General features: G+C 38.0%; 1 pseudogene; it reads left to right on the top strand.

Annotated features, from left to right (window-relative positions):
- The first annotated feature begins 27123 nt into the window (after positions 1–27123).
- On the top strand, positions 27124–71014 carry LOC122147371 (annotated as a pseudogene).
- The last annotated feature ends 1075 nt before the right edge of the window (positions 71015–72089 follow it).

Genomic DNA, 72089 nt, shown 5'->3' with positions numbered 1-72089 from the left:
CAGACTAAACTTGATTTAAAATGTATTGTTTAAAATGAGGGCCCGGAAAGAAAAAAAAATCTAAATTCAGTCCATCTCTTGCATCGCCGAGTTGAAATTCAATCGTCCTGAACCTTGAAGGATTCCTTTAACCTGTCTATTGAGTTCAGGTCCAAATTGAGAGCTTAAGACTTGGGTTCTGTCACTGGCATTGTTTGCTGAATGCAGTCCTTTCACATTAGCTATTCTCTGGTCTTCCTTTTGGACTGAAAACGAACCATCATTTCCATGCATAATGGGCTGAATGGGGGCGGGGGCCGCCTGATGGGCAGATAGTACAGCTCACTGACTCCACTCTATCAGGGCTGCATGTGAAGCGTGATGGAGTCTCTCTTTTGCATTCGCGTACACCTCAGACTCAACAGCCTGTCACCGGAGCAGGAGCGAGTGGGAGAGAGAGGCCAAGCAACGTCTGTGCAGATTGCATCTGTGAGGGGCCCTGAACAATGTGGCATTCACGGTCACATAGCCCTGGCCTTCATAGAGACGCTTAGCTAAAAGTAAACAGGAAATGCAGAAAGCAATGTTGCGATTAGATTAGCCAATTATGTTTGTTTGCTTTGCAATACCAAAGGTGTGCCTACCAAGCCAGGAAGATTTTGTGTTTGTAAGGGAAGTGCAGACAATGTTGCCGCCTTGATCATGATTTCTGAGACTTGAAGCTGCGGGTGTGTTTGATATGTTGCGCTTGTTACAGACTTGTTTTGCACACTGACAGAATGAAAATCTGTCCCATTGAAGACTGCTCAAATGATAGTCTCCAGCATTCAGAATTCTGAATAGAACACAATTGATGACAAGCAATTAACTGGCAGAAAAATGCACAAAATGCTCCTCTGCTTTCACATCCAGGGTGAAGATGGACCTCAGTACGCATATGTTGTGATTTGGCAAAATTAATAGTGGCACTACTAGAAACCCCCTGTGAAAGTAGTGTTCCATTGTACTGTAATCTCATTTTTTATATTACTTTCTCTGTGACAAATTATTTAAAAAAATGGGGAGAAATAAGAACTAATTATTTAAATTGGCTTGGTCTTTAAGGGAATTAGAGCCAAAAATGAAAATTCTGTCATTAGTCACCGTTATTATGTTTTAAAATCCATAAGATTTTATTCATCCTCAAAACACAAAGTAAGATATTTTGTTAATCAAACCTGTGATATTCTATTCATCTGTTGAAAGATTTAATTTTAGGCTTTTTAGTCAAATATAAAACGATCAATGCACTTTTGCCTTTGAACGGAAAGTGCACTGATGGGTGGTATAAACAATAAAAACCACACAATAAAATGAGGAACATTAATTTAAAAAGGAAAAATAAGTCAGTTTTTTAACTTTAATTGTACGGAGGGTTAGTGTTTTTCTGTAGCTTTTTAAATTTTTTTAACTTACATTATTAAAATAAGATTACAACTGTAGTAATGTCATTTGGGAATAATATTAGTTCAGGACCTGTGGAATTAAAGATCCTGTTGTCCTTGATGTGAGGAGTGCTTCACGTCAGCGGACAAACATTTTCCGCTGTTAACAGAAGTGCATTTTGTGCAGCGCGCAAAGGCCAAAGAACATTACAGTTGTGAGCAGGGGCCTTTGCGATGTTTGCAGGTCTAGGCAGCTTGAAGTAGATTTTAACATCAAATTCCATCCTCTGTCCACATCGTTCCAGCTGGTGGTTTTGAATGTTTGTAAATGCAGTATGCATCCAGTCGCATCTGAATCACGGTTGGGTGTCATTCACTAGTCATGCCAGAAGCGCGTTTTAACATTTGGAATTTCAACAATTTGTCCACTTGTAAATACTTAAAGTGTGCCTTTTATATGATGCAATGTCCTGATAGCCTGAATGGATTTCATTGTGGTGTGGGACAGACACTGAGAGACTGTAATTAAGACCCGCAAGCCTTGTTAGTTACAGTTTTTTGTTTTTATCAGATGATATCGATATGATTATGTCCTCTGGACAGGGATACCTCAGCACTGGCTGCATAGGAAACAAAAATACATTTGTGTGTGGTTCTTTATCAGTAAGGCAGCAATTGTCTGTTCACGTTTTCCTCAAGAATTGGGCTTGTGTGGGGGTATTTTCATAGGAAAAGCGTTTAAGGGAGTCTGTGCTCTGAAGATGGGCTGAAGTGTTTGTTAGGCAGGCACACTGATTGTTTACACTGATGTAAGACCACCCTTGCAGTATATACTCGCTGAGAGTTGTGGATCGAAATCTCAGTGGTTGCAGACAGTCAGATGGGTCTGCTTGCAAAGTAAACTGATCTGATGGTTGATGGACATTAAATCTGCAGCTCTGGGGGGAAAAAGACCCCAAGAAATCTGGAGTTGTAAACTTAACAGTGGTTTTCTCACCTCTCCCTACCCCCCTTCACCCTCTTCGCTCGCTCGCTCGCTCGTTCTCTCTCTCTTTCTTTCTCTCTCTCTTTTTTTTTTTTCTTTTTTTTTCCTTTTCCTATTTCCACCTCAAGGCTTACGAGCAGAAGACATCCAGGAAGTTAATTTACTGTGTTTAAGAAACATGGTGTTACAGTTGGTAGGTCCATTCTTCCCATTTAAAAATGTTTCTCAAAAACCGTGGAAGAGTTGATTATTAGTAGTTTTCCTTTTATCCTCAAACTTCCTCTACTTGTGTAGCATGGGTTTTGTGTTGTTCATGGTCTGACCCTTGGAAGCACAGTCACTAGTACCAATTAGATGGCTGGACGCATGGTTTACCATGAGGAAAGAAGGCTGTAAATCTCATTTCCATTGAGGAAGACTCAAGGAATGGTTGTTAAGTGGACCCAATAAAGTAGTTATTGTGAGGTCAAATGGTGTTTACATAGTGGCCATTTTTGTGTCACCTACTCCCATTTGTGATAGACCGTGAAGGGACATTCTTCTGTAATGAGGCGGGCGGAAAATGGTTGGGGAACATAAATGGTCTCAGTTGCATTTTACCAAGAAACAATCCTCCATGTGTGATGCTGAAGTATAACAGACCATGAAAAAATCAAACGCCTTCAGATCCAGTTGGAAAAATAGATGTTGGGCTTGCACAACTCATTCCAATTCATTCTTAATTATGCAACTCTTTCTAAATTAAAAAGTATATTGATCAATAACTGACTATTATGGTTAGTTATTTATATTGTTTAAATTATAGTTTAAAATGTATATACTTTTATTCTACAAGGATCCATTAACTTGATCAAAAAAAAAAAAAAAACTCCAGCTTTGCCCTCACATAAATATTAGGAGTTTTTAAAATATAGTAAAATTACTAGCATACTATTTAGGCTACTATTTTTTACATACTATTTACATTATTTTTAAAGAAATCACTGAAATTTAAATAAAAATGTAATTGAATAACAATTACTAGTTTGTTAATGGATACTAACACATTTCTCTTAACCAGGTATGGCTAGCAGTTGATGCTAATCATCTCAAAATGGTCAAAATTTTAGCCTGGCTAATATGTTTGAATATATGACTATTTTAAATATTGTCCGTTTTTTTTTTAAGGGTGTAGATTATTTGGATGACTTCAGTACACCATTGGAGGATTTTGTTGTGATATTTTTAGTGATCTATGTCACTTGGCTAATGTGTTTTTGATTAGGTCATACCTCTCTGATCATGGGATGTGTGGTATATGGTGACTTTTGCAGTGCCCAAATAGAAGTTCACAGATCCTGCAGTACAGGTTGAGGAGTTTTTCTCGTCCAGCCTTGGCACCTCATAGTGAACCCTGGATGCTGGTGCAGGATCTTGTTACTCGACGGGGGGATGTGCTCCTAATCATGGAGAGTGTGAAAAAAGAGAAAAAACAGCCTAATTTGAATTGGGGGGTTGCACAAACATTTAGCTAACATGTGTGACTAGGAGGCATGAGTCCACCAAAAAGTTGTGCCCAGCAGGCTCAAAAAAAAAATAATTTTCCATTAAAGGTTTCTTTGGCATTTTTTAAAATTACCTTATTAAATAATCCTTGTTGACTGTTATGTCAAAATAAATTACATAAATGAATTGAATTTAACCAATTACTTCAATCAATCAGAATACTATAGACTGTTATGCACTACTGCATAAACTCCCGTTGTTATGATGAATGTTGTTTCTTAAGAATTTGTGAGAGTGCAAGAATTCAAGTCATGTGAGCCGCACACTGAACTGTTTTTTGACTAATGCTTCTGATTGTACATTGCATTCAAAAGCTCAACAGAAACGTTTGATTTGTTAGTTTATATGCTCAATTTTTCAAAACCATATAAAAAGAAATCTGATGCAGTGCCTGCAGATCTAAATGTAATGCTGGTAATCAACCAAACATGTTTCATTCATTTTTTTATTTCACATTAATTGGTATAATAGATATAGTTTAATTATGGAGTGGTATTTTTTGCCCCCTAATCTTGAATTCGGGGGGCATTTTATTCAGTTTTGGTCCCATTGCCCCAAGCCCTGGTTAATTTCAGGCGCTGGTGCCCAGTATGTTGACTGTCCCAGATTGGAGTTTGAAAGACGATTGCAGATGTCCTGCATAAGCCAGATGCCAACTCTTAAATTCCCTTACAATAGCAAATTTACAAATGGTGTGTCCCAAAGCAATAAATCTTAGTCAAATGGGAAGTTTGTTAAACCGTCCTCTGATAGCTGCTGGGAATCAGTCCTACACGTTTCAACACCACTTACCCGCACTTCCTGGTCAAAGCATAGGCTGAATAGCTCATTGTTATGGGCCGGTGGTCTGTGTTTGGCCAGTGCTCAGCAGAAAAGGTCAAAGGTCAGTATAGAGGACCAGGTTGGGTTTCATGCCTGACCCACACACCAGAGGGCTTACAGTAACATTTCTTCTGTTTTGTCTGCCTGTGCGTCACTTTTTTTTTCAAACGCTTCCCATTTTTCGATTCAGACTTGTTGGCTCGTCGCTCTTCTGCGCTGTCTGGGACGGCTCCCGCCCCCATATCCCCAGCTGTTCTTTTGGTTTCATTAACAAATGAGATGTTGAAAAGCAATCCTCAGGACTGGAGACCGCTCCCTGTTTTATTTGGGATTTGGCGTTGTCAGTTTGTGTTGGGGCCTGTGCTTCACCAGCAGCTGTGTATATGTCATATGTCAGAGAAAGGGCTCTGATGCTCCCCGTGCTGCAGAAAGTCCACACCAGCATCCAACAAAAAGCAAGCTATGTGCGTGATTGATGGAAGGCATCTCTTGTAGTCACACCCTGGCACGCAAATGCATCAGCTTCCCGAAAACATTTTTTGTTTGTCTGTTTGTTTAGGTAAGGTAGGGCACTTAACCATACTGCCTCTGTTGTGTTTGACCTGCCCTAGATATCAGCCATGTCAAGAATCTGCTGTCAATGCCCGCTGCATTCCTCTGTGCAGTCCTGAATCGCAAGGGCTTAAACGTATCAAAGATATCAGCGTCTCCCAGCTTTTGAGGTTGTTTTGTGTGGAATCTCATCACATATTGCTTTCTAAGTATGCTGCTGATGCTGCTGTAACAGTATGCAAGCACTTTAGTGGCAATTTAGTTGCTGTTGTTTTTTAACCTTTTTTGCATACTTCATAGTGTTGTCCACAAACATAAATGTATTTGTGATCTTTCTTTCAAATGAATGCTTCCATAATCTAATGCTATGGCATTTATGCATTTTGTAAGTGTGATGTAGGTGTCCAAATACTTTTTGGTCTGTTGTATGCGGCTGTTGTCTACTTGCATGACTCTGGAGGTCAGCAGTCCTTTTTTTTCCTTCCTTTTTTTTGCCCCTCGCAATTTGTTTTCAAGGCAATTAGAAATGTGAACCCTCTGACACTAATAATACCAGGCTCCCCTTTGTCTCTTGAACATCACAACATGCCTCCCATGCTGGCGTACCCTGTTCAAGGTGAAAAGGTTTCCATGCCTAAACACAGCCGCAGAGTTGAGTGACATTAAATGATTGGTGGAATCACAGACATTTCCTCACCACTGTCAGACAGAACATGTTGACAGGTTTTATGCCTGACAGATTTTATTTTATTTCTGTTTGTTTTTGTGAATTAGTCATTTTCTATTTTATTTTAATTCAAGCACCTTTTATCATTTTTTGTAAATATTTTTATTTTCTTTATTTTATAAAAAATGTACTTTTTATTTATTTTTATTTATTATTATTATTTACTTCATATGTTTAAATGTGTTTCACTTATTAATGTTATTTTATGATGTGGTCATCCAGGCGGAATAATTTTTTTCTTATTATTTTTTTTTTTTTAATGTATGTATGTATAAGAGTGAAAAAGCATAGCCAGCTGTTAGGCTGAAATCCACACAGCAGTTGGAATGTGTGAAGTGTTTGAGAGTGTGGGAGTGGTTCAGTGCTTGGAATTGCGCTGGTCAAATCTGCATTTGTTAGTCAGAGAGATTTTCCGAAACTGCTTACTACTCTATAGTATTTCATATTTGGCCAAACTCAACTCACTATATTTTGTTTTAGAGCAGTTTTGCTGCCACCTGTGGAAGTCTTCATCTGCTGCTGGCTGTTATATGTCTCTCAGCCCCTCCAAGGATCGGGCCTGATAAAATTACCTATATGGGGATATAAGGGGCTCTTTTGTAACAGGTGTGGGTGTCATTTTTCCAGCCTCAAATCCATTGTCCATTGGAGGTCCAGTTAAACTCTGTCTCATACTGTGTTGCTTTAAGGGTGTTAAACTAGGAAAATACATTCATGTTGCATGTTGAAAGAAAGCATGTCCCGTTGAAGGAATAGTCTTCACCTGAAGGACAAAATATTTATGTTGTTCAAGAAATAATAAAAAGCCACATTAAAAGTACCTTTAAAAGTTAATTAGAGACATTTTGATGTCTGATTTGTGAAGAAATCCTTCCTTAAGGATTGAATTGGCGGACCCGGCTTACAAAACCTGAATGATTGATTTGTCCACTGAATAAGTCATTCATGAATCAGACTGTTGAGGTCCTCTAGTTCAGCTCACTGATTATGTGATTCAGTCGCAGCAGTTCATTAGATTATCAGTGAATTACTTAAAATGTATTGTTAAACTTTTTTGAACTTTATATTGTGCGGAAGTTGATAATGTTTTGCATCCTTTTTGAAGCGTAAAAGCATATTCATTTTGGCTGAACTGTCTCTTTAAGACAACTTTTAATGCTGTTTTAACAGACAATAGACATAATATGTGTTTCAGATGCTAGAGCTGTGTTCCATATAGAGGCCCCATTTCTAAAAATATTTGTCAGGATAGCTGATTCACAGCCAGCTCCCATGAGCCTGAACATTTTATTTTGAGCTGGAGCGGAACTGCCAGTGAAAGAACCCTCACGTGACGGCAGTGGGAAAGGAACATAACCGTGAGGCAGATGACAGATCAGCGGCCCGCGAGGGCAAAATTCAATGTACACTGACAGGTACAAGTGCCATGAAGATGGATTAAATTGAAACAATATTGCAGGATTGGCAACCAGGTGAGGTTCCCCTTCAGTCAATGGACACTTTGTCGGATTTGGCCTTGCTTTTCGGGTCAGGGTATTCTTCTCCTGTGGCGCCAGAATGAATACAGGGCTAAAGCACTTTACAAGGACAGGCTGAGGGGGGTTGGGGGAGACTAGAACGGGAGACTACAGAAGTGCTATGTTTGTAATTTTATTCAGGTACTTCATGTGAACCCCGTTATGCAAATAGCATGCCATAAGCCTTGTTGGAAAAAAAACGATTGTTTTGTTGCGATCTTTTTTTTCTTTTTTTTTAATCTGAAAATGATACAAAGATCTATGAACAGATTTTTTAGTGCACATTAAGAAACACATGTAGCACATGGCCTGAGGCGTCGACCCAGCACTACTTCACTCCCAGCTGCCGTGTTTGAGTGTCTCGCTACCCCTCCAAACAAATGGATGGCTGTGCTTATGTGAAACACTCAGTCTACATTAGATCTCCGTGCTGGATGCCATTCTTTTTTTCATTTTCATGGGTCAACTTTACACGAGATGTCTTATGTGCCTTCTTGCCTTGGTCAGGTGCCCACAGAGCGTGTAGATGAAATGCTTTCTGATGGAGACCTGCACTGAACAAATTAAGTTAGTCATGGCTGAGACACGGTGTGGAATGTGCGATGCAGGAGGAGCGGGGTGCAGACAGACTCCGTCAGAGGGCAGAATACCAGTCTTTCATTGGAAAGGCAAGCTACTGATAGCAGAAGTTGGGGTTTGATTTTGGAGGGATTTGGATCTTTTTATTTTATTTTTTTTAAAATATTCATCATTCATGGTATTAAAAAAAAAAAAAAAAAACTACTATGTGTTCAAGGGTGGTTGCTAGTAGTGAGATAGAGTAACCAAAAGTTTATATCACGATAATCTTAGTATTTTGGTATATAGTGATATGTACAGTATATCCAAATACAAGCACATTTTTTATGAAAGCATGATTATAAAGAACTAAAAAAAACAACGGTCCTTATGATAATTTCCAAATTAGTGGTTGGCCAATATCAATTATATATATATATATATATAAGTTGTATGTCTCACACTTTTAGTCGTTTTTTCTTAATTAGTAAAATGCAATTTTATGGGAGGAGTTGAATCATGTAGACAACAAGTTAAAGTAAAAATATTAAAATGCAATAGTGCAAAAAATATACCCAAAATGTTTCCTCTTTATAGTTATTTTTTTAGCTGACTGATGAGCTTATTGACACTGAATGGTTACGTTGCAATGGTTTTACAAGCTTTTACATGTTTTCCGCAGTTTGAAACACTGAATGAGCTTTTACATGAGACATTTCAGTAAGAAATGTACTGTAGGCTCTATTATAAAATAGCCTACCTTTTGATGTTAATTCATGTTCATTATGTACTCTAGTTGTAAAGAGAAAGATATAATGGGTTTACTTGCCGCTTGAACTGAGGCGCTAAAAGAATATTGCGATTACTGGATGGCAAGTGAGCTTCAAATAATGAAGTTCACGCATTAACATAACACAGCATAGACCTAAGATCTTGGTAAGAAGCCATAGTATTATTGATTTATTAAACAAGAATTGTTAACGATATTGCCAATATCCACAGAGCTGAACAGCTTTAACTGTTGTAGTTTGTTCAGTTGTGCACGAAATAGACAGTTCGATCATTTCGATCTCTCTCGTGCTGCTCAACTGAGCTGCGTTTAGCAGGTGTGTGTCAGCGCTGCTACGCGGCAGAGATGAGGACTGTTTGAAATTCTTTTTTCCACTACAACTTTGATGCTCATTGTCTTAGTTTAATACGCGAACATGAAAGATGTGATTGCAAAACAATCAGGAAAAAAGGCATAACATGCACATTTTTGAGTTATAACATCTAAATACATAGGCCTAGTTGCCAGTGGCGACCTCAGCAAAAACTTCACTCGGAATTTAATATTTTTGGTTGCAATTGCGACCGTTTTAGTTGCAGTTTGGAGCCCTGAGTTGCTGAACTAAGTAAAGATAAGATACAGAAGTGTGATCGGACATGCACGTCTCTGTCTTTATCAGGCAGCTGGAGGCCGCAACGTTAAATATTAGCCATAGAGATATCAGCCACCCGTCTTTGCGGCACACTCTGTTGATAAGTTTGTTTTCCTTGTGCTGTGGCACAACATTTTACCCTCTTTGTTTCAGCAGTCCATTTTTTTTCACGGCTTAACCTAATCTGTACCGCAATCTCAAGGCAAGTTTTAAGTTAAAGCTTCATATTGTTTTTCAGTGGCAATTTCATATCAACAACTTGCGTAACTTTATTAATTATTTGGTGCTACGAAATCTGATTTGATCTCAGTAGATTGTCAGCCTGAAATCCATATGTTTTGAACATCTCCAAACATTTGTGAAAGCCCAACAGTTTTCTTGTGGAAAGATGCAATTTGCAGATGCCGTTGAGTGGTGTGTAGACTGGTGTTTGATGAGTGATCATTTATAGCTTTGTTTTATTCTTTGTCGTCTGAGTGGAGAGAAGGGGGGAGATATCTAATATACTCATGCCCTGCATTCCGGCCTCTGTAAGCTGTTTGTCTGAGTGGTTAAAATGGAATTAGCCCACTCTGTCCTGCCAAAGAACACACACTAGGATGTGTGACTGGCGTGTTTGCCTATAGCACAGAGATCCCCAAATGAGGGTTCATGAGGGGACTGCAGGCGGTCATGAGCTGATGAAAAGCTAATAATTAAATCAAATGTAACATTAAAATAAAGAAAAGAGGCTGCACAGCTAATTAAATTAAAACTGAAATAAGAAATATCTGATCAAATCATCATCAAGTCAAAGCCTGACAATTCCATTAACGAAGTATAGTCTGTTGCACTGCGTATTTCACAGTGAAGAGCGGCACTGTGTTTGTTTACACGTGTACAGCTGATAATAGCATGTTTTCAGAGTGGCTTGGGTATTTTAGTATCTAGTAAAGATTATTTATAAAGTATATTTTAGTATTCAGTAGGGCTGTGCGATTAATCGAAATGTAATAAAATCACGATTTGGAGCAGTGCGCGATTTCTAAATCGCTTTATAGCATGATTTTCCGCGGTCCCCCGACCTCCCGCAGTATGCTATCCGATCCAATCAGAATGCACCTCACCTAAGTGGGGTGCAAAAGAACAGAACAGACTGGGCATATGCCTACGTAACTCCAGGTTCACACACTCTGTCTGTGATGCATATTTTTTCACAGCCCATGTTAATGGATCAGAACGTTCACATTGCACATGGTAAAAGATGTGAACAGAAAAGGTTAGAAATCGAAAGGTGCGAAAAGAATGAATATCTAGCGCATGAGCACAGAGAGAGTTGTGAGTGATGGTGTGTGAGAGGAGACATGTTTTTAATTGCGCGCAACTCTCTCCGGATGAGAGCAGCATGTATCTGAGCACGCGGTGTCTAGTTTTGTGACAGGGGGAAGCAAAGAAAATCTGTGCGCGCGAGCGGAGAGATTCGCGCTCGCGCTTTATTTTAATGTGCTTTTCGCGTTTACAATAATGCACTCGCGCTGATGCTTCTGGAATACATACACATACTGTTATACGCACTGCAACGGATATAGTACGTGTGACCTTTGGCAATAAATATATTTCATCACCTGAGGCACCGCTCCATGAGCTCTATGACCAATGCATGGCAAAAAAAAAAAAAAAAAAAAAAAAATAAAAGCCCCTGGACAACGGGGATTTTTGATTGTTATTTTATTTTTTTTGCCATATGTCTAGACATTTTGTTTGACCTCTGTTACTTCGTGATTATTTTGACTTATGTCTGTTCTAGAGGCATGTTAACAGACTTTTGAAGCTTCTCATTGGTTGTTTTCTTTTGGAAAATATGTTTCAAAAAATATACAGAATGCATTTATGGACTGTAAAGCATGTCTGTGTGTGTCAAAAATAGGTCTTTTTTTGTCCATATCGCCCAGCCACTAGTATTCAGTATTTTATATATATATATATATATCATATAGATAGATAGATTCCGATCTAGCTCTATAGATGGTTATTTGTTGTTGTTTTGTTTCATTTTAAAGGACATACTATTATTGATTTTTTGTTATTATGTAGTAGGTTGTTAATTATTTTAGTACCATCAAACTGAATCTAAACCAATGAGACTACGCAAATGCTGAAATTAATTGTATCAAAGTTTCTAATAAAAATCCTGGTGCACAATAAATACTGATTCTCACAAACTCCAGTTCGGTAAGGGCGGCGAGTTTTAACACGCATTTGGGAATGCAATGGTGTTCAGGTACTTCCACATCATATTTAGGCAAATATTTTTGGGGGCAGAAGTTTACAGCATTTCACCAATATAACAAAAGCTTTTGTGTGCCCCAAGTTCTGACGGGTATGAGTAAATAAAAAATCACTGTATAATTTTGTATAAATATGGGCTGCATAAAATAAGAATTAAAATAAGAATTTTAAAATAAAAACAAAACAACTAACACACTAACTACAAAATATGGATAATTTGATCTGTTCAAACTTGACACCATCATGTGTTCATTACCGGCATGCCGCGAATTGTAACAATGTTAATGTGTGTCATTAAATGATTAAAATTCATTTCAATTTTAAATTGGTTCAACTGGAAAAAAAAGTTTGGGAACAGGGCCATTATGGATGTGTTCTGTTGTCCTCTCATATGTTCAGTTGCTTGCTCACAACTTTGGTCCCCCTCTGTGTCCCCATCGTTGTGTCCACACAGCTAACGCAGCACCCTGTAGAGGCCATTTTTGTCTCGCCCCTGTGAAACATAAAGCCCCCACAGCAGCCACGTGTAATTGAAGTGGTGGCCTTTTACACAGTTTTGTGATGGCATGCAATAAGAAGCTGGCTTTTCGTCCAGCTTCCCGGCCGAGGTCGCAGCCCAGGGAATTCTCTGCTACCTCGTGTTTTTTCAGGCTCCCCTTTTCACGTCCAATACATTTGGATAATTGTCATGCAGGCCCAAGTTTCTTCTATTGAGCTCTCATAAAAGTCTTTATAATCAGTGGAAGTATGTTGTTCTTTAAAAACTCCTTGAGGTTCTTGGCTCATTAGCTTGCGAAAACAACGCTTTCTGAACATGTCCTTTTCAAAGCGCTTTTTCAGCTCTCTGATTTCCAGACTTTACGCAACATTTCATCTGGTGAAGAAGACAGGTGCTGTTTAAAATGAACATGATCTGGGCTGATTTGGAGGGACAGACTATGCTTGGTGTTTCCAGTGAACCTGTGCCGTTATATAAGGTGAGATGGAGGTTTACGCTCCTCAGAACTGACAGCTTTAAACGTTTTCTGTGTGTACGTCCATTGAGGTCTGGTTCTTTGACCAGCATTATTCATTTCCCTTCGAAGACTCTTTCTATTGACAGTTAAATATATCGGCCCAGTCTTTATATGGCAAAAAAAAAAGGAAATTCTTCTTAACCCTTTTTGTCTTGATGTTGTCCAGTAAAAAAAATAAATAAATAAAAAGTGCCTCAACATCTTCTAAACAATATGCACTTACTCTCATTATCATGTCTTATAAAATTGTTTTAAGAAAATTTGTCTTAATTGTTTATTACCTCATTGACCTTATTACCTTATTTATATGTATTTTTTTAAATGATGTTTTTCTTATTTATATTTTAGTCAAGTCAAGTCACCTTTATTTAAATAGCGCTTTAAACAAAAAAGATTGCGTCAAAGCAACTGAACAACATTAATTATGGAAAACAGTGTGTCAATAATGCAAAATGACAGTTAAAGCAGTTCATCATTGAATTCAGTGATGTCATCATCCAGCTCAGTTCAGTTTAAATAGTATCTGTGCAATAATTTGCAATCAAGTCAACGATATCACTGTAAATGAAGGTCCCCCCCATCTAAGCAAGCCAGAGGCGACAGCGGCAAGGAACCAAAACTCCATTGGTGACAGAATGGAGGAAAGAAACCTTGGGAGAAAACCAGGCTCAGTTGGGGGGCCAGTTTCTCCTCTTACCAGAGGAAACCAGCAGTTCAGTTCCAGGCTGCAGCAAAGTCAGATTGTGCAGAAGAATCATCTATTTCCTGTGGGTCTTGTCCTGGTGGTCGTCTGAGACTAAAGTCTTTACAGGGGATCTGTCTCTGGGGCTTCTAGCTGTCCTGGTCTCCGCTGTCTTTTAGGGCTGTAGAGGTCCCTTTCTAGGTGCTGATCCACATCTGGAGTCTGGATACGTACTGGATTGGTGGCTACGGTGACCTCGGAATAAGAGAGAAACAGACCAATATTAGCATAGATGCCATTCTTCTAATGATATGGCAAGTACATCGGGTGTTATGGGAAGTGTTCCCGGTTCCGGTTTACCTAATTGATTCAGATTTGTGGTACTTTAACGGTTTTAAGGATTAGAAGCATATTAGTGTGTTATGTGTAAGCCAGGTTAAGGAGATGGGTCTTTAATCTAGATTTAAAGTGCAAGAGTGGTTTCTGCCTCCCGAACAATGTTAGGTAGGTTATTCCAGAGTTTGGGTGCTAAATAGGAGAAGGATCTGCCGCACGCAGTTGATATTGATATTCTAGGTATTATCAAATTGCCTGAGTTTTGAGAACGCAGCGGACGTGGAGGATTATAATGTAACAAGAGCTCGTTCAAAATACTGAGGTGCTAAACTATTCAGGGCTTAATAAGTAATAAGCAAGATTTAAAAATCTATGCAATGTTTGATAGGGAGCCAGTGGCAGTGTTGACAGGACCGGGCTAATATGGTCATACTTGAGGTCATAAACGCATGGATTAACATTTCTGCATTTGACATTGAGAGCATGGGCCATAATTTATATATACTTTTGAGATGGAAAAATGCAGTTTTACAAATTCTAGGAAACGTGGCTTTCTAAGGAAAGATTTGCTATCAAATAGCACACCTAGGTTCCTAACTGATGACGAAGAAATTGACAGAGAGCCATCAAGTCTTAGACAGTGTTCTAGGTTATTACATGGAGAGTTTTAGGTCCTATAATTAACACCTGTTTTTTTTTTCAGAATTTAGCAGTAAGAAATTACCCGTCATCCAGTTTTTTATATCGACTATGCATTCTGTTAGTTTTTGCAAATTGGTATTGTTTCACCAGGCCGCAAAGAAATACAGAGCTGAATATCATCAGCCTAACAGTGAAAGCTATCACCCGTGTTTCCTGATGATATCTCCCAAGGGTAAACATGTAAAGCGTAAAGAGTAACGGCCCTAGTACTGAGCCTTGAGGTACTCCATACTGCACTTGTGATCTATATGATACCTCTTCGTTCACTGCTACGAATTGATGGAGGTCATATAAGTATGATTTAAACCATGCTAATGCACTCCCATTAATGCCAACAAAGTGTTCTGGTCTATGCAAAAGAATGGTGTGGTCAATAGTGTCGAACGCAGCACTAAGATGCAATAGCACTAATAGAGAGATACAACCACGATCAGATGATAAGAGCAGGTTTTTTGTAACTCTAAGGAGAGCAGTCTCAGTACTATGATACGGTCTAAATCCTGACTGGAAATCCTCACAGATACCATTTTTTCTCTAAGAAGGAATATAATTGTGAGGATACTACCTTTTGTAGTATCTTGGACAGAACAAGGGAGATTGAGAACGGTCTATAATTAACTAGTTCTTTGGGGTCAAGTTGTGTTTTTTTAATGAGAGGCTTAATAACAGCCAGTTTGAAGGTTTGGGGGGACATATTCCTAATGACAATGAGGAATTAATAATAGTCAGAAGAGGATCTATGACTTCTGGAAGCACCTCATTTTAGGAGACAATGAGGAATAGGCTGTAACATACATGTTGTTGGTTTAGATGATTTAACAAGTTTATACAATTCTTCCTCTCCTATAGTAAAGAATGAGTGGAACTGTTCCTCAGGGGATCTATAGTGCACTGTTTGATGTGATACTGTAGCTGACGGCTGCATGGTTACAATTTTATCTCTAATAGTATTGATTTTAGAAGTAAAATAGTTCATAAAGTCATTACTGCTTTGATGTTGGAAAATGTCAACACTTGTTGATGCTTTATTTTTCGTTAATTTAGCCACTGTATTGAATAAATACCTGGGGTTATGTTTGTTTTCTTCTAAAAGAGACAAAAAGTAATCAGATCTAGCAGTTTTTAATGCTTTTCTGTAGGATAGGTTACTTTCCCACCAAGCAATGCGAAATACCTCTAGTTTTGTTTTCCTCCAGCTGCCCTCCATTTTCTGGGCTGCTCTCTTTAGGGGCGAGTGTGCTCAGGGTGCAAGTGTGTGAGACTGTTTTCCTTAACCTTCCTTAAGTGTAAAGGAGCAACTGTATTTAAAATGCTAGAAAAGAGAGAGTTCCATAGTTTCTGTTACATCATCAAGTTGTTCTGAGGTTTTGGATATGCTAAGGAATTGGGATACATCAGGAAGATTACTTACAAAGCAGTATTTTGTGGTAGAAGTGATGGTTCTACCATACTTGTAAAAAGAAGTAGAATTTTAGTTTTAGCTATATGAAGTTTGCACAAAACTAAATAATGATCTGAGATATCATCACTTGGCTGCATAATTTCAACACCATCAACATCAATTCCATGTGACAGTATTAAATCTAGAGTATGATTTCGCTAATGAGTAGGTCCTGAGGGACGTGTTTGTCTAACCCCAATAGAGTTTATATAAGATAATATATATATATATCTATATATATAGATATATATATATTATATATTATATATATACAGGTCCTTCTAAAAAAAATTGCATATTGTGAAAAAGTTCATTATTTTCCGTAATGTAATGATAAAAATTAAACTTACATATATTTTAGATTCTTGCACACCAACTGAAATATTCAGGTCTTTTATGTTTTAATACTGATGATTTGGCATACAGCTCATGGAAACCCAAAATTCCTATCTCAAAAAATTAGCATATCATGAAAAGGTTCTCTAAACGCGCTATTAACCTAATCATCTGAATCAACTAATTAACTCTAAACACCTGCAAAAGATTCCTGAGGCTTTTAAAAACTCCCAGCCTGGTTCATTACTCAAAACCGCAATCATGGGTAAGACTGCTGTCCAGAAGGCCATCATTGACACCCTCAAGCGAGAGGGTAAGACACAGAAAGAAATTTGCTCAGTGGTCCAAAAACTTTCAGTGAAACATTAGAATCTGAATAGCGCGTTCAGCGCAAGGGGCGTGGTCGCATATTAGAAGATAATGAAGGGAGAACGTGAAAAACGGACATCGCATTGTTTTCATATGGATTACTTTTATCACAGAATATTTGTTTTGGCAGCCACTTGTTTAGTTTAAAAGTAGATATGTCAGGCATTCTAAAGATATATCTCTCATGTCTCTTCGTTGAGTATTCACTGAGTTACAGTTCATTTTAATGACGCGTTTGTAAATGAGATCACCGCAGGACAACAGGCTGCAGACAGCACACTTTATTTGTATCTTTTATTTTATAATGTCTCTATACAAAAAAAGTAGACCCTTTACAGATTCGATGTTGATGTATTGCTCTTATCTGTATGATCAAAACTGAAAGTGTAATTTAAGTTCTTTTCGGGGTTATCAGGAGGGAAAATGCCTCAAAACACTTATACGCGTTAATCGACTTCAGAGGGTTAACTAATTTTATTTATTTATTTTGCAAAACTCCACTGTGTAAAGGTGGGTGGTGCCAAGTTGTTGCCATATGATCGCTAAGGTGTTATGATATTCTGGTGTAGATATGCCTCTTCAGTGTAAATCTGATGTTTTTTCCCACTCATTTTTACTGTATTGGCACTCATGGTTAACAGAATACATTGCAGAGTTCTTGAAGGTCTTGTCCATGTCTGATGTAAATACAAACAGCCCACTGCCTTAGGGCAGCGTTAACTATCATGCTTTTGCAGCTGGTAACAATTGACCTATTGACAGCAGGGGAAATGGCCTGCTCTTTACCTGTCTGAATAGAGTAGCGGTCTGCAAGTAGAATATTCCCATTACTTCCACTTGTCGCCCCCCAGGCAATTGACAGAAACCCAAAGAGAGGTTCTATAGGTGAGACCGCAGCATAGAGATATTGCTATTATATGCATTCTTTCTTACACATTTACAGCACTTGCATTCCTTTGTCCGACGTTATCATTAGGGTTTGATGTAAACCTCTACATTTTTTACTTCTGTGATTAACTCGGCCTAAACCACTTAGTGTGTTTACTCGCTTCGGGCTGAGTTTTATAAATAAATTTTAGCCTGTACCAATGCTCTTTTTTAATAGGGGGGTAATTTTATCATTAATATATACAAAAAAAAAAAAAACCCTGATGATTATTACTGTGGAGTATTACATTGTGAATAGTGATTAGTCTGGTTGTCCTTTGCATGTATTTATATGCCATAAATCTATTTATATTTTCACTTCCAACACTTCTGGAAATGCATATGTAGTCACACGTGTAAAACTTTTGCATGTTATATTCCTAGTATTTATGTAGACTGTAATGAAAGGATCATTGTTATGCAAGAAAATCAAAAAAGCACACTGACTTAAAATTCCTGATTTGTTGGGATTTAGTATCACATAAATGTGGTCTTAGAACAATACTGATGCCTTTCTTCTTTGGGTGTTTGTGTGTAACTGTTACGTTGGCGATTACCATGATTGATTATAGCCATTGAGTTGGTGAACTTTGTGTACATTTTAAAACTGAACCTTATAATAAGACACTGATGCCCAAAATTCAAAGGCCTTGATATAGGTTTGGTATCCAAAAGAAATAAGAAATATTAAATAATTCCAAAAGATGGTTTGCAATTAGAGTTTTTGTTGTAACTTGTCAAACACTGGTTAGATTATAGTAGTTTGCATCTACGTTTTTAAATGCATGTGGGTCAATTATGTGGTATGTATGTATGTATGTAATATATATGAGGTTTTGACCATTTTCAGCATGATCTGTTTAATGTCTTCTGATGCTCTTTTTTGCTTGTGTAGCTGTGGCTCTGAAAACCTCATGGTGGCAACATGTGATATCCCACAATCCCCCTTATTGCAGCTTTTCCTCGAGGGAGGACCAGTACTCAATCCAAGAAATGTTTTAGGAGGTTTTTCATTTCATTTTGCTCTCACTGGCTTTTTCCGCGTCTTGGCCTGCTTTAGTAAACAGAATCTAGAGCTCACTGAACAGAGCTTTCAGATGTTAATTGCCGGTCAGTCTTCCTGAACCCAAAAATGTGTAAATCCCTTTATAAGCAATGAGAAAACAAATTATTAATAGACATGGTGAGGTTGTTTTAGTTGTTAAGGGTCTGTAAATGCAATTTAAGTCACTTAACGAGTCAATGTTTCGTTCGTTATCTGGCTCGGTTCAGTCAGTGTACTGTTTGAGTAAATGAATTACTTCCGGGATATTGGTTTATTTGAACTCAGAGGGAGTAGTGTCAGGCCATGTGTAAAAAAAGTTAAACAGCTTAAGTTCATTTGTGGATTAATGCTTATTGTTGACGCGAACCGTTTCAAACGATTCAGTTCGATTTTGGTGTGAACTGGTTCAAGAAGATCTGGTTACATCGAGGTGATGCGTTCGCGAACCGGATGTGCTGTGTGCGGCCGCGCTCATAACAGACCCGGGAGAGAAGTCACTGCTGAATAAGGTCATAGTTTTTGATATTTTTGGACCAAATGTATTTTCGATGCTTCAAAAAATTTTTAAACGGACCCTCTGAGTCACATGGCACTACTGAGAGGTTTTTATTTACCTTTTATGGACGTGGACAGTATACCGTACTTACAGTTCTCAATGGAGGGGGACAGAAAGCTCGCGGACTAAATTAAAATATCTTCTACTGTGTTCGAAGATGAACGGAGCTCCACGGTTGGAACGACATGAGGGTGAGATCATAATGACATAATTGATTTTGGGAGTGAACTATTCCCTTAGCAATATGAAGGTCTAAGAACTGTCGACCAGTAAGAAACAGATATTTGCTTTTCTTTTTTGAATGAATTACATTATATTTTTATACTTTCCAGCCTGTTGAACCTGTTTTCTTTAAACATTTTTGTGAAGAAAACCTTTTAACAAACAATACACAAATAACTATCAAAGATAAAAATAATTAGCTAAAAATTGAATTATTCTTTGGTGGAATGCAGAAAAATACTTTATGTACTGCCCTAAATAGTTCTCTAAATCCAATCCCACATATCCTGTACAGGGGCAATCAAGATGTTTGAAAATTACATTAAATAAGTTAAAAAACAAAAAAAAAAAAAAAAAAAAAAAACAATATAATTTATTATTTTACTCAATCTCTCTCAACTGTTTTTTGATTTTTTTTTTGAAGGATGAAGAGAAGAAGGGTTTGCATGGTCCTTGAAAAAGCCAGGATATACGATAAAGCCTAATTTAACATTTTAGATTTTTGAGACCAGGAAAAGTCATGTTAAAATGAATACAATGAGGGGTTGTTATGTATATATATATATATATATATATATTAGATATTTTTTTTTTTTTTTTTTTTCTATGGTAGGCTAATTAGGGATCAGACTTGGTTCCCGCCAATGTAGTGGCAGTACATAGATCGAAAAATAATAGCAGCATAAAAAGGAGGGATTTAAACACATGTAAAATATAAAGCACAAAACTGAAAAACAAATGCAATTTTTTTTTTAAATAACAAACAACGCGGTCAGCCCACAATTTGATCGAAAAATAATAAAGCGTGAATCAAAAATGTAAACACATTAAAAATTACTTATATCTTTTGCACAAAAAACTGAAACATGAATTCACAAATTTTCCAAATCGCAAACAAAATCAGGTTTCCTGCTCATATGTATTTTTTTTTGTGTGCTTATGGTCTTGTTCCCCCTTTGCTCTTGTTTCCCGACGTTGGACCAGAGCGCGTTTCTAAATGTTGCAGTTAGAGTTTCATGTAATCAGGGCGGGCTTCAGCGTTTCACCATTGGCACAAGTTCTAGATTGACAGCTGCTTTTTCCTCATAGCCATAATCAGTCCAAGGGGAGTTTGACGTCACCTCCAAATGCGATCGTGGGCTGCTGTGGCAGGAAAAAGGTCTCTGTGTGAAGCTGGTTCCATAACCAGCGTCAGCAGGACAAATCCCGGACGATATCTGTTCGGTAATTAGCCATAAAAATATTTTGTTAATGGGTGAACAGAACTAAATTGTGCGCTATATTGTGTGTTATGATATTTTACTGCAAGCTCGATGTTGAAATCCGAGTAGGCCGATATGTAGCCGCTAACACGTGTCATTGTTAGTTTGGTTTCTGAGTCAATCTTTTATATTTTATGGCAGTAGGGCTGCACTATAAATCCAGCCACGATATTGTGTCGGCTATGCGCAGCTTGTCAGTAAAGGCCGTTAACTTCCTGTCAATCTTTAAAGCATTCGGTAAATCGCCATCACCTGCGCGCACTTTCATGGACGCAGCAGGAAAACTATTTACTAGCCGTTTGCTGCTCCAATTGAAAGCTCGCAGGGGATGGAGAATTACCGCTGATTCAGAAACGGAATGCATTTAATACATATTTCAACTGGTTTTGTTTTATATTTGTGGTTGTAGCTTGAAAGGATCCAGATACAGGAGCCAAAAACCACCATAAATATTTTTTTTCTTACCAATTAGATTGTGTTTTTTATTAAAGTTTACACCTAAACCTACCCCTTAGAGTAATGCATATACATTAAAAAATCATTGTTTAGCAACGACTGAAAAAAAAAACGCGATATTGATTGTGCGTTGCATGCGCAGTAACCCTGGTAGGAAAATGTCAGACACACGCCTTTACTGACTAGACGCGCTTTTCATATCTTGCTGTTTGCATTTATCGTGCAGCCCTACAGGGCGGGCTTGCCTAAAATATTTATATAAGTATTGCTTACTAAACCAAAACTAACAAGACACCTGCTGTTAACGAGCTAGATCGGCCTAGTCGATATCCCGACTACATAGAGCTTGCAGAAAAGATCATAACACACAAAGTGAATGTTTTCTGTCACCCATTAACAAAATATTTATGGCTAATTACCTGAGATCGTCCAGGATTTGCCTTCTGACACTGGTTATCCATTCTCACACTAGATTGTCAGGGTTCTGTCACTTCTGTCTAGTGTCATTCATGGTTTTGTGACAGAGCCCTGACACTCACGTCATGTCATTGTTTTAATGTGATGTGCGCGGCTTTCGCGAGACTGCTCGAGCAGTTGTGCTCTCGTCTGCGTGAAATTTATCGGCGAAGTTTCATGTTGGAGCGTGGTGTTCGACCACGGCACGGCACATGTCTATGATCGGCCTAGCTGACTGTTCGGTTTTCATACACACGTGTCGGGGATTTAACCGTTTAATGTCCTCGCGGTTCCCTTCTGTGTCTGTCTTGTTGTGGGAGCGTGCGGTCTCCCAGTGGTTTTGTGATTGTTGGCAACGCAGCTTGGTTTTCGCGGCTGCGTGCTGTCTTGTGTGGAACACTCGGATGATGAGTTTTGCTCGTTCCACTTAGCTGCGTGTTTGTGTCTAGTTCAAGACATGGCTTGTGATTGTGTGTTTGCTGGCCATGTGCTTGTGCGTTTTTGTTTTGTGTTAAGCACATGGCTTTTGTCTTGGGTTCCTATGTGCCAGTCTTGTCCTCGTCAATTGTCTTGACCCCACCCATCTTGTTACCTTATTATTGAATGTAATTTTCCCCACATGTGTTCCCTCGTTACCCTCCTCATTAGATCCCTATTTATTCTCATTGTGTTTTCATTGTGTTTTGTGTGTTGTTGTTAGTTTTTTTGTCTGTGTTTCTCGTGCCTTGGCTTGCCAGTCTAGTTTTGTCTGTTTCCCCTATGGGGTAGTTTTTGTTTGTTTATCTTATTTTTTTATTATTAAAGAGCCCTTCTCTCTGCATCATTGAGTCCTTGCCTCATCCCTCTACCGGAACCCTGACATAGATCTTCACACTGTTAATCACGGGATTGGGACGGGACAGGAAAAAATGTCAGCGGGAGTGGGCGGGACCGGGAATCGTAATAACACTTTGATCCCCAACTTTATACACAAGTAGGCCTATAGCCTACCTTTTAAATAAACTGTAGGCTTATATTTTAATTTTGAACTCAATTCTACTTCCCCTGTGTCTTTATGTTCTCCTCCTGTATTGATTGAACCAGCCACACCAAAGGAATGACCTGCGCGTGAAGGACAGACCGTAATGGCTGGTCTATGTGGTAATACAGTAGCCTACATCGGGCAGGCACATCCAAAAGCCCAGCTATCATTCATAGACCTCAAATATAGCTTTTCATCTAAAAGATGTATTTAGTCATATACTTTACATGGCCGCTCAATCTAATGTTAACCCACAGAAATGTGCGCTATTGAAGTGTGTGCGCAAACTGAATAGCAGCGCGCTCACAGCAGGACAGATAGGCACCGGTGCTCTAACTGGCTCTTAAAATACTCCGTAATCTTTGTTCATACAGATAAAAGTAATAAATCTTTCGAATCCGTATACGTTCATTTGTGTGCACTTAGAATAACAACGGAACGTGCTTCTGTAATAATTAAAGCAAACGATGCGGTTTCTGTCGTCTCGGTCATGTGAACTTGAGCGAGAAACTTCGAAACTCTGTGTATGAAAAATAAATCTATAGACAGTGAAATGTCTACGCTCAAATGAAAAAAAATAAATAAAATAGAAAACGTGTGTGTTAGCATGGATGTTTTACATTAAATTTAATGTGTGTGCAATGCACAATGTGCATTAAGATGGCTTTCAGTTCAAATAAAATAACAAAAAAACTACATTTTGAATTTTTATTTAACTAAAGTGGGCATGCTGTGATCTGTACTGTATTTTATTTTTCTTTTTTTTGTGACAGATTCCGGCCAAAAAGAAATACAACATAGTGGGAGGGAACGTGAGTCATTCTTCTCGGGGGATTGAAACGGGACGGGATTTTCCCCCAGTATTTTTTGTGTGATTGAGACGGGATGGGATCTTTTTTTGCGGGAGTGGGACGGGAGAGATTTGAAAATCCACTCCCGTGTCACCCTCTACTTCACACCAGAGCATGTGAGCGGAGTGGAGCGGTGAGAATCTCCGCTCATCGCTCACTGGAACTGTTCACCCCTCCGCTCCCCCGCTCAAAGCTACATCAGGCCGCTCCGCTCATTATCGCTCAGCGCTCAACGCAGTTTGCTTCGCGCTCCACTCAAATCGCCCCCAGCTGCTCCAAAAAAGAAAAAAAATCTATATATGACTTTTAGCTTAGACCACAGCCTTACCTCCTAAACACTAATGAGCAACAACAACATTTTTCAAATAGAAATGTTTTATTTCAAATTACAAAATGACAAATTAGTCACAAAAATTCCTGTAAAATTAAACGAAAAATGGGCCTAATAATATAAATAAAAATTATATAAACAAAATATACATAAACGTTTTAAAAGTAAATTAACTATTAGGCCAACATTCTTATAAATGAACTTTTGCGCAGCGCGCAGGATTAAAAAATTTAAATTGGCTTATATCATTTTTACGAAAAAAAAAATCTGACTGTAAAATTAAACGAATAAATGGGCCTAATAATATGAATAAAAATTATATAAACAAAAATATACATAACCGTTTTAAAAGTAAATTAACTTTTAGGCCAACATTCTTATAACCGAACTTTTGCGCAGCGCACAGGATTAAAATTTGAATTGGTTTAGCTATATCAATTGTACAAAAAAAAAAAAAAAACTGCTTTTAAATTAACGAATAAATGGGCCTAATAATATAAATAAAAATTATATAAACAAAAACATACATAAACGTTTTAAAAGTAAATTAACTATTAGGCCAACATGGTTTTATAAATGAACTTTTGCGCAGCGCACAGGATTAAATTTTAAATTGGCTTATATCAATTGTACAAAAAACTGCTGTAAAATTAAACGAATTAATGGGCCTAATTATATAAATAAATCACTGTTAGTTCGTTTTTTTAATAGTACACCTGTATGATTTCTCGTTTTCCTTTTTTGAAGTAGGCTACTTTTTGAACTCCATTATTAAGCCAAGTTTTGAATGAAAATAGTCTGTTGATGACAGTAAAAGACAGATGGATTCTGGGTCAGGCTTGACTGAGCATGCTTCAGACTCGTGGTGAGCGGAGCGAAATTGGAGCGAAATAGGAGCAGGAAATAGAGCGACGCTCTGTCCTTTTAAAAATGCCGCTCTGCGCTAAGACCCGCCCGCTCGCGCTCCCCGCTCGCTCCCACTCCACTCCGCTCACATGCTCTGATTCACACACCTGCCACCACAGCAGCCAGGAGTCGCATCGGAGTGACGTCAACTCCCCCTTGGACTGATTGGCTAGAGGAGCAGCTGTCAATCTAGAACTTGTGGGCCCAATGGTGACGCTGAAGCCCGCCCTGATTTACATGAAACTCTAAATGCAACATTTAGAAAAGCAAGTGCAGAACGTGGAAACAAGAGCAAAGGGGAAAAGGACCATAAGCACACAAAAAAAAACATATGAGCAGGAAACCTGATTTTGTTTGCGATTTGGAAAATTTTGAATTCATGTTTCAGTTTTGTGCAATATAATTTTAAATGTGTTTTACATTTTTGATTCACGCTTATTATTTTTCGATCAATGACCGCGTTGTTTGTTATTTTAAAAAAAATTGCATTTGTTTTTCAGTTTTGTGCTTTATTATTTTACATGTGTTTTTAAATATTTTATTTATGCTTATTATTTTTCGATCTATGACTGCAATACATTTGGCGGGATTCTGATCCCATAGCTAATCCCTAATATGTTTTATTGCATAGAAATTGTGAGTAAAAAAAATATATATATATATATATATATATATATATATATATATATATATTAAATATATTCTTTAAAAAAAATCCAGTAATCACACAATTGGAATCAAACTATTGGAAAAATCATTTAAATTAATTTGGTGAAAAGAGTAAAAACAATCAGTTCTTAAAACTTCAAGATTCCTGAAAGGTAATTATTTAAATTTTAATTATGTTTGTTGCTTGTTTCAGTCTATGGACTCTCCTTCCACACATTATTTTGGCAAAGGTTCTACACCAGGTGCAACCCTGCACTGATATGGCACTGGTACAACACCCTTACGCACAACTTTGTCATTACAGCAGATATATCTGAAGGAAACCTGTTAGCCTACATTTTACATAGCTGTGTAGTAACGCCTATTGTTCAATAAACTAGTCATGTTGAATGCAAGCGAAAACATTATTCATGACAAAAAAATTAGACTAGCATCATTACAAAAATGTAACATTGATGTTACTTATGCGGCGAGTTGTGACCTTAAACAACCTTCAGTTACATCACCGCTACACCATACCCACTGATTTTTATCTGTTCCTCATATTAACCTGACATGTGGCTTCACACAACTTAAGTGTTGGACAGACGTCTCACAGTGAGATAAAACACTCTTCCTTGTAATTTATCTGAGTGATGGCTGCAATTACAGGCATAGTGTTCTAAAATGTAATAACTTTCATGCGTATGACTGCATGTGGAAATCTGTTTCTCAAATTTTTCACCACAAGATCTTCTTAAGCCCAGGTTTCTGGCAGCTAAATGGATCCAATCTGGCATTAGCCTTATGTAAACAGCTATTAAAGTGACTCGCAGAGCTTTGAGAGGAATAAGCACAGACAGTATTTGCAGACTCTGACCTTTCTAACCTTGAAGGAGCCACCAACTGAGGAGCACACAAACAATGCAGTCCAGTAGCAGAGTACGCCAGCAAGACATGGCTGGCTGACAGGGGACTGCGGTTACAATTTCCCCACAGACATAAACAGTGACACTATCAATTTCCTGCATTGGGTCTTTTAACGAGAGCAAGCAGGGCTGTGCGTGGGCAGGGGGAAGCCTCGCTCTGCTCAGCCAGGCCAAGACTCCTGAAAGCTTTGTCTTTTCTCTTGAAAAGCTTTTGTTTTACTTCAGTGCAACAGCCAGTATACAAGACCACTGCATAGTGAACTATGAAATACGATTGAGGATTTTTTTAGAACAGAAAATCTTAGAGCAGGTATGAAGACAAATTGTGACTGACTTTTTTTTTCCTATTTTTGAAATGGCTTCTCGATCAAGAAGAAAGTAGGGTGACACTTGATTTTGTCCATCAGGAATTGACTGGATTGTAGAAAGTGTTGTTGTTTTCTGTTTTCTCAATCATTTCACGTAAGTGACAGGATGAGGCGAGATTGTCTATTTTGATTTCATGGTCACTTTCAAATCTCATCCAGCATAAGTCTGGGTAATCTTACATGACTTTCACACAAGAGGTTTTGACGTGGATCGATTCTAAAGTTTGGTTGGTTTGTTGACATTATAGCCAGGGGTGTAAAGTATTTGAGTAAATGTAATTTTTGTTTTTGTTTATCTTTTTGGATACTCTGTAGTTTTATCGAGTGTTTAGCAACTTTTACTCTCTACTTCACTACATTTTTGAACAAGCATGTGTACTCTATACTCCAATAAATTTGCAATGAGTTTTGCAATTACACATTACATTTTGCATGGCACCTAGCTTTTTTTCTGCAGCAGTTTATTTCTGATACAAAAGAAGTGATATCACCAACTACAGGGCACCGAATGTACAATAACGTGCATTTTGCCCTTACTCACCCAAACTTGTCAACAGCTCAAGACTACAGCTCAGTCTATACTTTTTCAACTTAACATTTTGTTCAGCTAACATTTTTGGCAGTAATTCCACAGGGAAGAGGATAATTGTAGAAATGTGCAGAAAAACAGCATTTTTATGTATTTTCAGATGCTCTATAATGACAATTATTATCATCTTTTTCTCTGTAGGTCCTCCACGTGTAGCAGAGAAGGTAGCTCACAGACAGACCGTCAGAATTGGACGTACCATGACTTCAACTTCATTGTCCTGTGGAGAGTGATCCGCCACCACTCATCATGTGGACCCAAAGACGGTCGACACATCCACAGTGGTTGGATGCGCTTCAGGGTCCTTCAGCAAACCCTCCGCATTAAAGAGGTGGAGGCAGAGGATGCTGGGACTTTCATTTGTAAAGCCACCAATGGGTTTTGGTAGCGTCAACATTAACTACACCCTCATCGTCATCGGTAAGTTTTTACGAAAACTTCTCAAAAATTAGTGCTTATCTTGATAAACAGTGGGTTTAATCCACTAATAATTGCGTGGAGAACTTCTACCAAATTCACAACATGTTCTTAACCTTGTTCTAATATTACTGAATTGAGAGTATTCTTAATGAGTGACCACATGCTCAAAGTTAGTACAGGGATCCCACCTGATATCATTGAAAGTTTGTGAATCTGAAAAAAAAAAAACATCAAGGCCCTGGAAAGTTTTTGAAAATAAACATACATTGATATGGGTCCTTGAAAGTGCTTGAATGTATTTTTTGCAAAAAGTTTTTTGGAAAAAAATTCAATATTATTCCCTCTGGTCCACTAATGTGTTATTTCGGCAACAATTAGTGGCCTATGCATACTGGCTTGCATGATTTACGTTTGTTACAACACATTTATGTGTTACATTACGTGTTTCCCATGTGAGGTACTTTGTGTTGTACGTTGCCATGACGTTAGAGTGACCATATGTCCTCTTTTTCCAGGACATGTCCTCTCTTTGGACCTAAAAAAAATGTCTGGGATTCGGCTTTTGCTTTCTACAGTCACCATTCATTGTGTGCATTTTTGTATTAAAGCCCTGCGAGGGACTGTTTTCTTAATCCTGTTCCAGCTGAACTTCTGACCATTCGCCGCTCCCGTGATTTTTGTGTCCAGTGCTCCAGCAAACATTCTAACATTGCATATAATTTTTTTTTGTGCATCAAGGAGCCGCTATCAGTATGCAGAGTATTTAAATCTCTTTTAAATGAGCGCTCGCTGTTCACTTTCACTTTTGATTTCGAGATCAAGCACGCTCTGTGTAAAAGAAGATCATATTTTTGTCAATGAGCTCAGGATCTGTTGAGCAGCAAATCCTCCATCATAGTCTATCAGCCATCTCTCGCTCCTCTCAACCTGTGATCAGTCAAATCTGACTACTGCAGCTCGTGTTGAATGCAGGGCTGCCAAGTCTACATTGTTTGTTTTCCTATGGAATTTGGCTACTTTTTAAACTGTTAATGGGAGATTAAAGTGGGGTTAAAGGTTTGAAAGGTTTTAATGTGGGTTAAAGGTTTGAAATGTTGCTTTAATTACACTTGACTGAAATGCTTGTATTGAAACATTTTGCATTCTTCCTATGATAAAACAGATGTTAAGTTTTGTGAAGGACGGCCAATGGTAGGAAGCTTTTTAGCTGTGTTTATGATCAATATGCATAACGGTGACTGTAAAATATGTATTTTAGGTATGGAAATGACATATCTTCAGTTTTGATATTTGGGATATGGTCATTGCGCTACTTTGGGCACTACTTTAACCACCAACCAATCACAACCCAGCCCCCGCCCCACCTGCACCCACTGACCTCTAAAATATGGTCACCCTACATGACGTTTACACGCGCACTAAACTACTACGATGGTGCCTCAACGTTTCACAGACACACCATGAAAATAATGTTGAATTGCTTTGCTTGTTAAGATAATGTAAACCCATGGGGCAAGAAAAACTTAAAAGTATATTCATATATCTTAAAACTTCCGGTTACATGAGCCTAAGCTCTTTTCAACAAAATCCATGCAAAAGTTAATATCAGATAATTTTAGAATACAGTATAGGATGTACTGAATATTCTTCAGTTTTATGCAAAACAGAAATATTACAAATAGATTATCAGATCTCTGTCATATGGCCAAAAATAAATGCACAAAAAAGCTTTTTGCATAGTTGTGTTTGACACATGAAAACTGAAACAATGTATCTTACAAGATATTACAATGTAACCTTGCTCTCACTTGAAATGTGTCCCCACATTAAGTCCTTGAATTTGAGGGTATTGGACCTTGAAAAGGTCCCCTGGACCTGGAAAGTCCTTGAAAGGTCCTTGAATTTGAAGTAAACCAAGGTGTGGGAACCCTGTTAGTAATTTGCATAAAAAATGCCAGGACATCTCCATATCCAAAAGGCTTTTCAAACAGCCCTTCGTCACTCTCAGCAAGCATATGATGCTCTCTAAAGACACACTGCAAGATCCTTGAGCAATGCTAAGTGTGCAAAACCAGTTCAAACACAATAAACACCTTTTATACAGACTCAGATTACACACCTTTCATTATCCAGCTGTAAATACATGTATCTACGTCAGCATCAAACCACTGAAGGTGGAAGCTTTGCAGCGTGTACTTGGCCTTTTGTCCTCTGAGCATGAAACCAAAGTTTTTATACAAATTCTGAATGGAATATATATAGCTTACAAAGCACAAAAAGAGAGCTCCCTTTATAATCACTCAGCACTGGCCATTACATAGAAGAAATCAACACAGTATGTCTGTGAACGGCTACATTGCTTAATGCTGCAAAAACGTGTTGTAAATAGAAACGCTTCTCCAGAACACAAGCACAAATACGCACTGAAGCATTTTCCAAATCTTTTTCACCGGTATACTGTTGTTACAGCTAAGGTCTAAGGGTGTTCATATTTTCATTTAATTTTGTGTCACACTTTGTACACATTATCTCCTAATCTGAACTCTTTTAAATAAATTGTTCTGTTGTGTACCTGGCCGAAGCACTGACAGTGCGCAAAAACTACAAACAACCAGAAATGGCCTAAAAAAACATTGGGTTATTTTTGTAAAAATATTAAGTAGACTATACTTTCATCACTCACAGCCTCATTTTTGAATAAAATATGACATCTGTGAACTTCCTTTGTTGACTTGAGTCAAGCAGAAATGGCCAAATCAAAATGAGCAGAAGGATCCGTAAAAATACTTTATCCACAATGCTCTGATCATTTGGGGATTTCGATGGCCATTTCTCAGACCTGTCATCCAATAGTTGGACATTTGTTCTGCTGTGTGCAAAATTTAGAGAGCTGAATGAGCGCGCTGGCCGCTCGCCAAGTTAATCAGGGCCTAATTTGGCCAGGTTCCACATAGTAATCCATCCACTTACATGAGAAGGGGCTATGGGCCAGTCTTGTGATCTCACCAGCCCCCTTACAGACTTTCTGAGGACATGGACCCTGCTCAACGTACATTCATCAAAGATGGTACACCAACAAAATGCAAATCACCTCCATAACTTCTAAATGCCCTGCAGTGTTCACATCTGCATTCTGCGCATAGTCACCTTAAACTTCAAGGATGATAATGTTAACCAGTGGGGTAATTTGGGATTGCAAAAGCATCCATCTAAAGCAATTCCAAGTCTAAATGGAGGCCCTGGTGGAGTGCCTCTTTCAGGGCAAGTTTTATATTAGCTGGACAAAGTTAATGATCCTTTTATTTGCCTCTCAGATGAGCCCTATGTTATGCAAGACAATGGAGAATTAAAGGAATTGAGAACATCCTCAGCAGTGAATGAACTGTTTGTTTTGTAGCATAAAGTGGGTATTAATGATCTTGACCCCTGCATGTGCATCTTTTAGAGTGGTAGCTACATACAGTAAACCTGCTTTCTGCATCCCAGTCACCCTACTGATAACTGGGCATAGAAAATCATTTTCCTTTGCCCTTTTAATTATTGCATTTCCACTTGAAGGACAATGTATAATGTTTGTCAAAGTGTGCTAATTTATAATCTCCTCTGATTTAATATCTGACTGATTTTTAAAAACAAAGTGAAATCAAGTCAATAGTGTTGAAAGGTAGGGCTTTTTTTAATATGGCTGACCCAAATTACAGTCCAATTGGGATCATTTCAACAGCTTTTATATCCACCTAAATGCTGGAATCAAAGTACAAATTTTTCTCTTTTCAAAAATTGTCAAATTCACACTCAGTTTCACTGCAGATGCAAAAGTCTTTACTGATTAGATTAACAGAGTTGTCATGAAATGTACGAAAATGTGAGGGGAAAGAAAGAAATCATAGTTCTATTAGAATATTCAAGGAAAATAAACATTAAATAAATATAATGCATGAAATCTACCCATTCCCTTCCCCGCTCCAGTTTAAAATCAAAAGTAAATGGCATGAATCATGCAAATAGAATTGAAGCAGGCAATATGAGAATAAGAAAACAAGCGTGTATAAAAAGTCTTCTCGTAACTAAGCATGAATGGGGGGGGGGGGTTCAGCTGAAGGCAGAAAAGCGAACCCCTGAACTTTGAGCGGGTATGGAGGGGGTGGCAGGGACAGCTGCCAGAATGACCTCAGTTGAGCAGCTGCACCCACTGTGCTGGGACGCCCAAGATGTGCCAGGACGGCTTTGATGCACCGCAACCGTCTCCACCATGCTGTTTAGTCAGGGCCCTTGAACTTGGACTTGTTTGTTAATCCCTCTGCTGGCACAATTCCACCTTCAACGTAATTCAAGCTGTGCCAGTGGAGGCTGAGGTGGTGGAGTTGATAGGTGTCATGTTGTTTTGTTGTGTTTTGGAAAAGCCAGGTTTCCTTTATAGTGTGCGAATACAGATATTAAAATATCAAAAAAGTCTAAGAAATTTCAACGCCAAAATGTTTTATTGATTACTCCTGGCTAGTATTGTATTTAGAATAAAGCATTTTTATATTTGTAGATATCAGATTGTTACAAGATTTGCTTTGGCTTTTAAAGATAATTCCCCTAGTGGAATACTTTTATAAGATGTCATAACCATAGACTTTATAAAAACATGGATGTAGTGTCCGTGACGTAACCCATAGTTTTCTGAAGAGCGTTTTTAAAGCTCAAAGTGGCGAAACGGGCCGTCGCCATCTTGGCAACATGTCACTCCCGGATAATCGAAAATGGGCAAAAAGGAGCTGGTTGGGTTGCTGAAGCCACACCCACCTATCTCGACGGCAGTGTCAGCAGCGGCAATCCACCTGTCATTTAAGTGGCCACGGCCCTTAATTATGCAGAACTTATGCAGGCTTAGGCTTAATATAATTTAAACGGATGAGTTATAAAAAAAATTCAACCCCCTCACAGTTGTCATGAAGGGCAAAATTAGCTATATAGGACCAAAATTATTTTTGAAACCAGGCTGTAAACATTTTTCTGCTGTAAAGTTGGGCATTTTAATATAGGGAGTCTATGAGATTGACTCCCTTTTGCAGCCAGCCTCTAGCGGCCAGTTGACGAATTACAGTTTAAGTCACTTCCGTGTTGGCTTTTGGGAATTGTAAAGGTGCTAAAAAGAACATTATTTTGTGTATTTGGTGTAATTCAATGTGTTTATGCGGTTTAAGGTTCGAAAAACACATTATTTTCCATATAATGTACATTATTGTTTATCCTTTATGTCCTGCCTTTCTGAAACGCGTCAGTTTACAAAGCTCATCGTTCTGAAAAAATGAGGTGTGCTCTGATTGGCCAGCTATCCAGTGCGTTGTGATTGGCCAAATGCCTCAAGCGTGTGACGGAAATGTTACGCCCATTAACATACTATGCCGTCTCCCAGGCCAGCAGCATGAGACTCATTCCAGCTGCTTTGCTCGTGCACATCCCATCATCAGTTCTCTTTTAGCAGTTCAGTCAATGTACTGTTAGGAGTAACTGAATAACGTGGGATATTGGTTTTATTTCAGAAGACTACAGAGGGTAGTCCAGATGCTGAGCGAATCATCGGTACAACCCTCCCTTCTATTCAAGAACTGTAACTTATCCAGAGTGAGCAAAAAGGGCTGGCAAAATCACTCAGGACTCCTTATATCCAGCACACTCCCTCTTTGAACTGTTGCCATCTGGTCGATGCTACAGAGCTCTGAGCACCAGAATGACCAGACACAGGAAACAGTTTCTTCCCCCAGGCAATTCATCTAATGAAACACTTGACAATAACTGTGGAACACACAATACTATTTATACACACATTACACTTATTTATCTAACACACATACTTAGTCTACACTTCAAAATTGCACATAATATACCTGTACATACAAAACTGCCTATTGTAATGTACCTGCACATACAATTGTCAAGTTGTATATTGTTATTCCTTACCTACTTATTTGTATTAGATTTTTTTTATTCTTTTATTATGTGTTTTTTGTTCTGTCGCTGTCATTCTGTTGCACTGCGGGAAGTTTCTGTCCCGAAAAAATGTTTTTTGTTCTGTCGCTGTCATTCTGTTGCACCGTTTATAAACCGAATAATTTAAGTAATTTGTGGATTAGTGCGTACTGGAGACACGAACCGTTTCAAACGATTCAATTCAATTTGGTGAACTGGTTCGACCAGTTCACTAAGAAGATCCGGTTAAATAGAAAGATGTGTTCGCGATCCGGACATCACTAGACGAGACAAAACCAATAAAACCCATTACAAACAAGACATTTGTTGCATCTAGTGGGGACATAATTACGGATTATAATGATTTATACTGTCATTTTACGCGTTGCATTGCGTATCGCGCTGCGTAAACAATAAAACCATGTCTGCATTTGTGATCTGAGATACAACAAACATGACTACTCTTTTGCTCAAAACTCGGTTTTGAATCATCAGTGGCAAATTATTTAAATATAAAAAAACGTACTTACAGGCTGTGAGTCAGAAGTGCCAGACTGTCCTTGCAAAGTTTGAACTGCGAAACTTTATAGAAACAGCCGTTGTGCCACAGACGCATTGCAGGCTACTGGTTCAGGAAACAGTCCTTGTCCATCCAAAAATGCGCAGCACACATCTGAATATTTGGGTTGGACTGTTCTGAAACAGTGTTGAAATACAACTTAACACTGATTTCTAGTCGTGTCCTCTTTTGGAAGGCCAAAGAAAGTAGTTTCGCTTTTCACAAACTAAACACACAGCGACTCCACAACATGTCAGCGGCAGCAACAGAGAGAATAAAAGTTACGCCTTCTTTCTTTTACGTGAACATTTGGGGCCGGTGTTATGCAAATCTTCCCACATAGTGATCTAGACATCTGGGGGCATGTTAGAATGAGCCATTTTAGGGAGTTGTGGTTGATTCTTTACTTTTATAAAGAATTTCTCTTTGGATTTTGAGACTTTTGTCTTTGCAACTGTTACAGATCTTCTTTATGAACCAAGAGCTTGTAACACTCCAAAATTGAAATCGCATCATATGACCCCTTTAAGTGATCTATTCATTTCACAAGATGTGGTTCAATAATTAGTCCAGACCATCTGAACGATTTTGTATTTTTATATTTGCACTTTTGAATTCAGTGATGAATATTGACACATTTTTTCTTATTATGTATGGCTGCCTTTACATTGCCAAGTATTGTTGTCTCATACTGTTTCACTTGTATAAATATTTTCAGTTTTCCTTTCCATGTTTTTATATTTCATGGCACCAAAGCACAGCCAAATTGTGCATTATATCATGAGCTGTAAGTAAAAAAATAAAAAATAAAACCTTGCCAATATTTTTCTTGCCCTCTTAATCTTGATTTTTTTTTTTTTTTACACTTGGTTTGACGACTACATCAACTGAAAAGACGATTTCTGAAACCACAAATACATCCACCACTTCCAGATCCTGATCTGTTAGTTAAGGGATCTAAACCAATGGCATGTGTACACAAAGTTTCTTCATCTCAGCCCTTGTATCCTGACATCAGGTTCAGTCATCTGTTATCTTGGCTCTTTTGCGTAGTAGAACAGCATGTGTAGACTGTTTCTGTCCTGTGTGGCTCTGTGATTTAATGTCCCTGTGAGGACAGGAGACTTGTGTTGATAGGACTCATTAGTGGCTTTGCCCTTCCACCAAACCAGATGGGGAGAGACATTACTGTCCATTTATCTTGGGCCCCTCTGGCTTTAATCTGCTCTCTCTTCTTAACATTACTCCAAGCATGTTCTCAGTCCACTGGGTTTGCTGTTTCTTTTTTAATCCCGGGATGCCTACTTCTACACATTCACTGCTATCTCCTCTCCTTATTTATTAGCTTTTTTGTTTTGTATTGCACCAGATGTATCATTGGCAGAGATAATGAGAGAGATGTGGATTTCTGAGCGTCCTGCGGAAGCAAGGAGTGATGGAAAAGAAAAAAACAAAAACAAAGATTGAACAGATTTCATATTTTGTTTCAGTTTACTGTTCCTGATTGTGTTCGTTGGCCCTCACCTGCATAAACTGACTATCACAAGAAAACAATATGATCAAGATTAGATTTACCGTCTGTTTGTGATGACAGTGCCGACATAATTGTGGAATTGAGACGTGTAGGAAGCTGCTGGGAAGTGCCTGGTGATTTATAGTGACTTGTGGATTATGCGAGGGCCCTAGAAACTGCCGTTCAGCCAACATCTGGCAATGATCAGAGTGCAGGAAAACTGGAGCTTGAGATATCTATTGATCTCTATGCAGGGTTTCCCTCTGGACTTTAAGAGGCCCTGTCATGGTCAAACTAGCACTGGGTGTTTGAAACTCACTGAAACAGTGTGTACAATACATCACAATTAACACTCATATCTTTGTTCAGTTATGTCCGCAATTCTGCTCTTTGCATGTTTTTGTTTGAAATTAAATTTAGTTGTTAAAAATATTGAGGATAAATGCCAATGCGTTCTAATAATTGCTTGTTTTGTGTGGTGGTTCATGCGTCATTCCATTCAAAGTCTGATCTGGATCTCTCAACAAAATATGCACAATACAAATAAAAAACATGTGAATAAACAAGATGGCAGTGCTGGTATTTATTTTGCAGGTGTATTATTATCAGTAGAGAGAATCATTTTCCATGTCTTTGATGGCGTGTTCATGTGGCATCATATACTTGCATCTATTCTTCTTTTTTCCAAGAAGAATAGGGCAAATCAACATTGATGATTTGTCTACTCAATTAAGACTTTTTTTTTTTTTTTTTAATGAATACTTTTATTAATCAAGGATGCATTAAATTTGTCAAGTTACAGTAAAGACATTTATAATGTTACAAAATATTTCTATTTCAAATAATAGTGTTCTTTTGAACTTTCTATTCATCAGAGAACCCTGAAAAAAATATATATTATTATTATCATGAACCTCAAATCCACATTGGAATGATTTTTGAAGGATCATGTGACTCTGAAGTCTGCTAAAACTTCAGCTTTACCATCACACGTTAATTTAAAATCAGGACTTTCGTGATATAAATGACTTGACTTGTTGTTCAGGCAGCCAGCGGATGAGTCAGTTTTAAAAATATGTATTTTTGTGAATCATTATTTCATAGTACATAAGACGACTTTTTAAAATAACATGCTTTCTGAGCTGTGTAGTCAGTGAGCAGAATTATGTGACAATCTGTGTTCTCCATCTATGAATCATGACTCAAGTGTTAGATTCCACAGCTGTCTTGAGGATAAATCAAAGAAAACAGATCTGATACATCTTTCATAGACTCCATCTGAAAGAACTTATTAAATATTGAATGAAATTCAAAGATCCAGAAACCATGTATCTGGTTGCATCAGTATAATTGAGAAATTTGTGCTTCATCCTCAAACACCCGTCTCAAAGAACATAGCTTTCTTAGTTCTTAGCAGCAGGTTATCTCCCAGATTAGATTTGTGACACTTCAGTAATATCTTGAGTCTCAGTTACTCTACTGAAAAAGGAGATTTACGGATTCGACTGATATATATAGATATATATATATATATATTATATATATATATATATATATATCTATATATATATATATATATATTATATATATATATTATATATATATATATACATATATATAAATATATATATATCTGTCTTTGCTATTATTTTACAACAATTTGGAAGCAGTACCATAAAATATATTATATAATACATATATATATCTATATATATATATATATATATAGATATATATATATATAATATATATATATATATATATATATACACACATACACATATATATATTCATATATATTCATTTTTATGGTACTGCTTCCAAATTGTTGTAAAATAATAGCAAAGACTGAATGTTCATCTTCTAACTAAGGATGCTATGTGTGAATTATGGACAAGGGATTGCTGAGAGCTTGAGAATGAAAAAGACAGATGGTTTCAGGAAATGTTTTTCCATTAATTTATTTGCTATTTCAAAATCATTCAGTAAAGGGTTGTAGGTCTTAAATCAAACCAAAGTAAATCAAAGCAAAATAGCATTGGAATATTGAAAATGAAGGATTTGTGAACTTCTCATCCCATAAAGCCTTACTAGATTTTAAGGAATCAGTCTGATGATGATAGTAGTACTTAGTTAAACATTATTCTATTGTATTTTTGAAATCATACCATTTTGTTGGCTTCTGTAATAGGCACAAACATTCACTTTATAATGCCCCAGCTCATTCTAGTTCTGGGGTTTAAATGTTATCACAAAAAATACATTTCTCTATGGAGATTTTGAATGGAAGTTTTACTTCCAGAAGCCTGCCATTATGGTATGTAATTGTTATTTCATGGGGGAACTGAGTGTAATCGAAATGAGTGGATGTGATGTGGGTGGTTTGGTAAGATGTGTCTCCTTTTGCCTGTTTTTATGTATATCATGTGTTATGGTTTTTTTTTTTTTTAAAATAGGTGTAAATCTTACCCCTGTTGGTACCCTGTGAGAGTTTATATTTCTGTATCATTTAATGATACATTCACATGTTCATGGTTTTCTGCAGTTTCCTCTCAAACCCGGTTTGGGAAACCCTGTTCTAAACTATAGTAGAAACTAAGCAGGTTTTTCTTGTACTCCGCTAAGTCTGAATAGTCATGTGACCACTGGCCTCTACACACCATGACCCGTCCAAGTGAAATGCATGGCAAAACAATGTGGATCAAGCCATTAGAAGAGTAGTTGGAGTGGAGTTGGAGCCGCATATTCCCTTATACGCCCCCAATACTGTTTCTTCAAGATGAAAAACAGGCTTTGTTGTAATGGCAGTCATGGTTCAAAGGAGGGAGAGAATGAAAAATAGTGCTTATGAAAACATAGAGGAAAGAAAAATCTTCTGTTCAAATTTCAAGTCTGTGAATTTACAACAAAGATACAGATTGAGTTACAAGCCTGGTTTGTTACAATATGATACTAAACATCTCTTTCTTTGATTGTGGTTTATAGGATGTGTTTATCATAGAGAAATATTTGTTAGTTTCTTTATAAAGTCATTAGTTAGTGACCCCCCACCCACCTCAAAGAAAATTCAGAGGGAAAGATTACTGTGCATTTGCCCTCAAAAGAACATTGTCAAAAGATACTTATCCACAATAATTGGCCTTGTGTCAGTATTTCTTTCAAAGCGAGATAAATTTGTTGTTGAACCCTCAACTCTCTTTATAGTCACAGTAGCACCGCTAGTCAAGCCAATCCTCCTCTTTCTCATTGTTGTGAACAATTCCTCCGGAAATAGGACTCAGGAAATGAAGATGCCATTGTAAACATACAATTATGAAAACATGGCGCCTGTCCCGTTACAGGTGGGGGTGAGCTTGAGTTTCAAAGGCACCGGTGGAGGGAGAAACTCAAAGAGCCGGAAAAGGAAAAACGCAAACAAAACTTTGAAGCAGTCAGGCTGGTTGAATGCATGAGGCCTGGGATTATGTTTCATTCCTGCCTGTTTATGAAAGTCCTGAAAAGGCAGGCAAGGCTAACAGGGCCTCCATCAAGCCTGCATGGGCGTTCTGCATTGCTTCAACTTTCTTTGGAAGAGAGACACCAGAAAGAGAAAGAAAGAGGTGATGCATTCCGATCTGCAGGGTTGAGAATTCATGAGACGCACCTCAGATAGTGTGTCAGATATATGAGTCACATAAGAGAGATGATGGACTCCAAGGACTCTCAGATGAAGAGGAGCCCTGGATGAATAATAAATAATTAGGAGTCTGAGTTTTGCAATATTTCAACACTATTTAAAAACTTGCTGAATATATTGTTCTCAAATCATTCAGTACTAAATGGAGGTGCTTCTATGATGTATCAATTCAGTAAAAAAAAAAAAAAAAAAAAACTTGCATCAATTAGAGAAAATTAACAATTTATTATGATAATTATAACAATTCTTAGTTTACTTATAGTGCTTTTCTTACAAATTTATATTTGTAGATTATACCCACAAACATGCTTTGACTATGATGATTATTTGTTAATTGCATGTTAATTCCATTGTTGAATAAATAACAAATGTATGTTAATTTCTTGTCCAAAAGTTCAAATTTTCAGCCAGTTTGACTGAATCGCGATAATACTGTAAGGTAAAGAATCAGACTGAATCATCACAATTTTAACAAATACTGTATAAACATCCCCTAAATGAATATGAAAATGTAAGGCAAATTAAGTTTTGTAAGTGTAAAAATCAGGGCTTAAAGTTCTCCGGCACCATGCCGGATCTCCAGAGTGTAGCATTTGGCTGTGGAAAAAAAATATCCTACATTTTTTTTTTGTTTTTTTTGTTTTTTTTTTTATTCTGTTACAAAACATAAAACATAAGACAAATTATATATACAACCAATTCATACAAATTACAAGGAGGTAACCGAAAGGTGTAGGCTGAAGCCGAGACTTTGTTGTTTCGCCTACCCTATTTACAAAACAAAAAACAACATCTACCCATCAAAATTAGGCATAAACAGTATACATGTATAAGCATCTATATACATACAGTATATACAAGTTTTTCTTACAATTTCTTACAATGTTTTTTTTTTTTTTTTTTTTTTGGTTTTTTTTTTATCCCTTATATATGTCAAAATTAGGATGTTTTTTTTTTTTTTTTTAGCTTTTATTTTAGAGTTTTAATTTTTTTTTTTTTTTATTTTTTTTTTTTTTTACAAAATTTTTTTTTTTTAAAAAATAAATATAAATAAATAATAAATAATTAAAAAATAATAAAAAAAAAAAAAAAAAAAGCGAAATATTCAATAATCATAAAGATAAAGATAAACAGTAACTAATAAACAGAGATTTACATCTAGTCTGTGGTCATGTCAAGTTGGGTCAGACTTGCTTCAGAAAAGGAGTCCAAATCAGTTCAAAGTCATCTAGTTTTTCCTCGAATAGAATGTAGAATTTTTTCTGGTGGGCAGTACAGAGCAGGAGTTCATTAGCCCAATATTTTGGCTGAGGCGGGGGGTGACATTCTTTCCAATCTTTCAGGATACATATCTTGGCAGGCCGTTGCTCTGCTACGTAACACAAATGCTTCATATTTGAGCTCACCTTCAGTAAAGTTACATCCCCCAGTAACCAAATCCTAGGGTCGGCGTCCAGAACCTGTCCCAAACCCGAGAGGTTACTGCGATGGATATGAGTCCAGTATGGCTATCAAACAAGTACAAACTCCATAGCATGCGAATGTGCACAAGAGAGTTCCGACAGAGATGGTGCATCTTTGACATTGATCAGATATTCATTTCCTAACTTACTTAACCTATATGGGCGTAAAATCGGCAGGTGTTCTATGGAAAATACTTTGAATTGAAATTTGTCTGGATGTTTAGAGGACCCCATTTTTGTTTGTGCCAATTCCACATAATCTGTTCCAATTCTCCTCTGGTAAAGTACACCCAAGCTCGAGACTCCCACCTTGTTTTATTTGTATATTCTGGCATAAGCCGGTAAGCTTGTCATTTATGTTTTTGATACACTGTAGGATATTAAACCCTTTAAATTCTTATTACATTTGGAGTTGAAAATGCATTTTTTCAAGGAGGATTCCCGTGTCTGTGTGGAAAACTATCTTTAGTTTTACTCTTGATCCAGCTTCCTAATTTGTAATATTTAAAGTTACTTTTATCCAGGCGTTAAATGTAGTAGAAATTATTGGGTTTTAGTGATTGTTTTTTAGTTTCTTTTAGATTCCAAAAATGAATACGATTGTTAATGGATTGTCCTGTAATTTCATGTTGTTAGATTGACATCCATTTTACTTCATTTGCTTTCTGCAATTGAAACCACAAGTGAAGTTGTGCAATATATAATACAATTTAAAATTTGGGAGATTCAAGCCACCTTTTGGAATAGGTAGCTTGCAATGTAAGGGAGTTTGACTCTCGATTGTTTTGTTGTGCCACAGGAAGGAAGTAAGTGATTTTATCTTAATTCCTTAAAAGGATATAGGAACCTTCCAGTGGTATACACTGGAATAAATAAATAAATTTGGGTAATAGATTCATTTTTATTGTATTAATCCTGCCAATCCAGTGATGAGGGAGGTCCATCCATCTCAATAAATCCTTTTTAGATTTAGTAATCAAAAAGAGACATAATTTTCTTCCATATATTTCGTCTGAGTGCTTGCAGATAGTGATTCCCAGGTACAGAAGCCCTCCATTTTCTGTTAAATTGAACTGGAAGCAAACTTATATAATGGTTAGTCATGTTGATTGGGAAAGCTTCACTTTTAGAGTAATTAATTTTGTATCCCGATACAGCACTGTATTTTTTAAGATTAGTCAATACTTGAGGAAATGATGTGATAGGTTGGGATGCCATAAATGCACTAATAAGTCATCTGCATAGAGTCGCGAGTTTATCTCTTCCGTTCCAATTTTTATGCGGTGATGGATATATATCTGTCGCCAGGGCTGCAGCCAGTGGCTGTGCAATTGAGAAGAAGCGTAAATATTTAAATATATCATAAATTTCTAACATTTGGCTGAAACTTAAAAAGACATTATTAGTATAAAGGTCACTAACAATTTTTATTCCTTTTCTCACCCAGTTTTGTAAAATTCCATCCGCTAAGGCTGCTGGGATATTGGGATTGTTGAGCGTGAAGTGTGCAGCCATATAATAAAAAACCCCCCCCAATTTAAAATTTGGGAGATTCAAGCACCTTTGGAATAGGGCGCCTGTAATGTAAGGAGTTGATCTCGGTGTTTTGTTGTGCCACAGGGAAGGAAAGTAAGTGATTTTATCTACTCCTTAAAAAAAGGATATCGGAACCTTCAGTGGTATACACTGAACAATAAATAAATTTGGGTAATAGATTCATTTTTATTGTTATTAATCCTGCCAATCAGTGATAAGGGCGGTCAATCCTCTCAATAAATCCTTTGAGATTTAGTAAGCAAAGAGACACTAATTTTTTCATATTTCGGCACAGGTGCTGCAGATAGTGATCCCAGGATTTGAAGCTCCGTACACCATTTCAAATTGAATGGAAGCAAACTTATATAATGGTTATCATGTTGATTGGGAAAGCTTCCCTTTTAGAGTAATTAATTTTGTATCCCGAGACAGCACTGTATTTTTAAGCTTAGTCATAACTTGAGGGAAATGATGTGATGGGTTGGGATATAAATACTAATAAGTCATCTGCATAGAGTGCGAAGCTTATGCTCTTCCGCTCCAGATTTTTATGTCAGTAGATGGATATATCTGATGCTTGGGGGCTATAGCCAGTGGCTCTCATTGCAGTTGAGAAAGTCTCGCTGGGAGAGGAAGGACAGCCCCTGACGGCAGCCATGCGACATAAGGAAAAGGCACCCGACAGAACCCCATTTGTTAGAATCCGGCGATCTGGGGGGCATCGAATGAGGATGCCTGATGAAACACAGGAAATTTTCACCCAAAATTCCTTGGCCCTCATGGTCTCAAGAAGAAAGTTTGGTTCTATCCTGTGGAGCACCTTCTGCGCACCATAGAGGACGATTACGGCAGGGGGTGGTCATATTTTTTAGTAGTGCTCTATAATATGAAATAATTAGCCTAACATTATCTTTTTGCTTGTCTAATTCTTGATAAAACCCGTATGGTCTGTATTAATAATTTTTGGAACTACTTTCTCTAAGCACAGTGCAATACTTTTCCGATAAAATTTTATAATCAGAGTTAAGGAGGCTAAGGGGGGTCTATAATTGCTGCACTTTTTGTGGATCCTTTCCAGGTTTTGGAAGTAAGCGTAATAGTTGCTAGCTCAATGTTTTTCGGAGTGTTTCTTTTTGGAATCTTTTCTAATCATGTTTGGTAAGCGGCGTTATTATTTTTCTCTGAGAAAATTTTGAAGTATTCAATTAAGTACCCATCGCGGGGTCCCAGGGCCTATTATTTTGCAGGGACTTAATCGCCCGGTGAACCTCTTTCTTCTGATATCGCTTCATCTAATAGATTCCTGTCTGTGACTGCAAGTTTAGGATTGCTAATTTGTTAAGAAAGTCTTTGATTTCAGTTTCAAGTTGACTGCTCTGTTTTATATAACGCTTCTAATAATATTTTTTAAATTCCAAGTTTATGTCCTTAGAGTCTTCTAATTACCGATCATCATCAGTTTTTTATGCATTGTATGTATTTCCCCCTGTATCTTCTTGCTTTTTAGCTACCAGGCAAGCAACTTGCTAGTTTTGTTACCAAACTCATAGTAATGATATTTAGTTCGCGCCATGGCTGCTTCAGCTTTACTAGTGCAAAAGATTGTCATACAGAGTCCGTTTTTGTTTTTAATGAACTAAGGGTTTTTGGATTGTTTGGTTTGGGGCATGTTGGGTTTCAAGTATTTTTATTTCATGTTCTAGTTGCAATAATTGGTCTCTCTTTTGTTTATTTTTATTGGATAAATATGAGATAATGTTACCTCTCATATATGCCTTAAGTGTTTCCTAAAACAAGTGAGAAGCAGTATTTAAGTTAGTCTCCAAATATATATCTAACTTGTCGTTCATATAATTTACAAAATCGGGATCTTTAAGTAAGAATGTTTTAAATCTCCATCTATGGGCGGTAGGGCCTTCCTGTGGCATAGACACTTCCATCATTAGCGCATTGTGGTCTGATAAGGTTGCAGCCAAATAAAGACATGTTTTTTAATGTGAAAACAGTAATGTTTGTGAGGGTCAAAAAAGTCAATTCCTAGAGTATGTATTGTAGAACATTAGAGTAGAAAGAAAATTCCTTTTTACCCCGATTTTGCAGTCCTCCACACATCTTTTTTTATCCCAAGTTCATTCATGCCTTGATGGCAATGCCGTTTGCTGATTTTGACAAAGTAGTGTTCTTGGGCTGAAGCGTCTAATAATGGGTTTAACACAAGATTGAAACTTCCACCCACCAAAGCTGAGCTATGCTCAAAGTAAACTGAGTCCCGCAGATGGCTGCTTCCATTATCTATGGTCTACACTGAGCTCTATCTAAAAAATAAAATAAAATACAATATACACACACATATATATATATATATATATTATATATATATATATATATATATATATATATATATATTGTATGTAATTTTTAATTATTTTATTTCATTTTTTATATATTTAATGCCTCCTCTAAATAAATAAAAGTTTGTTACATAATATATGTATGTGTACAGGGTATATTTATTATGTATATATAAAATACACACACATAAATTATATATTTAGAAAATATTTACATGTATATACATTTATATATTTATATTCGTATATTTTATATTATATATAAATATATTTAATATATAAACATAACATATTCTTCTTAAATATATACATGCATGTGTGTGTATTTATATATACATAATAAATATACACAGTATACACACATATATTATGTAAACAAAATTTTTTTTTTTGGATGTGATTAATCGTGATTAATCATTTGACAGCCCTAATATATACATATATATATATATATATATAATATATATACACATATATATACATACATACATATATATACTTCGCGTGGTCTAGAAACATATTCTTCTTTCTAAATGAGCCCTGTACTGTGAGATAACAACATTTTGTAAACACGTATTCCAAAGAGGTTTAACCTTTCATCCAGTTGTCAGCTGCTCGTCAGAACGTTTTGTGGTGAACGCGCCTGCTCCAAAGTGCGAACATACTTGGCCTCACCCGGGGAAGAAAAGCGCCGGTAACCTCCATCGGTGTTCACCCTCAAGATGTCTGGATATAACAACGCGTATTCCACTTTCATCTCGCGGAGTTGAGCTTTCACACCGTCGTAAGCTTTACGTTTACAGACGATCTCCGCTGAATAGTCGTTAAAGAAGAGGACCCTCTGTTGACGCAGGGTCTCATTCTGGTTGTGTCTACGCGCGGCTTCCATTACCCGGGCTTTATCGGAGTAATAGTGGAATTTGACAATGAGGGGACGTGGCCTCTGTCCGATTGGCGGCATTGGGCCCAACGCGCGATGGGCACGGTCTAGGATGATCCTGCCGTCTGCGGTGTCAAGATGAAGATACTCGGGGATCCACCTCTCAAGGTATTTCACCGCGTTTGTCCCCTCTTCGCGCTCTGTTATTCCCAGTATTCTGACGTTACATCTCCGGGAGTGATTCTCCAACTGATCAGTGCACTCTTTTAGTTGTATAATTTGTTTTTCCAGAGTTAAGATTTTGACTTCGGATGCAGCTACAGTCTGGTCTATGGTTTCCATTTGCTTGTCTACGGTATCCATTCTCACAGTCAGGGCCTGTATCTCAGTGCCTCGGTCGGTACAACAGCTTCCAGCACAGAGGCCACAGTCTTGTTTCAATCATTTGCGTTACATCAGCTATTTTTTTATCCATAGTCTTTGTCACAGACACTTCCAATTTCTCAATCTGTTCCGTGACTCCGGCTAATTTGCTGTCTATGAATCGCTGTGAGAGCATGAATGATGGTATTGGCATCCGATGTCACTGCCGTAGGCCCTGAGCTAATATTAGCATCTTCGCCGCTAGTTTCCTGGTTGGCGTGGATTTCACTGCCTCCTTCGATCTTCTTTCCCCTCGGTTTTGGCATGTTGGTAGTAGTTTTCTTGAAAATAATCATCGATGTTCATATCAGGCACTCTTTAGTCATTTGAGACCACACGAAAGACTTAATAAGTTGAAAAAGTCTCAGAGCTATTGACCGTGCTGCCTAAGCGGTCGCCATCTTACCGGAACCTCCAAAATATCCTACATTTAAGAAAAATCTTGTTGATTGATATCACTTTCGAGCATGTTAGTTTGGGTAGCATTGGTGTGAGTGGTGAGGCTTTAGTTCTCATACAAATTGTATTTATTGGCCAATCATTATGTTTTGATCTTATTAACATTAGTTCATAATAGTATCCAATTGCAGAGTCGCAGCGCTGATGAATGGAGAACCGCAACAAAAAGCTGCGAGGCGCAATGGTCAAAGAAATCCATCTAGTTCATATTTACATAAAAAAGCTAATTATAATAAAGCTAATTATGAACTTTGTAAACAGCTCAGAGTGATCATGCCATCTCCATAAGAATGAAGATCCTGTTCACACATGATAAATTAATGGTACCTTACCAGTAATTTACCAGTAAAGGCTGTATATGTGAAAGGGGCTAAACTCTTCCTCTGTATATGCCGTGAATTTGAATTGCATCTGGAAAAACTGTGCATTATCTCACTAGATTTGTAACGTAAATCATTTATAAACCTTTGCCAACAGAGGAGAATATATCGACCTATGGCTAATTATGCCATGTATTGGATATCGCGATTTTCAAAATAAAAGTTTCTGCATGTGGCAAAATATTAAAATTTAATGGATTTAAAACATCATTTAATCACGCTGTAAAGTGAAACGTCACCTGGCCGTTGGCACCATCCACAGGTATTTTTTTTAATACATAATGTATTTAAGTTACAAGTGTTTTTCAATACAATCATGTAATTTATTGGTTTTTATATTTTATTTGAGCCAGTTATTATTGTGTTAGTTTATATCGTTAGTTTATATATAAATAGTCATACTAAAGCCTGGTTTTCACTTAGGTCTGTTTGTGTTACTAAAAAATTTCAGATTACCCAGTTGTCGAAATAATCAGTAGATTACTTGATTACCAAAATAATCATTAGTTACAGCCCTAGATTAGTTAAAATATTTATAAATACAACTGCATTGTTTTACTTTTTGTGATTAAAAGACAAATATTTTGTCACTGAACATTTCTTAAAAATTATATCTGTATTTTGTCTCATTTTGTGAGCTAAGTGTATTATCACACCCCCTAGGTTGATAAGCGGTGATATAGCTCATAATTTTCCAAGTGTATTATACAGCTTTCATTCTTCAGGTCAACCATATCTTCATGAAAAAGAAAAACAGTTTGAATAAAGAAAGCAATAACTTTGCCATAGTATCCTTTCAAATGTTAAAGTTGCCACAGTCATTGCACACTTTGCATGTGCTACCCCACCATGCCCCCGGGAAAAAAGTTCAGGCTCAGGATTTTTTTTTTTTTTTTTTTGCTTTAACCCCTGAAAAATTAAACCTTTCAAATGCCTGTTTTGGGTTGTTTAGTGTTTTTCATTGTGCTGTTTGGAATAAAGCTTCCTATTTGTAGCATTTTGTAGAACCCTTATTGCTGAAATTGCCGGATTTTTGTAACCCCCTGGAGTTATCTGGAGCACCACTAGGAGTTGAACTGTAAAGTGAGGTTCAGGCCCCAGAATTCTTCATTTTGCCTGTCTTCGTAAGCCGATTACATGTCATTTTCTTAAATAGATTCCTCATACACCACTCTCGCTTCTTGTGTGGTGGAGGGAAAGAAGAAAGCCTGTGCGCTACTTGCCTCATCAGCTGGATGCTAGTTCTTTCACGGTTTGAATAGGGTTTGAGCTCTTTGTTGTTTTTCCTGGGCTGTTGTTCTGGTCCACTGCAGCCCGCAGAGGCATTTAAGTGCCGAAACGGCCACACTAGCGCCCCTAAAGAAGCCTTTTGGCAAAAAAAAGTTTTGGCCAATTTTAGCATTGAAGAGCAACTCCAAGCTTTATTCCTGCTTTACTCCCCCGAATACATGATTGCAAATTCTCCATCGTTCCTGCACAATTGGAAAGATGAGTTGTGAATGGGGCCTCTTGAATATATAGAAGTTCTATGATGAGCCAAAGCCCAAGCATTCTCACGGATCTCAAAACCATCTCCAACCTAGGATACTTGAAAATGTGGGACAAGAGAGGAGAGTGGCAGCAAAGGAATGAGGTTCAGAGGACCTGAAAAGCACAGAGCATTTGTCCCTGTTTAGGCACCAAAGTAAGGGTGGACATTTTTGTTTGTGAAAAGAAAGCTTATAGCTCATTATAAGATGGCTGGATTAAGCTTGTTTCTTCATTGTTCCCCGAGAAGGAACCAAAGGTTTGTAACAGAGGGAGGTGCTTCACTCCTTTTGAGCCCTGTGTCTGCACACCTATCCAGAGTTTCCACTCTTTTAAAGATCCATAATAGCTTTTTCTTTCCTCTGTGGTTGGTAGTTAGTGTAGTGGAAGAATCCTCTCTCATTAGACCTACAGTAGCCTATTCGTCTGCCTGTAGGCTTTTGTAAGTCCAGTCACTGAATGCCGGGCCTCGTCTCCGTAGTCGAGCAACGTGTATGAAATGAAACGAGTAGAGCAAGGTCAGAGAGAATAGATGCCGCAATTAGTTTTAGATGGTGTTTGAGGACAGGATACAGCGTCTGTAGATGACTTTGTAATCTTTTGTTGTGGTTTTGTTCCATTCTTCCATTGGAGTGCCCTGGTTTTTGGTATTGTTTTGTTCATTGTATGTTTGTCCCTTTAGAAATTATTGTACATGATGATTTTGCTTTTATTCGTGAAAGTAGCACTTGAAGACTTTTTGTAGCATGTTTTTTTTTTTTCCTGTAAAGTACTTGTTTCGACTGTAAGTTGTGTTTCTATGCAACAGGTGGGAAAATTTAATAATCATAATAGCCAAATACTTTCTGGTATAAATTGTATGGCATAAATATGGTACTGATACATACTGTACTCTGCTTTGCATTAAACCCATTAATTCCCTTTACTGGCCCAAGGCAAGACACATGATTGAATTCTGTTATCTGTTCTCTTGGGCGTTCATTTCTGCTTCCATCATATTTTAAGCCAATCACCTGGGCCATAAAATGGCATGTGACCTGGAACTGCAGGAACTGCAGGAAAATAAAGGGCATGACAATTCTTAAATCTCTACTGGCACACAGTGCCAAATCCCTCACTAGTGATTATCCTGAGATGGGAAAATATTTGAAATCAAAAGACCATTTCACACTTTAAGGGCCTAGCCTTCAAAATCGAATCTTGGTAAATAGGCTTTACGGGAATTTATTTGTAAGAAAGCAAACAAAGAATCTTTTCTTGTTAAGGAAATTGAGAATTTTCTGTTAGTCAAGGTGTTTTGCAAAGCGTTTACATCAGCACAGTCAAAAGTATTTTAAGGTATAACAACAGCTTGATGTTGTTCAGATGAGTAACATATGCAAATACAGTAAAACTAAAAAGTATTATAAGGATGGCAGGTAAAGGTGGGATCCAACCAAAAAGTCAGTCCAATTGTATGACATGGCAGTTTACAGAAGGGCAGTTGTAAAGACACAGTTCACCCACTTAATTATGCCTTTAAATTAATATCATCTGGTCATTTTTATAGGACACAAAGTAAGTTGATACATAAACAATCATTTTACATCAAGGCTGGACAATAAAAGTTTAACTAACTAGCCCTGAGCCTTTGGCTTTAATATTCAAATGGCATTAAGTTTTTTACTCTCATTGCAAATGTTGATGCATCTTCAAAAATCAGTTTAAAAAGTCATAGTTAAACATTTAAATCAATCAAAAAAACCATCACTGATGCTAGCAACATGAAACTGACACCTGCAGTACATTTGATGGATGACTGTAATTAATTTGGATGAAAAAATAGTTTTCACACCGATTTGTTTCGAGTCCATAATCAACACAACGACAGTTTATTCAAAAAGATTCCTTAAATGTGTTAACAAAAGAGACTTGTGTAGTTTAAATTTACCATTCGTGGAATGAAGCCAGTGCTGCCAATATTTCCCCTTTTTTGAGGGTGTGCTTTGATATGGTCTTAAACCCCTCACTATATCATGTTAAATTAAGTTTGTTTGGGCTGGAATTCCCAACAACAGTCCGCAAAAAAAGCTCGAGAAATAGTGAGAAGAGGGGATTGAAAAAAAATACTTTGGACATGTGTTGTGTTGATAGGGAGAAAACTCAACAGTTTTGGCAGCCTATCCTTTATGTCAACTCCTCCTGACAGCCTCAAAGGTGAGGGAGAGTGTTGCTGCTTTCTAACTCTGAAAGTATGTGTTGACTGACGACAATCAAAAGTAATACTATTTCTGGCATTTTTACATGCTTGAAACAGCATTTTACAGTTTGCACATTGGCTTCAATTTATTTATTGGTGGCATAAATGTATGTACACAATTGATCTTACTTGGCTTTCACAAGAGCCTGCAACACAAGTGCCTAATTGAATTAGATGAAATGAAATCAGGAGATTATGGATTTTCCTATTATGGATTTTTGAAAATTACCATTCATGCAGTGTGTAACACAGCTCTAAGGCCCTGTTTTCACTGCAGGTCTTGATACCCAATTCTGATTTGTTGCCTATATCCAATTTTTTTTTTACTGTCCGTTTACACGTTCTTTCAATTGTGACCAGTGTTGGGGGTAACGAGTTACAAAATAACGGATTACAGTAACTAGATTACTTTTTTGGGTAACGAAGTAAGTAACGCATTACACTAATAATGTATTGGTAAAGACAACACTATTTTACTAGACTATAGGACGCGCTTTCCTACGTAACACAAGCCATGTTTGCCTGTGTGTAAAGTTCTGGGCCGGGTTTCCTACGATAAACGATTGATATTAACCTTTTCTACGAGTAATTTTACGATCGTTCATTATTGTTTTGTGTGCGTTTCCCAAAAATTGCACGTAAAGCAATCACACATAGATGTGCTTTAAGTGCAACTTAGGAGAACGCTTTCCATTTGTCCAAGTGCTGAAATGTCACCTTAAAGAATGACTCTTAATTGTAGTAAACGATAGTTTATTGACGTTAACCCAATGCTGCGTTCCAGACAGACAACTTGGATATAATAACTATAATACAATACAACATTATGGGCCCTATCATACACCCGGCGCAATGCGACGCAAGGCGCAGCACAAGTGTGTTTGCTAATTTCAGTCCGGCGCCGTTCGCATTTTCCCGTCCAGCGCCACGTCGTTTAATTAGCAAAAGCATTTGTGCCCATTTGTGCGCCCATGGGCGTGCTGGTTTAAAAAAGAGGTATGTTCAGGCGCATTGCTGGCGCATTGCTATTTTAAGGAGCTAATAATAGACTGCGCCATAGACCAACTCAAACCTGGTCTAAAGTCTGGCGCAATGTATTTTCTTTGTTATTCGCTTTAAAGAGCGTGTTAGTATAGCCGGGTCCACAACGCGTGTACACGCTGCTTATGCAGGGACGCACAGCAGCACACAAACATGCCAAATATTAAAAAATAATGGATCGCAATGCATAAGAATTTTTTGTAGGTCTAATTAAATATAAAACTGCCTACATGTCATAAATGGATAGTCATCGCATGTATCAGAATTAGGCTATCTATTTGCTCGCACATGAGCAGCTCCGTTTCATCTCGTCATGACATGAGCGCAACTGGCTCTTAAAGGGAATGGAAGATGAGACTAGGGACAACCCGTTTAGACCATGCGCCCGGGCGCGCCAACCGTTTTTCCATCGTTAAAATAGAAAAAGTGGATTTGGACACGCCCTGAGTGCACCTGCGCCATGTGCTTTGCACTTCGCGTTTAGATCGTTAAAATAGTGCCCTATATTATATTATAGCGTATAATATTATACTTTACATAATAATATATAATGTACTTTTTATACAGTAGAGAGAGAGAGAGAGAGAGAGGGAGAGATAAATTATTTCCGGGTCTAAAACATACATAGCTGGTTTTCGTGCACTTCAGCAAGTCATTGACATATTTACATGCATTAAAATAAGGCTATTTTAAGAAAAAATTTAATAAATTAAGTTGTTTTTATGCATTTTTAAATAATTAGACATGCAAAAACTCAGAATTTGGTAACAATAAAACATATGGTGAAGAAAAAAATAAAACATCTGATAGGGCCCTAAACATGTAATTTTTGTTAAACTTTTAATAAATTGATGTGAAAATGTATAAGTTTTATGATTTTAAATTAATTAGATCATGGTTTTTGATTAATACAATTTAAATTGAACCATTAAAAAGGAGTTGAGAAAAAATAAAACAGAAAAAAATGGAATCCAGAAAAAAAAAAAAAAAAAACGGAATCTAGAACAAAAAGACGAAAAATTGGAAAAGAATAAAACGGAATTTGGGAAAAAATAAAACGGATTTCATAGGGCCCTTAAAAAGGAAATTAAAGTAAATAAGTAGTGAAGTTACTTTTCAAATTCAGTAACTAGTACAAGAAATCTCATTACAATTTACAGAAGTAACTAGTAACTAGTAACTAATTAAATTTTTGAGTAACTACCCCAACACTGATTGTGACCCATATCTGATTCATCTGTTTACACTTGCCATACCATCTGAAAAACATTGCGTATGCATTGTTGGCATTTACCACCTCCACATGTGCTTCCTCATGAGAATAATGTGACTTGTGCTGACAAAACGAGTCACAACGAGCAATTAAAAAAAAAAAAAAAATGAGTCACAAATTCTCCATTAAAAGACCTTCAAAATGATTTGTTGTAATTGGACAAAAAGAGTCACCCATTTGAAGTAAATAGTGAAGTCCTCCGTCTTTTCTTATTATGATTATTAATATAGTAATTAATAATACAGCAATTTTTTATTTTATCTTTGCTATTATAAATAAGAACAGATGCAAAAAAAAAAAAAAACAGTTATAATAGCCTAGAAAGAAACAAATAATGCATTACCTTTATAATTTTATATCTAAACTAAAGCATTCATGTACGAAAAACAATCAATTGTAAAAAATAACTTTTTTTTGTGTTCATTACAAATAAATTGATTATTAATACTACAAACATCAGTTCATTGAAGTGCAGCGAGTGATTCCCTCTTTTTGTCACAAATCAGGGTAGAGACAGGAGGTTAGTAAAATAACAGGGTTTATTGAACAGTTTGAATTATGGCAGGAGTGAATGGCAGGTGAGAATAATGGCAGTGGCAACAGTCCAGGGAGAATTCCAGATAGTGGATAATGGGTCATGGATGACAGAGTATGGAGTTGGGATCCAGGAGACTGGGGAGACAATGAGGGAAAACCACAAGAGGATCGTCAGAGTTTATGGAGGTAAAAAAGCCACAGGTTAGCGTAGCAAGAGTCTGGTATTGTTCAGAGTGTAGTGAACAGTTAGACCGGACGCGAAGTAGTACTGAAGTGCAGGTGGCAATTTATACTGGGAAGTATAAGTGAGTGCAGGTGCAGGTTATCAGTACTCTGCCTTGCTGGGCAGACAGAGATGCATATCCTGGGTGGACAGCCAAACCTTGTCCCCAGGATGGTAAACGGGAGTGGAGGCACGTTGGGCATCGGGGAAGGTTTTGTGTATCCGTACTGCATGCTAGAGGTGGATATTGAATGAGTCCCACACTCTCTCGCTCGCTCGGAATCAGTAGTCCACAGCTGGAACTTCCGATGGTTCTCCTGTCCACGGGAAGAGTGGAGGTTGGTAGCCGAGTATTCACTGGAAAGGTGTGAGGCCGGTGGTATTCTGTCGGAGGGAGTTCTGTGCATACTCGGCCCAGGGAAGGAAGCCGTTCCAGCTGTGCTGGTCTTCTTGGCAGTATGCCCGGAGGTAGCGTTCGAGTTCCTGGATCTTCCACTCAGTCTTGGCCGTCGTCTGGGGATGGTATCCGGAGGATAGTCTCGCTCCAGTGAATCACCTCACATGAATCCCATCTGATTTCCGGAGAATGTTGGATGAGCTAGGGGCATCCCAGGATTACATCTACAGTGGGGGTCCCTCCAGTACCAGAGAAGTTAATCGCCTCTTCATGAAAGATTTCCGATCTTGAGAGCCACAGGAGGAGCCTGGAACCTTACCTGTCCACGTCCTAGCAGTTTTCACTGGATGGTCTTGACTTGAAGCTCCTGGGCAGGATGGCAACGAGGCAACTGGAGATGACTTAGGAGGCCTTGTGAGATGAAGTTGCCCGAGGAGCCCGAGTCGACCAGAGCTGAGACTGTACCATAACAGGTAGGAGTGAATAGTTGGACTGAAATGGTCCAAAGAGTGGAAAATTATGGGGGTCGTCCTGAATGGTACTCACCGCAGGACGTGGGGGGTTTGACGGGGCAGACTCCGATGCTATGATGGGTGCAGCACAATAGAGGCAGAGTCCAGCCACAATACTGCGTGTGCTTTCCTCAGGAGGAAAGCTGTGTTGAATCCACTTGCATCAGTTCTGGTACTGGAGGGCTGCTGGTGGGGAGAGACCGACTGGTGAGCAAGCTTCGGAGGTATGGCAGGCAGCTAAGTACTGGGAAATGTGGTTGGCCTTGAGCAATGAAGCTCTCCAATCCCACGGAGTCCTCATAGATAGCCATTTGAGCACAGAAAAACTGCAGCAGCTGATCTGAAACAGATATCTCTCCAATAGAGGGGTCAAATACTTCTTTGAAGTGGTTAGTGAAAGCTTCATAAGAATTACTTATGGCACTATTGGCATTCCATATGGCCTTCACCATGACAAAGCACGAACAGACAGGAGAGAAATCAGGAATGCTACCTTGGAGCGCTCAGTAGGGAATTTCTGCGGTTGCATCTCGATGTATAATGCCACTTGTACAAGAAAGTCGCCACATCCAATTGGTTCCCAAGCATATGAAGTAGGCATAGCCATAGCCACTGCCAGAGGCAGATTGAGGGTTGGGTGCCGGCATGAGAGAGGCACGGAGAGTGTTGACCAGCTCCTGCAGAAGGTCTGCAGGAGCGGCAGACCAGAGATCCATAGGAGTGTCGTTTTAAAGGTCCGGTCTTCTGTCACAAATCAGGGTAGAGACGGGAGGTTAGTAAAATAACAGGGTTTATTGAACAGTCTGAATTCAGTGTGAATGGCAGGTGAGAATAATGGCAGTGGCAACAGTCCAGGGAGAATTCCAGATAGTGGATAATGGATCGTGGATACAGAGTATGGAGTTGGGATCCAGGAGACAGGGGAGACAACGAGGGAAAACCACAAGAGGATCATCAGAGTTTCTGGAGGTAAAATAGACACAGATTAGTGTAGCAAGAGTCTGGTACTGTTCAGTGAATGGTAGACCGGGACGCCGAAGTACTGAAGTGCAGGTGGCTTAATACTGGAAAGTATTAGTGAGTGCAGGTGCAGGTGATCAGTACTCCGGCGATTGGGATCGGGTGTGTTCGGGAACAGGTCATGGTGATGATGGAGGTCCCCTGTAAACAGTACATCTTTCTATTTAAATGTACTGTTAGTTACTCCTAACAGTACATTTACTATACTGCTAAAAGAGAACCGAATGTGCACGGGGACCGATGATGGTGGACTGAGTCTCGTGCTGCTGGCCTGGGAGATGGCATAGTATGTTAATGGGCGTTACATTTCCATCACAACGCATTCGGCCAATCACAACTCACTGAATAGCTGGCCAATCAAAGCACACCTCGCTTTTCAGACCGATGAGCTTTGTAAAAAAAAAAAAACGAGTTTCAGAAGGCGAGGCATAGAGAGGAGAAACTATAATGTACATTATGTGGAAAAATAATGTGTTTTTTGAACCTTAAACTGCATAAACACATTCCATTACACCAAATACACAAAATAATGTCCTTTTTAGAAGCATCATATGACTCCTTTAAAACGAATCCTAAGCCATTTAATGTTGACGGTCAAACATGAAACATTTTGTATATTGCCTGCCCACTTGTTGGTCTTTTCGCGTTGGTCTGAATGAAAATGCAAATTCATCCTTTGCCACTAGGGAGCGGTAAAAATTGCAGTTTCCCTGGTAACGGCTGTAATGCAAAGTGTTAATGATTAATCACGATTAATCACATCCAAAATAAAAGTTTTGTTTACATAATATATGTATGTGTACAGGGTATATTTAGTTATGTATATATAAATAAACACACACATAAATTATATATTTAGAAAATATTTACATGTATATACATTTATATATTTATATTCTTATATTTTATTATTATATATAAATATATTTAATATATATAAACATAACATATTCTTCTTAAATATATACATGCATGTGTGTGTATTATATATACATAATAAATATACACAGTATACACACATATTATGTAAACAAAACTTTTTATTTTGGGATGTGATTAATCGTGATTAATCATTTGACAGCCCTAGGCTGTACACAAAGTAGCACTGTGCTCACAAATGCTGCTCTATCAGGCATCACAGGCATGATGAAATGAAAATGAGACTAATTGGACCGATCACTGCAGATTAGCGTCACGTAAAGGAGGGGTTTGGAATAATGAATAGTTGAGCGAATTGTTTTGGGATTTGTTGAGCAAGTAAGGAAAAATAAATTAACCTTTCATAGCCCAAAATAGGGACACTTTAAATTTTTGAAATGCAGCTTGTTTCCAAGCTTGATTTTAATTTAGCCGGAGAGTAACTGACACTCCATGGCTTGCACTTTTAAAGGCCTTTTTTATTCTGAAATATTTTGGGCAGAACAGAGGCCGGTTTCCAAGTGCAGGGGAGGAGGTGTCTGTTTCAAAGTGAGCACCAGCACGAATAATATGTGAGATATGTTAATTCAGTAAAGCTCCGTCCTGTCCTTGATGTTTGCTAGAGTTATGGGCAGGCAGCTGGGACGCTGATGGTGGACAGTGGAAACGGGATCCTGTGCCAACCCCCTGCAAATGTGCCGCGAAATCTTCTTCCATACAGACTTGCTTTCGTCTTGACAGCTCAGCATGAAGAGAAGCCGGGAAAGCTGCTTTCAACCTGGCACTGTGGAGAATGGATGCCAGCTTGCCCCTGTCATTTCAAAGGGATGTTTTATATATGTGTTTTAGGGTTACACGGCTGCCTTCTAAAGTTTCTTAAGTACTTTTAGTTCCCCTGCTAAATTAGTGTACAAACACCAGAGCTTTGGACTCGAAATGGGACATCTTTATCTCTCCCAGCATGCCACAGTGGAGGCTTTCTTGTCACTAAAAGCTTGTTCTGTAACTTCTGTAACGAGTAACACAATGAATGCTGCTTTGAATGGGCTGAGCTGTGGGCATAGGGTTCTCTTAGCTAGTCCTCCTACATCTCATGCCATGACGATCCCACATAGTTTGAGATCAGCAGTCTATCCATGCCAATAGAAAGCTGGATAAACATATAAATGAAGTGTGAACATGATAAAAAGCAGACGCTGAATGCAGACATGGGGGAATGTGCAGCATGCTAAGGCTGGCAAAGAGTGAAGTAATTACTACAGATACACCGAAGCAAGAAGTAAAAGATGCATATAACTGGAATACTGTATGTAATACGGTCCAAATTTTAAGTGAAGGAACAGGAATTAGTGCAAGCACCTTTTTAGAGCTTGTGTGTGTTCTCCCACCCCACATAACAGACTGTAAGGCAGGTTTCTTCTGTTTATTCTATCACAGGTGGCCACAATTACCACTGAGCCAACCACTCGTACGCCAGCAAACCTTCTGTTGTTGCAAGCCTCTCTAGAGCTCTGCAAACATTTGGAGTTTGAAACAAGATGTACATCTTGACATACATGCACTCAGTTTGCTCTTGACATTGTGAAGTAATCATGGGAATGAGGCTGTATTTGGGGTCAGGGCCCTTTAATGTGGAAAGTAGGGAAGATTTTGTTAGTTTCAGACCTTAGTTCCTAAACATTCTTTCATTTCCTTAAATGTTTTAACTTGACAGATCTGCTGTCTTATTTTGTGTTGGAAGAGCAAATAAACCACATTTGATCTTCTGTTGTTTCTTTCATAGTGTTTTACTTCAGTGTTTGCACAGCTCTATTGCTTAAAATGCAAAGAATCATAAAAGCAAAGAATATATAATTCCAAAAGTACTTTAGACCAATGTGTGAATTATTCATGACAGGACCACAGTTTTCTTGTTGGTTTAAATGGGGGTGTAAAATACTGGAGTAATTAAACTTCAATAATATGCTTATTATTTTGGGGAAATCAGAACTTATACATTTGAAACAAGACTTTTTAAATATTTAAGAAAAAAATACACTCCTTACAATTTTGTTTAAAGTCGAAAATATAAATTTGAAAGGCAGTTCAAATTTAATCTTTCCTCAAACACCCTCTCTCTCACACAGACATGAATCTTTTAAAATTTAATTTAAATTAAATCTTATGGTTTGTGTAATTTTGACAGTACCAAAACTTAATGTAAGTATTATTTCTCTTTTTTTACACCAGTTTCTACAGAATACCAAAAAATTATTTATTTTATTTTTTGATTCAATGAAGAGAGATTGTTTTGTTATTTATGTTTCTATTGTATATTTAATACCACAAATTGCCGAGGGAGGACACCTGCCAGGACTTCCTTGACTTTTTCCCTTTTATTATGTGAATTCAGCTGGTATTCATGAAACCCCTGAGGGTCGACAAAGTCTCAGCCAGAGTCTTTACTTTTCCTTCTGCTCTGCTCCGGTAATCCCTAAAAAAGAGAAACGGAACACTAAATACAGGGTCAGTGCCTCAGCTCCAGGAAAAGAAGGCCTTTCTAAATCTGCCTGAGTCTCCACAGCTGAAGAACTGATTTCAGGAGTGGGATTGTTAGGGATTGTGCCAAGAGCAGCAATGACTGTAGGTGATCAGGCTGGACTCAGAAGTTGACGTTTATGGAGCAGGGTCAGCTATGGAGCCACTGGTGCAAATTGGAGAATGAGCTCAACAGTACTTGTACCTTCTAGAAACACTCCATATGCTGTTATCTAGATATAGATAGATAGATAGATAGATAGATAGATAGATAGATAGATAGATAGATAGATAGATAGATAGATAGATAGATAGATAGATAGATAGATAGATATAGATAGATAGATATTTTTTACACACATTTTAGAATAGCTTTATGTGACCAGTTAAACATATTCAAATATAGTTGTATTGCTTTTAGAGGTTAAATCAAAAAATGGGGATTACACTTTATTTTTAAGGTGTCCTAGTTATACTTTACATGTACTTACTATTATAATAACAATGAATTACGCATAATTGCATGCAAGTAACCTTAAGACAAAACCCTAATCCTAACCCTAACCATTTAGTAAGTATATGTAGTTAGTTAATAGTATTACTCAGTACTTAAATGTATAATTACACTGTAACAAGGACACCTTAAAATAAAGTGTAACCAAACAATGTAATTAATGTAAATGTATTTAAAGTTTTTGGGTACACTGTATTTCAAGGTGTCTCCTTGTTGCAGTGCAAATGCACAGGGTAAGGGTTAGCATGTAATTATGCTTCAGCGGTTCCAGTGTTGACCTGCTCCATAATGTCAACTTTTGATTATGTAATGAATAATTGTTGGAATAATTGTCAATTATTCCACTTATACTATGGTTACCACACACCTCAAGACATCGATCAGATGATATATTTAAAGGGATTCGTCCAGTTTTTGTACTTAAATCGCTATTGTGAGTAGGATTATTTATTTCGCATCTCATCCAGCGCCTCTTTTGCTTGTTCCAAAATATCATTTTAAAAGCTGGTAATGGAGGCTTGAGCCGTTGTTAGCATTCTAATGCAGTTATTAATGAAGTTATTAGAAAGAGATCCAGAGAGACAGAGAAAGAAGGAGAGAGAGAGAGCGAGCTTGTGTATATTAGGCTACCTCTGTGCGTCCCTCAACAGTGTTCTGCAGCAGCGTCTCTAAACAGTGCTGTTATTATCTCGCTAGTGAGAAATGTCACGTGTACTTACTTTCAGAAAAAATCGTCTGTCATGTTGTTGTTTTTGTTAGTCCTGTAATCTCCGTTATAACAGTCTTACTGTGCGAAGTGATATTGAACTGTAAAGGGGTCAAGAGAGCTGCCTGGAACTACGTTCGCCGTGCATTTCCCAGGAAAATAATTGCACACTTCAAAACATTCGTCAGCCAATCAGATTCATGCATTCAGGATGTTCACAACTAATTTTACAGTACTACAATTTACAGGATTACAATGACATATTCAAAATAAACCCTTGTATGTGTTTTAAGAAATTGAATAGGTGAAATTTTGATTTCATGTTGACTTTATAAGTGTTCTTGCATAAATGCTACAACCATCATACGGCCATCTATGACAACCCGCACATCATTCATTCATGATCTTTAAATGAAAAAAATCCATGTTCAGCAAATGTTGGTGGACTCAGTTCTCTCATATAAAAAAAGCAATGTTTTAGGCCAGGTCACAGTTTTTCATATTGTGAAACCATCCACAAGCATTGGTTCTTCTATTCCTAATATGCAGTGGCCAAAAAGATACATTGGTGTGATCAAACATAAATATGCTCGGCAGGCAGTTAATCTGTCAACTTTTTTTAGTGTTATTCATTTCCCGGGTTAGTCTGTCGTCAGTAATGCAGTAACATCTCTGCTGTGACCACGGCCCATAAATTTTTCACAGTTTAGAGCTGGCTGTTAATATAGTGCTGTGTAGCAGTAGAGTTGGTAATGGTTTCCATAAGCAAGTGCTGGAATGTACTAAATCAAAGCCAAGGTAACAGCTAACAGCAAGATCCCCATATTGTCTCTCCTGTTGAGTTTCACTCATGAGGATTGTCTCCAAACCACTCCAGTTTCACAGCCGACTTCACCATAGACGTAGAGGGTGACAGCATAATTAGCATGCTGTGTTCAGAAACACTGTTTTGCTTTAAGCGAAGGTGGTTGCTTTGCTTCTAGAAAAACGAGGCAATTGGTTCAACTTCATCGATGTAACCATTTGACAGCACTGGAGGTCATAAGCAGAACATTCAAGTGCAATAAAACTTGGACACCAGAGGGTTTTTGCTGCCCCTGACAGACGTGGCACAGCCAAGTTGGACGTTTCATGCTTAGCGAGGGACCAGTTGGACTTGCCCAAAATCAACAGAAAACTCCTAAGCCTTGCCATGGAGCAGAAGAGGGTACCTGGTCTGCACTTCACCAATAAACATTACTAAAGACCACAAACCTGGTGAAAACCCAGTGGAACAGAAACTCTCTGCTCAGATTTCCTATGGAAAACGGCATGTTTTCTGCTGCCGTCTCCACTGCATGACATGAAAGCAAACAAACTGAAGGGTAATGCAAACACCTCAGTTCATACTGAGCTTGTACGAAATTAAGAACACACCTAGAATGGTGAACGTGTGAAATGTGGCACGCTGTGGTGTCACTTTGCGTTAAATGAAAGGGAAATGCCAGTCATGTGGTGATTGGATGAGCAGGGGCTGTAACTAAGCAGAAAAGGCCACAGATTTCCAACCATAGAGTTTCACCTCTTCCCCACACGTGACTTTAGATATTTGCCTTGAATTTTTGAATGTATCTTCTCAGATTAAAAGGTTCAGTAATTTTTTACGATAAATGAAGAATTGTGACTTAAGGTAGTGGTCGACGACCGATATGGGATTTTTACACACAGCCGATACCGATATTGAGAAAATCAGTCTGGCCGATCTGGCAGATATGAGGCCGTTATAATACATGTGTAAGTTACAGTAAACATGCAAAAAAAAAAGTACAGAAGTTGGTGAAACTAAATGAACATTTATTATTGCATACTAATTATTAAAACCTAAATTAAACACATGTAAACAATTGAGGTAGCATTTAGTGCAGCCTTTCATTTTCTTTTGTTGAAACATCTACAATATATATCATAGATATATATATATATATATATATATATATATGAATATATATTGTGACGGGACGAGCCAACGACAGACACAGTGGGGGGCGTGGCGTCAGCCTCGGAGAGGTTTTTTATTTAACAGAAAAACCAAACAAAAGGGGGAATAAAGTGTCCAAAAGGGGAACAGTGTCCAAACAACAGGGAATCTGGTGTCCTCGTCGTGCTGCGGGGTTCGTGGGGGTCTGGCAGTGTTCATGGAGGAAGGGTCCAGGTAAGGGGCTGAGTCCGGCGGCCGCACGCGCTCCCCTCTTCGGTCCGGGCCAGGCGCGAGGGGCGGCGGCTTTCTTCTAGCGGCTTCATCCTCCTCTGCTAGCCGCGGCGCTTGCAGTGGATGGACGCCCGGCATCCTGGCCCTACGGCCGTGTAGACGGGTGCGGTTCTCGACCCGGGACGCGCGGTCCGGCAGCTCACGTCTTCTGGTGGTGCGGGAGTCCCTCAACGCACCCTTCCTGGACCCACGAGGACACCAGTGTGCATGCACGGGGAAGAGACCGGTCTCCCGAGGATAGGCGCGATTGGGGGCTTTTAAACAGCGGCGGTGATGAGGCTCCATTTCCTTCAGGTGTGCCCCATCACACGCCGCCAGCCCTGACTCGTCCAGCGCCCCTCCTCTCTCCCACAGCCCACATCCTATCGGGAGCCTGGTGAAGGGGGCGGCGATTTAGGACGGGGTGCCGATGATTATCAGGGAGGAGGCAGCTGACTCGTCACAATATATATTCAGGGAGGAGGCAGCTATATATATAACCTAAACAATTAAAATGTAAACAACAGAGGTAACACTTAAATGAACAAGGTATAGTGCAACCTTTCTAACATTCATAATTAATGAACAAATTAATATTCATAAACTAATGTAAAAAAAAAAAAAAGTATGTGTAATGCCATGTATTTTTTTTTTGTACAATACATATATATGTTTACAGAGTAACAGGTTGTTTTAATTATATTATGGGATAGCTGATTTATAATAAAGATTTATGTCTCTGGTCTGTTTCGTTTTGCTTGTCTGTTTCCATTGTAAATTATACAAGCCTGAAGGCGTATAATTACAAATTGGTTATTAGCATAAGGAACATTAAAGGTAAGTTCACCCAAAAATTAAAATTAGACTGTGTTTTCTCCTCTCATCTAGGTTGTAGATGACCTCCAGACGGAATCCTCGAAGCATCTTAGGTTATATGACTTTCTGTGACACTTTCAGACGAATCCCAGTCTGAATGGAACATCTTCCAGCTTTTGTACATTGAAAAGTGTGACACAAGCAAAAAAACGTGAAAAATGTCGATTTTGAGGTTTTCACAAAAATGTGTTCATTAAGCCCTCGTCTAGCGATCCCAATGTGCTAAATAATAATTTTGGATGTTTAATTACCTTTATTTGTACGTTTTCTGAGAGGAGTACTTTTCTCCGCTCATTTCTCACGCTGACTGTCATCCGAAACATCCGATACCAATAAATATACACATATACACATTATTACAGTATTACAGTATAAGTTTTAATGCAGACACAATCTGTTATGTCTTAAAGGGGTCATGACATGGGTTTTTTATTTTTATTATTATGGTCCCCTAGGGTGCAATTATAGTATTAGTATAGTTTTTTTTTTTTTAAAAAAACTTTCAAAATGTAGGTGAATTATGACATTTTCCCACCCTGTTTCTCATCCTTTGATTTCAAACAGTCTGTTTTTTTGGGTTGGTTTCCCCTTTAAGAGTTCAGTGTTAATGCCCATTGTTATGATTGGCTAACGACAGTGCCTATGGATCAATTATTAACGCCCCCCAGCTAGTAACATTTGTGGATTGAGCGTAACTGTTTAGTAGCGGGTGATGCATTCGAAGGCAATGGCTCTTGCAATGATAAAACTTTATATGTTTGAGCACATCTGCGTGGCATTGTAATTTTCCTGTACACTGGCTGTCCGTCGACTGAACACTTGTGAGGCGCGCGGCGCGACAACAATACGAAATAAGCGTAGTTTGTCTTGTGCTGGAGGCGGTGTCATATGCAAAATGGTTGGAACGTCACTTCGCACCGTGACGTCACTTCTTACCATGGATCCAGAACGAGCTGTATTTAGAGCTTGATTAAATAAATGGCTAGTTTATAATGGGGAGGACGTCTTAAGCTATGAAACTTGCAGGACATTTTAATGGTACAAAGACCTCTTATATTCCAAAAGATCAAGGCAAATTTGGTTTCTCATTTCATGACCCCTTTAAGTGAATGTTCAGGGAACTGTTGGTGAAAAACATCAGATGTGTAACATTATATTAGATCCGTGCAGACAGTGGGTCTTTATATAGGCCGCCTCAATGTTAATCTAACAATAAAAGAATCACTTGCTGCTCTGGATTGAACTGCTTTGTAGTTTTACAAAACTAAAATAAATGATCAATATATATTGATATATATATATATCATATATATATATATATATATATATATATATAGATATCTATAGTATATATATATATATCTACACATACACACACACACACACACACACACACACACACAAACCTGATTCCAAAAAAGTTGGGACACTGTACAAATTGGGAATAAAAACAGAATGCAATGATGTGGAAGTTTCAATTTCAATATTTTATTCAGAATACAACATGAGATGACATATCAAATGTTTAAAAACTGAGAAAATTTATAATTTTAAGGGAAAAATAAGTTTTAATAAAACTTCATGGCATCAACACATCTCAAAAAAGTTGGGACAAGGCCATGTTTACGCACTGTGTGGCATCCCCTCTTTTTATAACAATCTGAAAACGTCTTGGTGACTGAGGATACAAAGTTGGCTCAAAGTTTAGGAATAGGAATGTTGTCCCATTCTTGTCTAATACAGGCTTCTAGTTGCTCAACTGTCTTATGGTCTTCTTTGTCGAATCTTCCTCTTTATGTAATGCACCAAATGTTTTCTATGGGTGAAAAGATCTGGACTACTCAGGCTGGCCATTTCAGTACCTGGATTCCTTCTTCGATCGCAGCCATGATTTTATATGTTATAATTGATGCCAGTATGTGTTCTGACATTGTCATGTTGTGTGAAAGAAATGCAAGGTCTTCTCTGAAAGAGTTACGACGTCTCTGATGGGAGCATAGGTTTGTTGTTCTAGAACTTGGATATACGTTTCAGCATTGGATGGTGCCTTTCCAGATGTGTAAGCTGCCCATTTTCCAACACGCACTCATTTGCAACCCCATACCAATCAGAAATGCAGGCTTGACTGAACTGAGCGCTGATAACAACTTGGGTTTGTCCTTGTCCTCTTTAGTCCGGATAACATGTGGCGTCCAGTTTTCCAAAAAAGAAGAACTTCAAATTTTGATTCGTCTGAATACAGAACAGTTTTCCACTTTGCCACAGTCCATTTTAAATGAGCTCGTTGCCCAGAGAAAACGCCTGCGCTTCTGTGATCATGTTTAGTCATATGGCTTCTTTTTTGACCTATAGAGTTTTAGCTGGCAACGGCGAATGGCACAAGTGGATTGTTTTTCACCGACAATGTTTTCTGGAAGTATTCCTGGAGCCCATGATTTGTGATTTCCATTACAGTAGCATTCCTGTAATGTGATGCAGTGCTGTCTAAGGGCCGAAGATCATGGGCATCCAGTATGGTTTTCCGGGCTTGACCCTTACGCACAGAGATTGTTCCAGATTCTCTGAATCTTGGATGATCATTATCTACGTGTAGATGATGATAACAATTCTTCTCTGAAAAAACTCCTTGCTGATATTACGCGTCACTATTTTTTGGTGATCCTCTGGCCCATCTTGACTTCTGAGAGAGACACTGCCACTCTGAGAGGCTCTTTTTATACCCAATCTATGTTGCCAATTGATCTAATAAGTTGCAAATTGGTCCTCCAGCTGTTCCTTATATGTACATTTAACGGTTTCCGGCCTCTTCATTGCTACCTGTCCCAACTTTTTTGGGAATGTGTAGCTCTCATGAAATCCAAAATGATCCCATTATATTTGGCATGACATTTCAAATGTCTTCACTTTTCAACATTGTTGATATGTTATCTATCGTCTATTGTGAATAAAATATAAGTTTATGAGATTTGTAAATGATTTCATTCCCTTTGTTTACTCACAGTGTCCCAACTTTTTTGGAATCGGGTTATATATATATATATATATATATATCTATAATATATATCTATACTATATTATATATATTTACTATTAATATAGAAATTATAATTTAACAAAAGAAGTGGAGGGAAAGATGCAACATGGTTGCAGTGTGATTTTGCTTTGAATTGGGTTGTGCTGTTGCAGGTGGTTGGACTCAAAACGCGGAGGTAGCTGCAGTCAATTTCCGGTCCCGACTTTGGACACAACAAAGTCATACATCATTATGAAGTCTTGTAAATAGAAAAAATTGCTCATTGGGGGGATTTGGCCCAGCACAGGTTCAACCAGATATTGACATTAAAATATGTTTATTTCTTATTAGTTGGATGTCTGTAGTAGGGTTTGTGATTTGAACATTGTAAACTGGTGAGAAGCCGTATCTGTAGTCACTGGGGGAGGCCCAAATATATACCTCAATTTTTAGACATGCTTGTTTGGTGTCGGGGGGCTGCGAAAATGTCAACCAGTTTTGAAAAAGAATCTCATTTGGCCTTGAATAATCCACGGCTATAAAGCTAGGGAACTTAAATAAGAACCCATCCAGGATTAATGACTCAGAGACAGTTGTTACCACCCTGTGTAACACACAGGGTGTATCTAGCAAGACTGCCATGCTTGCAATGCAATGGGCCATGTCTACTTTTAGCGGGAATGGAGTGTAAACGAAGGTTCTGGTCTAAACTTCTGGCACTCTCAAGAGCCCTAAAAAAAATGCAAGGGTGGGGTATTTTAAGAACTCCTTAGCTACATATAAACTTGTGCTCTCTAGTCTGGCTTGATTCAGGCGAATAGTAATAGTATATTTTTATTTAGGGTGGTGAAGGAGTTGACTGTCGAGATTTGTCTGAAGAATTACAGTAATTGTGCTATTGAACACACAATAGTTGTTGTGGCCAATAGCTCAGAGCATGCTGGTTATTTCCCCTTTGATATGTTGGACTGAGGTTAAATATCTTCGCTTTTCTGCTCTGCTTCATTTCTCTAGATGACTCCAGTGGTAGGGAGGGAAGGGTGCCAGACCAGCTGGTGGAAACAGAGTACTGTTTCCGTGGGTACTGATCCTGACAGAAAACTGCGGTAAGAGTTACTGGTAAATGTCCTCTGATCCCCTTTGATCTCCCGTAATTCCTGTGTATTATAATTGCTAAGGGCAGCCCAGACAAGTCACTCGTGGAAAATGCAGTGCAGCTGCCAAGAATGTTTCATAAGCTGCTTTGCTCATGAATGAAAGCAACTTTGAGTTTGCTGTGAGATAATTGTATTTAGAATCGATCAACAGTTCTAAAGAAAAAAGATATAGAAATTTTAGAATTGTTAGAACATTAGTAAATGCAATCGTCAGTGGCTTTGCGTAGTTGTTGTGTGTAGTAGCTATAGCGGTGACATTAGATGATCGCCTTAACAGTCACTGCTATTTTTTGCTTATATTACTGTAACAATGACACTTATTGTAGCATAGCAGACACTGTTGTGTTTGTTGTAAGTATATTAGTGCACAGGAATCTTGTTAGTGTAGCTATATAGTAGTGATGACATGTATTGAGGAATAGCAGGGCGCTGTTGTTTTGTAGTGTAGCAGTGATTTTTAATTGTAGCTTAGAAGTGCTGCTGTTAATTGTTGTAGCAGTAATATAGGTAGTGCCATAGACGTTTTAGTGTAGTCCTAACTTTGCTTGACTGTTTGTGTTGAGGTATAGTAGTAGTAACCATTTGATGTTGTAGCACCTAATAGCTGCCCTGCCGTTTTGTCATAGTATAAGAAGTTGAAGAACATTTATCGCAACATAGTAGCGATGCTATTCTTGTTGTAGTTACAGTAGTGGTGATATATTTCTGTTGTAGAATATGTGGTGCTGCCATTTTGTTGTAGTATAGCAGTGGTGGCATTTCCTTTTGTTTGTAACACTTGTGGTGACAATTTGTTTGTAGCATAACAGCGCTTGCCATCTTTGCTTTAGTATAGTAGGCGATTTTTTAGCGTTTAGTTTTTAGCATTTTAGTGGTGATCCACATTTGCTGTGTGGCGCTATGGAAAAACATGTGGCCAACTGAATGGAATACGCCTGAGAGCCTGTCAGTTAGTTCAGGCAGTTGGTGTCACTGCCCTTCGTATTTCCCCATCAAACCGCGCATCCTCCAAGCAGAGGCACACATGTGGTCCTGAAACCTTCCAAGAGATTGACAGGATCCCTGGTGGTCTGGGAATTGTGACCGTCCCCACAATACCTTTCCTGTGGCTCACTAAACCCAGGAGTCACACACCTCCTACCTCTGAAGCCCAGTGTTTGCTTTGGTAATTGCATTTTGACAAGCCAAAGAGCAGGCTATTTATGTGAAGTGTGAGGGGGGAAAGCATTCCCTTCCCCTCCGACAGTTGCCCTTGATTTGATATCGGAGCCACCGCCTAAACTCGGCATTGTCAAAGAGGGCCTGACCTGCTTGTTTTTGTACTGTGGTAGCATAGCAGTTGTGATGGGAGATGCTTAGTGGGAGATGCTAAGTTCACTATTGTATTTGCTTTTTGGGGTGTTTGTTCAGAGTCTGCTGTGTGAGCGTTAACAGTCAGCAGGGAACTATAGAATGAAGCTACAGAGGAGCTCCTGTTTGCTTTGTCTGATGTGCATTCATGGTGTGGTGCGTTTACATCAGTAAATTTGCCCACACACAAGAACTATCATGTCCCGCTCCTTTATGCTTGCTTTATTTATTTTCCTTGTAATGTTAGTTGGTGGTGTTGTATAATTCTCTGATGATGAATCAGCCTTCCATCTATCTCCGCTTATTTATTTTAAGCTCATAAAAAGCAGAGTTAAGTAATCAGATCATTTTATTATTCAGATTTTAAAAATTTTATTGAAAATTGGACCAAATGTCATAATTATTATTTTTTACATAATAAACTAGTATACATACTAAAATTTCACCCCAAAATCAAAAAAGAAAATTGAGCCTATTTTTAAAATGCATTCGTTTTTTTTTTTTTTTTTTTTGAGACACTATATTCATTATCCCAAATTCTCATTACTGTGATGTCAATTTGTCAGCTTTATTTCTCTAGTGCAATAATCTTTTGACATGCTTTTCACAACTAAAGTAGGCTGTAAACCTGATGGAAAACTGTTCCAATTTTAAGGTCTGTATTTCAAAATGGAAAGGTGCTGTCTAACATTTTCTTGCCTTTTGTCTTTCTTTGTAGTGCGGCCCCGCTTCACACCAGCCGGCAAAAAATGAGAGAAAGCGTGTGATTGTCTCCCCGGCCAGTGGGGAGCTCAGTAAGGCTCAAGTGCACCGCAAGCGGCAAAACTCCAGACCTGACATCGTCTGGCTGAAAGACAGCAGGCCTCTGACCCCGAGGAGGGGGCGAGGGCGAAAGGAAGAAGTGGACCCTCAGTCTGAAGAATCTTTACACCTGAACACAGCGGCACGTACACGTGTCATGTGTCCAACCGCGCCGGGAAGCATCAACGCCACCTATAAAAGTGGAAGTCATCCGTGGGTCCATCACCATCATCTCTTTGATGTTTTTCCTGGTATGCGATATGGAGCTTTTGATGACTTGTATAGTGTAGACAGAAGATCATGAACATAAAGCCAAACAGTTTTTAACATAGCAGTTTAAACATTTTCTCTCGTTACTGGATGCGTTCAAGGGGGATTAACAGTTGTCTGGCATGTGCTGTAAGAATTTAGGAGGAAACTGGACCCCAATCATTCCTAACAAATAACATTAGCATTTCTTATTATTAGACTAAAAAAAAGCAAACTAAAACACACTTCAGCACCAGCCAAACTGTATTATAATTAATGGCTTATATTTATGCATGATAAAAAAATAACTGATAGTATTTTATTTTTTATATAATTCTTACTATTTTTGAAATTTTTATGTTTGCTAAAGATGATATGTAACAGTTATGAATTGACACATAAAATAGCTAGCTATGTATACAGCAGTAACTGGCAGCCAATTTATTTCATCCCATTGTATTTTGCTTCCCAAATTAATTTGCGCATTTGCTGACTTTACAATCCACACACTAACAGGGAGGAGTATATTAATCTTGCTTCAGTAGAGTCATATGTGACATTTATTATCCAAAATAGCATGATAAAACTATTTTAGGACAGAAAATAGAAAAAAAAACTATCTGTGCATTATAGACCCGTAATTGTGTTGAATACTGATGGGTAAATAAAATCGTCCTTATTTCATTACAGAGCGCACAAATTCCAAGCCCATCTTGACAGGCACTCATCCGGTAAACACTACTGTAGACTACGGTGGCACCACATCTTTCCAGTGTAAAGTACGCCGTGATGTCAAGCGCGGTATTCAGTGGCTAAAGAGGGTCGAACCAGGCGGTGAGAGCAAGTACAACTCCACCATTGAGGTCGGAGGACCATCGCTGGATCGTTGTGTTGCCCACGGGTGACGTGTGGTCACGACCAGACGGCTCCTATTTGAACATAGCTGCTTATCACTCGAAGCAAGGAGGAGGACTGCTGGCATGTACATCGCCTTGGAGGCCAATACCATGGGCTACAGCTTCCGCAGTGCCTTCAATTACCGTTCTGCCTGAGTCAGTTTTATTATCTGAGGACATATAAAAAGTAAAAAAAAAAAAAAAAAGGGACCTGAATACAGCCAAGTATGGTAACCCATACTCGGAAATTCGTGCTCTGCATTTAACCCATCCAAAGCTGCACACACACAGCATGTAGATCACACACACACTGTGGAAAACGACACCCGGAAGCAGTGGGCAAGTTTCATTTTATGCTGTCTGGCGCACCGGGATCATTTGGTGGTTCGGTGACCTTGATCAGGGCACCTCAGTCAGGTGGGTGATTGCGGGTTCATCCACGAGGAGAGGTAGCGCTGTACATTCACTCCCCCCACCTACAATTCCTGCCCGGTCACCGAGACTCAAACTCACACCCTTGGATTGCAAGTCCGACTATCTAACCAATTAGGACCACGACTGTCCCCCTAATCTATTGTTAGGAGAATTGGAAATTTTTTTCAAAACTTGACATCCACAATACTTAGGGCTATTTAGTAAAGGTTCTTGATCCCAAACAATCATAAGGTTGTCATGCTGTTTTTTACTATTGTAGAGTACTTAGTGAATGAAAGCATCAACAAATACGATGTACTATTATTTTGAACAGTATTAGTATAAATATATATAGTATATAAATGAAAGACAGATATATGTTAGGGCTAGAAAAAAAATAAACAGATTAAGTAGTAGTGATTAATTACTATCTAATGGAAGTATTAGCATCGTTATCGTATTGGCAATACTGGCCTTGATATTATTATGTTAAAAGATAATAAATATTATTTTTATTATTAGCAGTATTATAGTAGATTAAAGTTTAATGAATCACTTAAATTGTACTATTATTAATAATAATATTTTTCCAATATAATTATTGGAAAGATATTTCCTTTATTTTGATTCAACTTCCTTTGATTAAAATATGGTAATGTTAGGTATAACTACAATTAATAACATGAAAAATCTGTCCACTAACATTTGTTTGATTTACAGATCCGGATGCAAATGTAATGATTTGTGTTATGATTGGCAAACCTTCACATATTGAGTAGCATAGGTTGGACATCCAAACGTGCTTCTATCTAAACCC

Source organism: Cyprinus carpio, chromosome A14 (assembly GCF_018340385.1).
Source record: "Cyprinus carpio isolate SPL01 chromosome A14, ASM1834038v1, whole genome shotgun sequence".
NCBI lineage: Eukaryota > Metazoa > Chordata > Actinopteri > Cypriniformes > Cyprinidae > Cyprinus > Cyprinus carpio.
This window is presented reverse-complemented; position numbering and strand designations above follow the sequence as displayed.